The sequence below is a fragment of the Nicotiana sylvestris genome, chromosome 4 (assembly GCF_000393655.2).
Source record: "Nicotiana sylvestris chromosome 4, ASM39365v2, whole genome shotgun sequence".
Classification (NCBI taxonomy): Eukaryota; Viridiplantae; Streptophyta; class Magnoliopsida; order Solanales; family Solanaceae; genus Nicotiana; species Nicotiana sylvestris.
Genome location: NC_091060.1, coordinates 164,657,333 through 164,729,421, shown reverse-complemented (window position 1 = coordinate 164,729,421; position 72,089 = coordinate 164,657,333). Strand labels below are relative to the sequence as shown.

Below are 72,089 nucleotides of genomic sequence, written 5' to 3'. Positions count from 1 at the left end.
CAATTCAAGCCTAATTCTACACTGGACCTCCAAAACCAATTCCGATCACACTCCTAAGTTATAAATCACCTCCCGAAGCTAAACGAACCATCGGAACTCACATCCGAGCCCTCTAACTCATAAGTCAACATTCGGTTGACTTTTCCAACTTAAACCTTCTTAAAAGAGACTAAGTGTCTCATTTCTTACCAAATCCACTCCGAACGCAAACTACTCAACTCGATCACATAAAACACGGATAACGAAGCATAATGAATCAGAAATGGGGAAAACAGAGTGGTAACTCATGAGACGACTGGCCGGGTCGTCACATCCTCCCCAACTTAAACAAACGTTCGTCCTCGAATGAGTCAAGAAACATACCTGAAGCCTCAAATAGGTGAGGATATCTGGTCCGCATATCCCGCTCGGTCTCCCAGGTAGCCTCCTCCACGGGCCGACCTCTCCACTGCACTTTCACTGAAGCTATATCCTTTGACCTCAACTTCCGAACTTGATGACCCAAAATAGCTACTGGCTCCACATCATAGGTCAAATTATCATCCAACTGAACCGTGCTGAAGTCTAAAACATAAGATAGATCCCCAATATACTTTCGGAGCATAGAAACTTGAAATACCGGATGCACACTCGACAAGCTGGGTGGCAAAGCAAGCTCATAAGTCACCTCCCCAGTCCTCCGAAGCACCTCAAAAGGCCCAATGAATCACGAACTCAACTTTCCCTTCTTCCCAAATCTTATAACACCCTTCATGGGCGAAACCTTCAGCAAGACCTTCTCACTAACCATGTAGGACACATCTCGAACCTTTCGGTCCGCATAACTCTTCTGACGCGACTGCGTTGTACAAAGCCTCTCCCGAATCACCTTCATCTTCTCTAAGGCATCCTGAACCAAATCTGTCCCCAATAGTCTAGCCTCGCCGGGCTCGAACCAACCAACTGGAGATCTACACCGTCTCTCATACAAAGCCTCATACGGAGCCATCTGAATACTCGACTGGTAGCTGTTGTTGTAGGCAAACTCTGCAAGTGGTAGAAACTCATCCCATGAACCTCCGAAATCAATAACACAAGCACACAACATGTCCTCCAATATCTGAATAGTACGCTCGGACTGTCCGTCCGTCTGAGGATGAAATACTGTGCTCAACTCCACCTGAGTACCCAACTTTCTCTGTACGGCTCTCCAAAACTGCAAAGTAAACTGAGTACCTCTATCTGAGATGATGGAAACCGGAACACCGTGCAACTGAACAATCTCCAGGATATAAATCCCTGCCAATCGCTCTGAAGAATAGGTAGTACACACCGGAATGAAGTGTGCGGACTTGGTTAGCCGATCCACAATCACCCAAATAGCATCAAACTTCTTCAAAATCCGTGGGAGTCCAACAACAAAGTCCATAGAAATCCTCTCCCACTTCCACTCGGGAATAACCATCTGCTGAAGCAAGCCACCCGGTCTCTGATGCTCATATTTCACCTACTGACAATTGAGACATCGAGCTACAAATCCCATAATATCTTTCTTCATTCTTCTCCACCAATAGTGCTGCCTCAAATCCTGGTACATCTTCGCGGCAACCGGATGAATGGAATACTGCGAGCTATGGGCCTCCTCCAGAATCAACTCCCGAAGCCCATCCATATTGGGCACACAAATCCGGCCATGCATCCTCAACACACCATCATTACCAATGGTCACGTCTCTAGCATCATCATGCTGCACTCTGTCCTTAAGGACAAGCAAAATGCGGATCATCATACTGGTGCTCTCTGATGCAATCATATAAGGAAGACCAAGAAACCACACAAGCCAACACCCGACTGGGCTCCGAAATATCTAATCTCACAAACTGATTGGCCAAGGCCTGAACATCAACTGCAAGGGGTCTCTCCCCAACTGGAATATATGCCAAACTCCCCATACTCACTGCCTTCTAGCTCAAAGCATCTGCCACCATATTGGCCTTTCCCGGAGGGTACAATATGGTGATATCATAATCCTTAAGCAACTCTAACCATCTTCGCTGCCTCAAATTAAGATCCTTTTGCTTGAAAAAATGTTGAAGACTGCGATGATCAGTGAATACCTCACAAGATGCGCCATACAAGCCTCCAAATCTTCAATGCATGAACTATGGCAGCCAACTCCAAATCATGAACATGGTAATTCTTCTTATTGGGCTTCAACTGACGAGAATCATAAGCAATAACTCTACCCTCCTGCATCAATACACAACCAATCCCAACTAGCGAGGCATCCCAATATACGGTATATGAACCTGAAGCTGATGGCAAAACCAATACTGGAGCTGTGGTTAAAGTTGTCTTGAGCTTCTGAAAGCTCTCCTCACACTCATCCGACCATACAAATGGAATGCCCTTCTGAGTCAACTTGGTCAAGGGCGATGCGATAGATGAGAATCCCTGAACAAACCGGCGATAATAGTCTGCCATCCCAAGAAAGCTACAAATCTCTGTGGTTGAAGACGGTCTGGGCCAACTCTGAACTGCCTCTATCTTTTTTAGCTACGAATCTCTGTGGTTGAAGACGGTCTGGGCCAACTCTGAACTGCCTCTATCTTTTTCGGATCAACCTGAATACCCTCGCTGGACACCACGTGCCCCAAGAAAGCCACTGAACTGAGCCAAAACTCACACTTGGAGAACTTTGCATAAAGTTTCTCCTCCCTCAATTTCTGCAACACAACTCTCAAATGCTCCGCGTGCTCCTCCTGACTATGCGAGTACACCAGGATATCATCAATGAATACTATAACGAACGAATAAAGATAAGGCTGGAACACGCTGTTCATCAAATGCATGAATACTGTTGGGGCATTGGTTAGCTCGAAAGATATCACAAGGAACTCATAATGACCATATCTGGTCCTGAAAGCAGTCTTAAGAATATCTGAATCCCTGATCTTCAACTAGTGATAACCCGAACGTAGATCAATCTTGGAGAACACTCTCGCTCCCTGAAGCTGGTCAAATAAATCATCAATGCGAGGCAAAGGATACTTGTTCTTAATTGTTACTTTGTTCAATTACCTATAATCAATGCACATTCTCATGGTTCCATCCTTCTTCTTCACAAACAGAATGGGCGCACCCCAAGGTGACACACTAGGCCGAATGAACCCCTTATCTAGGAGTTCCTGAAGCTGTTCTTTCAATTCCTTCAACTCCGCTGGTGCTATACGATACGGCAGAATAGAAATGGGCTGAGTGCCCGGCACCAGGTCAATACCAAAATCAATATCCCTGTCCGGTGGCATGCCTGGCAGGTCTGCAGGAAACACATCGGAAAAATCCCTCACAACTGGAACAGAATCAATACTGGGAGTCTCAGCTCCGACATCCATCACAAACGCTAGATATGAAAGATAACCCTTCCCAACCATACATTGGGCCTTCAAGAAAGATATCACTCTACTAGGAACATAATCAGTAGTACCACGCCACTCGATCCGCAATACACCCGGCATAGCCAAAGTGATTGTCTTAGCATGACAGTCTAGAATAGCACGACATGGAGATAACCAATCCATGCCCAAAATGACATCAAAATCCACCATGCTCAATAGCAATAGATCCACTCGGGTCTCCAAACCCCCAATAGTCACCACACATAACTGGTACACACGGTCTACAACAATAGTATCGCCCACCGGGGTAGATACATGAACAGGTAAAGCAAGAAACTCTCGGGACGTACCCAAATGATGAGCAAAATACGAGGACACATAAGAATAGGTGGAACCCGGATCAAATAATACAGAGGCATCTCTGTGGCAGACTGAAACAATACTTGTAATGACAACATCTGAAGCAATAGTATCTGTCCTGCCTGGAATAGCATAAAAATGAGCCTGACCACCGCCTGATCGACCTTCCCCTCTAGGACGACCCCTGGCTGCCTGACCCCCACCCCTAGCTAGCTGGGTGGTGGTGAAGTAATTGGAGCAGAAATCGAGGGCTGACCCTCTACTGAAGCTGACCATCATGAAGTCGAGGGCACTGCCTCCTTATATGTCCAAACTCTCCACACTTATAACAACTACCCGTTGCTGGAGATGGGAAATAAAGGGAACCCCTAGCACCGGAATGACCAGTAGAAGGACCTGGCATGGAAGAACCCTGGACTGATGGGGCACGTGACTAGCTCTGGGCTGGTAGGGCACTGAGTGATGACTGGCCCCGCTGAGATCCATGATGACCATGACCCGAAGTTGCCCCGCAATACTCTGGATGGGCCGACTAATCAGACCTAAAAGAACAACCTCTACTATGCTGGAACTGGCCCCTCGAAGGAGCACCACTGTAACTGCCCGATCCTCGAGGCCTCTTGGCCTCCCTCTCCTCTCGATCCTGACAGCGAACTGTCTTAATCTCGCGAGCGATATCAACCACCTCCTCAAACGTAGCACCCAACACTCTCTCTGGTCATAAGAATACTAAGATGATAGTTAAGGCCATCAACAAATCTCCTGATCCTCTCACGATCTGTCGGAACCATCCAAACGGCATAACGAGCCAACTCAGAAAACCTCAACTCATACTGTGACACAGTCATATCCCCCTTGTCGCAACCACTCAAACTGTCTATTCAGCTCCTCTCTGCGAGACTGCGGTACATACTTCTCCAAGAAGAGAGTGGAGAACTCCTGCCAAGTGAGGGACGCTGCTCCCACAGGACTACGCCTGTCATACGCCTCCCACCAAGTGAAGGAAGCCCCAGAAAACTGAAAAGTAGTAAATGCCACACCACTAAACTCAAGAATCCATATTGTACAGAGCATCCGCTGACACTTATCCAAAAAACTCTGGGCATCCTCGCCCTCAGCACCACTGAATGACGAAGGCTGGAGTTTACCAAATCTCTCAAGACGACGCTGCTCATCATCCGGCATAACTGGCACAACAAACTCCTGAGCTGGTGCAACCGGCTGGGCTAGAGGTGTCCCCGGTGTTTGAAGTCCCTACACTACATGCTCAGGCGTGCGAGTAGCGGGGGTCTGATTGTCTCCCCTGGCCTGTGAAGTAGCTGCTGCTGTAGTGGCTGAAACTACCTGAGCCAGGCTAGTGCAAACTAATAAGATCTGTGTCAAGGCTTCCTGAAGACTCAGAATCACGATGGGCACAGCTGGTGCCTAATCTGGTGCTGCTGGAGCATCCATAGCTGGAGTCTGATCTAGAGCTAGGGCAGCTGGTGGATCTACATGTGCTTCCCTCGCTGCTCTGCCTCTGCCGCGACCACGACCGCGTCCACGGCCTCTGGTGGGCTCAGCTGGTGGCACTGGTGGTTTTCCACCTCATCCGGTAGCTCGCGTCCTCACCATCTGTGAGAGAATGGAATATCATAAGTTTAGTACTTGGACCAACAAGTTCACACGACAAGAATTTCAAGAATATGAAGTTTTTCCTAAGGGTTCTGCAGCCTCTCGAGGCTAAATACAGACGTCTTTATACCGATCCGCAAGACTCTACTAAACCTGCTCATGACTCGTGAGACCTAAGTATCCTAGGCTCTGATACCAACTTGTCACGACCCTAACCCCGAACCTGGTCATGATGGCGCCTCTCGTGAAGACAAGGCCAACCAGACCGAAAGAGAACATCTCATTAAAACAATTAAATACCATAAATAGTTCTAAAACATGATATAATAGCCATAATTTGTGGAAATAACGATAACAACAGTAAAAGCCATCCCGACACAGCCCAAACCGGGGTATCACAAGTCATGAGCAACTAATAAATCTGGATACCAGTCTACTAGATACGAAATCTGATACAGAAGTTCATGAACATAAAAATAATAAGATAAGGGAGGCACGGGGGCTGCGGATGCCAACAGCTACCTCGTAGTCTCCGAAAAATACTGTCTGGACTGGAAGGATCAACACTCAGGAGTGGACTCTGCGATACCTGAATCTGCACACACGGTGCAGGGAGTAATGTGAGTACTCTGACTCAGTAAGTAATAATCATAAATAATGGCTAAAAGCAAGAAAACACGTAAAGGCACAAAGCAATTCTATATCAAGTAATAAGATCACTTAAAGCAGTAAATCCATGAAGAAGTCAAATGAAATTCCTTTAAACCAAGTAAAACAAGTAATTTAACAGGTAAATAACAAGTAGAAATACGCCCCTCGGGCACAGTAACAATCACTCAGAACAGTATCAGCTCCTCGGGCTCACTCTCATCACTTAGTGCTCATTCTCAGCTCTCGACCCATATATCTCTCATAATAACAGAAATCAGAATAACCGCTGCAGCGTGTAGCTCGATCCGTACATCGTTGTGGCGTGCAGCCCGATCCATATAGATAGTCGACTGCACTCACTGGGGGTGTGCAAACTCCGGAGGGGCTCCTACAGCCCAAGCGCTATATTGTTGCGGTGTGCAGCCCGATCCATTTAAGTATTGCTACGGCGTGCAGCCCGATCCATAACATATATAATATCCTCACCACTGGGTTCTCAACCCCTCTCAGTCATTAACCTCACAGCCTCTCGGACACAATAATAGAAGATAGGGATCTCGGCCCACAAATTCCTCTCATTTAGGAATAGTATGATAAAACCGTCTCGAATCGTTTAAAACAGATAGAAACATGACCAACGATATGATTTTTAACAAGTATAGTGAGAAAAAATCAGTCAAAATACCCGAAGGGTTCAAATAGTTGGCACGAAGCCCAAATATGGCAATTAGCCCAAATCATGATGATAACAAATAAGTTTCAGTCAAATATGCGGTAAAATCATCAGTCGGGACGGACCCAGTCTCAATCCCCAGTAGTAAAACACCCCAAGCTCATCATTCAGCGCGTGTCTCACCTTAGCACTACGATGTACAATCTGGGGCTTCAAACCCTCAGGACATCATTTACAATCATTACTCACCTCGAACCGACTACAACTCTAGCTCGTGACGCCTTTGCCCCTCGAATCGGCCTCCACGCGCGTCGAATCTATCCAAAATCAGAACGAATACGTCACAATATGCTAAAGGAACAAAGCCCAAGCGAAAACAATTGAAAAATATCAAAATTCCCGAAATTTGCAAAACCCGAGCCTCGGGCCCACTTCTCGAAACTCAGAAATTTTTACATCATTAGATTCTTTATCTCCTCACGAGTTCATACATATCAAAAGTTCTCAATTCCGACCTCAAATGGTCCTTCAAATCTCAATTCAAAAGTTCAAAATCTCAAGCCCTAGTTCTTCTATTTTTATCTTAAGTTCCAAGAATTTCTAGGTTAATTTCACAATAGATTCGAGTTTTAGGTTCGAAAATCTTACCTCCAATCAATTCTCCTTGAATCCCTCTTTAATCACCTTCAAAAAGCTCTCAAAATACTCAGCTTTGGAGGAAATAATGGCTCAAAATCGCGGATAAAATGACTTATAAACTTTCTGCCCAGGGGTTTTCGCATTTGCGATCCCACCACCGCTCCTGCGGTACCGCTTCTGCGGTACCGCTTCTGTGGTAATTCCTCTGCATCTGCGAAAATCACTTAGGGGCCAGGTTCCGCATCTGCTGTCCACGAGTCGTATCTGCGACTCCGCAGGTGCAGTCCATATGCCACATCTGCGGTCCTTGGCTATTCTTCCCAAACCGCTTCTATGACTCTTCTTCCGCATGTGCGGCACCGCACCTGCGGTCCCCAATCCGCAGGTGCAAAAATACGAGAAGCATCAACTTCTGAGATCTCTTAAGTCCAAAATATTCCCGGTAACCATCCGAATTCACCCCGAGGCCCCCGGGACCTCAACTAAAAGCACCAATATGACCCAATACCTTATTCAAACTTGTTCCAATCATCAAAGCACCTCAAATAATATCAAATTACCCGAAACGCATCGGATTCAAGCCTACTTTTTGAGAAATCTTCCGAAATACGTTTTTGATCAAAAACCCAACCAAACCACGTCCGAATAATGTGAAATTTTGCACACGCATCCCAAATGACATAACGAAGCTACAGCAACTCTCGGATTTCTATTCCAACCCTCGGATCAAAATCTCACCTACCAACCGGAAATCGCCAAAATACTAACTTCGCCAATTCAAGCCTAATTCTACACCGGACCTCCAAAACCAATTCCGATCACACTCCTAAGTCATAAATCACCTTCCAAAGCTAAACGAACTATCGGAACTCACATCCGAGCCCTCTAACTCATAAGTCAACATCCGGGTGACTTTTCCAACTTAAACCTTCTTAAAAGAGACTAAGTGTCTCATTTCTTACCAAATCCACTGCGAACGCAAACTACTCAACTCGATCACATAAAACACGGATAACGAAGCATAATGAAGCAGAAATGGGGGAAACGAAGTGGTAACTCATGAGACAACTGGCCGGGTCGTCACAGTATATAATGCAATAACCTCTCCCATATCCTATATACATACATACATACATATATATATATATATATATATATATATATATATATGTGCGTATATAACCTCATTTGATCATGGGTCAATGTGCATGTATAAATGCATGAAATGTATGTGAAATACGTTAATAAAATCTCTCGATACGTCATAAGATCATTATGCCTCTGATTAATATCATGAAGTAAATTTTTTAACTTGCGTATTTTTCTAAGACCCATGAATAGATGATAAAATAATAAGACACATGGGAATTCAAAAATATAGGCACTTCTAATACTTCTATAAATAGAGTCATTTATGGAAGTTGTGCATTTTTTCGTTTCGTTTGTATCATATGAATCATGCCAAAAGGAAAGAAGGGATAGCCTTAACATACCTGAACTGATTCTCTTTTGCGGAAACACGTAACGACGGATCAAAATGGGAAAAAATTTATATGATATTCTTGAGAAATATTGTACCGGGCTTTTTTTTGAATTAGTATAACACGTTGGATCTTGTAGCATTTCTCTCTGAAATTTAACGTTGATCTTGTAAGGTTTCGGAGAAATGTTTGTGATTACGTGATTTTTGCCATATATATGAATAATTCCCAAAATCCCAAACAAAATAATTTTTCTTTATTTTTACAGTTTTTGTGCGTTTTGGTGTCATCTTCCGATAATTGTTGCATTGTTATTTTGTGCGTGTTAATTTTTACAAAATACAAAAATATGTATTTATTTTGCATTTAGGATTTAATTTTATACTTTAGTATTAATTAGGCATTAACTTATTTTAGAATAGGATGTGAAGAAAATGACAAAAATAGTTTACTTTGGCGTTTTATTATTTTAATTGAGAAACAGTCACAAATAGTTATTAAGTTAATTTTAGGCATTAATTGGTTTTAGCTTAATTGTTAGTTTAAATTCACATCTTTGAAAAAATCAGAAAATAAATACAAAAAATACAAGATTGCAAAAAGAAATGAAAATATATAATGGAAGTGAGCTTGTTTGAGATCCTGAAATTTGGGCCAAATACACAAAATACTTCCGGCTCAAACGCATTAAACTTTGGAAAGTAAGTCCAGCCCAAGCCATACCCGGTCCCCCCCCCCGTTAAATGAAACGGTGTCGTTTCAAGGCCTTTGGATCAGGACCGTTGGATCTCATCAATCCAACGGTCCGGAACTAATGAGGTTTCTAGTATTTAAGTGTCCAAACCAGACCCCCTACCCCCATTTACATCGTCTTCCTAACCCCACCCCTTCTCCCCAAACCCTAATCCACGCCGCCCTAAAATTCCTTGCCGGCGGTGAACGCGAACTACGCCGTTCACCCTGAAATTAACACCATGGGCTCCCCTCACCCTCCTCTTTCTATTACACCCGTTGGTTTGCCTTGAATAGGGCCGGAACTCTTCGAATCTTGATTTGAAGTTTTCCGGCCAAGTGAAAGTTTGTCCAAATCGGCCCAAAATCACACCCTACAACCCCCAGCCTTTCCTCAACACTAATCTGTGGTTGTTTCCTTTCAAATCACCTTGAAATGACCCAAATCTTAGATCTAAGAATCGCGGCCCAAACCCTAAAATCAAATCCTTTTGATTTCGAACCGTAGCACCCTTAACCATGTGTTCTCGTGTAAGAACACATGGTTAGGGATGTTACGCATCAAAAATCTGAAAGGATTCAGATGTTCATGACTGGCCGGAACCCCTTTTGCCTTTGTGAGTTTTTCTTTTCTTTTTTCACTGCTTCTTTAGCTCGCATGATTAAAATTTTATTTGCAATCGTTGTTTCATTATTGTTCTATTAATTTTATGGTTTAATTATGATAGTTAGATTCTGTTAATTACTGTTGACTCTGAGTTTGTTAATTGGTTGAATGAGTATAAGTTTTGGTTTAAGAATTAGTTTAAGTTCTTTTAATGTTAATCGTGGTGGCTTAAGTTCAGTTTAATTTCATTTTTAGTTTGATTGAGTTGGTTAATTGAACGTAATTGGGGCAGTCAGTTTGGTTAGTTGGTTTTTGTTTGTTAGTTGATTAATTTTAGTTGGTTTCTGATTGTCATTTGATTAATCTTAGCTGGTTTCTGATTGTTAGCTAATTGATTTTAGTTATTTTCAGACTGGGTTAGGGTATTGGGTTTTGGTTATTAAGGATAAAGGTAGGGTCAGTGATTCTAAAATGCTCTCAGGGGTAATCTGGGTATGGAAAAGGGTAGTTCTGATAGGAATAGTAATATCAAGGTATAGGGAAGGGCAGTATGGGTATTGTATGGGTAGAGGAATGCTTTAGGACCTTCTAGAATGGGTTTCAAGTGTAAATCTTAATAAGTACACTGCAGTTACTTGTTTAGCAAGATAAAAATAGAGGGACCAAAGTGAAAATAGAGAGGGACTAATTAGAAAATCAGAACTTAGTTTGTTCTCTTTGGGGTTGCCTATAAAAGGGCATTAGATGCCTTGGGAAAGGGGGTCTACTCTCATTCTTCTGCCTTGAGCCTTACAGTTTTAATTTGAGCTTTCATTTTTTTAAAAAAAAAAACTGAGTTAAGACTTCAGTTCTGAGGTTATTCAAAAATAAAAACACCAAAATGTGGAGATTTGAAACATTTTCACAGCTTTATCACTAATCCTGGGTTTCAGTTGTGAGGGTCAGGGAAGTGTTAGAAGTCTGTTAAGCTGATCTGTGGGAATTTGCTTACATTTCTGATTTTCGAAGTAATCTGTCTGTGTTTCTGTGATATCACATTGTTGGGTTTGTTGTTGTTGCTGTTCAAAGTACCTGAATCCTCACCTTTTCTTTATTTCACATTCCAATTTCCAGGTACATCTCCCTGAATCTCAATGATATATGTTCATTGAAGTTGAAATGAAGTGTTCCAAGGCCTGTTATTCAACTGAAAGTAGCCTGTATCTTTAAATGATAGTAGTAGTGTAGTCTCATGTTATATAATTGGTAGAATATGTATAGTTAAATTTGTTCAGTAAGGTAGATTACATGTTGAATGATGCATAGTTTAGAACTGTTAAACTGGACATTTGAAAAGCTTCGAGCATGGGCCTGAGCTGATCTGAAAATTCGTATGAGTTCCCTTAGTCATCAGAAGCAATTAGACCTGTGTACATGACATGAAATTCATGAGCAAGTTTGATGACATTTAGCCTAGTCATTGGTATTTTGTCATTATAAGTGTAATAGAAGGTCTGCTTTTGTTTTAAGATTCTGAAATCGTTTGGAAGATCATAATTATGGTAAGTGAATTGGTATAGAAATCAGTTGGAAATCATGAAGCAAACTCATTCATGATTGAATTAATTCATTGAAAACAGCAGGTCGTGATAGGCAATGTGTAGGATAAATCATTTAGGGATTCTGGGAATTCACATTTTTAGTATAAGGATTCATTGCTACAATAGAAATAAACCCATCCTCATTGAGCTGCTTGGATCATGCTGAGGCCACGGGCAGGCCCAGTTCTCTTTTAAATTTGGTCCTTATTTTATTTCATCGCAATCCCTTTCCAAATTAACTAGCCTTTTAGAGGCATACAAATAAGTAGAAAATCGTAGCTATTTCAGAATTGCTACTAGCCTCGCCGGAATAACTCACATGCACGGACTGTCAACAATGGGCTATTAAAATAATTAGAAATTGGGAGGGCCATTTAGCAAATTCCATGGTCCTCTTTAAAATCTTATTACATTAGAATCTTTGAGTTCGATTTAATTGAATAAACTTTCTTAAACTCGGGTGCGCATTGATGCGACCCAAATCCAAATCTCGATGAAGCCGAAATGTGTTGACAATCACGGGCGCATTGATTGCAACGGGGTTCGAAACACGTTTTCGCGACATCGTAATTCTTATAAAATAATAATGATAGAAAAGAGCTTTACCGCACAAAATAAATAAATGTGGAGCCCTTAGTAAATAATTATCGAAATAATTAGAATTTGGGATGGTCGTTTAGCGAACTTCATGGCTTTTCCCCAAAGTAACACTACGTTAGTATCTTTAGGCACGATTTAATTAAATCACTTTCTTAAACTCGGGTGCGCATTGATGCGACCCAAATCCAAATCTCGATGAATTCGAAATGTGTCGATAACCACGGGTGCATTGATTGCGACGCGGTTCGAAACGCATTTTCACGACGTCGCAATTCTTCTAAAATATAATTATAATAAAAGCGGTTCAAAATTAATAACAGGCACATAAGATAGCGTGTATCAAAATCAGATAAAATTAAATACAACAGTTAAGTGACCGTGCTAGAACCACGGAGTTCGGGAATGCCTAACACCTTCTCCCGGGTTAACAGAATTCCTTACTCGGATTTCTGGTTCGCGGACTGTTAACAGAGTCATAAATTTCCTCGGTACGGGATTCAACCGGTAACTTGGGACACCATTAATATCCCAAGTGGCGACTCTGAATAATTAATAATTAAATCCCGCTCCGATTGTCCTTTAATTGGAAAAACTCCTCTACGCCCTTTCCGGGGGTGTAAGTAGTAAAAAAAGAGGTGTGACAGCTCTGGCGACTCTGCTGGGGACCGAACCCACGACCACGTGGTTAAGGGTTCAGAATTCGAGCTTAGATAAATTGTTGTATTTGGTTGTATCTGATTTTCCTACATGTTTTGTGCTGAATGTGCTAAATGTTACCGCTTTGATATTATCTGAACTGTATATAAACTGTGCCGACACTCTTCTCTCTTCACCTCCGGGGATGTGCTTACTGGTTGAGACTCCCTATTCTGTTAGTGTCATACCCTGAAATAAGAAATAGGCCGGACAAGTTACGAAGCCGGATGGCCTTTTGGTTCCCCGTAAGTTGCCCCCTCCTCAACTCGAGTTGTCCGCTCGGGTACACAGTCTAGTACACTGACTCAGGTTTTGAATATAGAATAACGTGACTTCATGCCGGATCCCTAGTAGGAACGCTTATTTGCATCACGTTGCATTAGACTTAGGGGACTCAACACAGGGGTTGGGTCCGTCTAGGGCTAGCAACCTGAAATGAAAAGACCATTCTGATGCATGCTACTCGCTCTGTACATATATTTGCTTCGAACTTGCATGTTGACCGGTTTTTGAATCTCGGGAATGTTGGAAAATTAAAAAAAAAGAGTGAAAAATAAAATATCAGTTAGGGAGTTAATTGATTATTTTAGGAAAGTCAATGACCAATTACTGGCGAAACTCTGCCGAAATTTTGAAAAAAAAAATGTGTTTTATTTTGTTTTACTAAAAAAATATATAGAAAAAAAGAAGAAGTCTTTTAGTTTAATTTGGAAAAAATAGATTGTGTTATTGGTTGTTGAAAATGGAAAAATCGTCATTTTGTCTTGTTTTCAAAAAGCAGAAAAGGAAAATAGGTTGTCTTGCCAGGGAAAAATAGAAATCATGTTTTAAAATAGTTCGGTTAATTTGCCCGAACTACGCATGGTTTGATTCTCACAGGGTGTGAGATACGTAGGCAACCCTCAACGGGTCCAACCTCCCCTTTGCAAAAATAACCAAAAATATCAAAGTTTTAATTTTTGTCATAAATAAACTAGGTGATGCCGTTTTTGTCAAAAATAGCCGAATGTTCCCAAACAGAGCACCGGAGGGCTGACTTAGCATAAACAGCCACCTTTGGTCGTATTTTGATTTTTGACCCTCACAGCCTTAAAATTTTCGCCCCTGAGGCGCAGGAAGGCCGTGTCGCAATATCGGGTCTTTTATCTAAAACTTTTAGAATTGAGAATCGAGTTCTTCATTTGGAAATATGGGGGGGTAATTTTTGAGTCAATAATATAGATAGCTTTCTTCTTTTTGAGTTAAATAAAAGTTTTCTTTTGCTTAAACGCTTTAATAAATGTGCAGGATGAGCACGATGATGAATGAGCCTTTTTCGATAATGACCAAAATCCCTTTTGAGCTGCAATTGTGGTAGAATGATTTGGGTAACGAAGGGCAAGACGAAGTGAGAAAATATTTGAAAGACCTTCCGGATTTATTAAACATTCAACCTCGGGGGATATCATCAGGGCATTGGTCGCCCATTGGGATGCGGCACACAATGTGTTTCATTTTTCAGACTTCGAACTCACCCCAACGTTGGAAGAAATAGCGGGGTACATTGGAAGTGACCAAGCTCCATTGAGATTCAAATACTTGATTGCTCCTAGGGCCATTACCATACACCGATTCCTGGATTCCTTGAAAATACCCCGAACAGTTCATCATCCAGATTTTGCAAAGGGTTTCTGCAGTTTCCGCTTCATGTATGATAGATATGGCCATGTGGGCGGGTTCAATAATCCAGACATTAAGCTGTGCAGCAGAAATAGCCGACAAAAATGGGAGGACCACAGACGAGTGGCATTTATGATAGCTTTTTTGGGTCTCGTAATATTCCCAAGGAAAGATGGCAATATTGATTTGAAAATAGCAGGCATCGTCAGTACCTTGCAAACCATGGGGAAAAGCACTTTAGCACCTATGATTGTGGCTGATATCTTCAGAGCTCTCACTGCGTGCAAAGCTGGGGGCAAATTTTTTGAGGGATGTAACTTATTGTTACAGATGTGGATGATTGAGCATTTGTGCCCGCGCTCTCAGTTATTGAGTTATGGTTCGGCTGAGAAAACTTGTATAGGGGAATTTTGTACGAGAATTAAAGGGGCTAGTCTACCTGAAGGAGTCACGGCTTGGGCATTATTATTTCGGAACCTCAAGGCTAGCCAGATACAGTGGGTGCTTGGATGGTTGTCTGTCGAGGAAGTCATATATATGCCAGCAGCCCGACCGCATTTTTTGTTAATGGGACTCAAAAGCATACAACCTTATGCACCATATCGGGTTCTGAGGCAACTCGGTAGATATCAAGTAATACCGAGAGATGAAGATTTAAGTACCCAAGTGATCGAAATTAGTCCTGACGGTCGATTCCCCGAGGAAGAGGTTCGTCAAATTTGGAGTGAGTGTCAATATCTGATGGCAAACACTTGTGTGTCTGATAGGGTCAGAGGGGAAATTGCTCCAGGGTATCACGAATGGTTCAGAGGTGACGTGGCATATGGAAGACCGGCTAAAAGACCTCATCTCGAAGATTTCGCCAAGTCGTCCCAAGAGCAGTGGGATTGGTTAGCAAAGGAAGAAAGCTATCGGGTTGAGATTGGTAAATTAAAGCAACAAGTCGAGAGTCTGAAATTCGAGAGCAGTGTACAGGTTGCCGAGGATCAAGGTGAAAAGAATAGACTAGCCAGAGAAAATGACGCTCTTAAAGCCCAAGTCCGACAGTTGAAGATAACCATCGATAAGCAACCGAGGAGCCGATCCGATGAACAATTGGTAAAAAGATTGGAAAGCGAAGTCAGAGAATGGCGGGATGAGCTAGGAAAAGCTGAAAATGTCATGGCAGAACTCAAAGCACAATGGGCGACAAGAACCGAAGAGCGTCGCCAATACTTGAATCAGTTGAAGAGGGACCATGAGAAAATTGTTGCCAATTTAAAGAGAAAAGTAGTTGCCCTTGAAGGTAGAGCGGTTAGGCAGGCTAGAGACTTCGAAACTGAGAGCGGACATTGTTACAACTTGTTAGCCCAAATGGAGGCAGAAGTGCAACAGCTGCAAGACCAGCACTTGCAAGACTCCCGAGCTTTAAAGACGTGCAGCGATCAGATAAGACGCTTGCTCATAGAAAAGAAGCAAACAAAAGACAGGATTAGAGCCATTGCTCATGCTATTGTCAGGAGATGCCGGGTTTGTGAAGACATGACCCGTACTACTTTTATCTCAGCAGTGATGATCTATGTGAAGCGAACCATGAATGAGTTAGAGCAGCTTGAAAGGGATTTGGATCCTAGACCCGCGGCGAGGCCGAACGACGCCCCGCGGATACCTAAGTTTGAAGCACTAGAATATGCATAGTCCGTGTCTTTGAGTGTCTACCATTTCGAGTCAGTCTTTTGTACGTCTGTTACCTTTCTGAATTGAGTATGTTTGCAGGTTTAGAGTTTTTGGTTTGCTGTCAGATTGCGTCTGTTAGTTTCTTTCCAAAGATGTCAAGTTTGTAAGAGTCTGTTTATTAATGAAAGTTGAGCATTTTATTTCCACCCTTGTTTTCACATTTATCTTCACGAACTACGCTTGGTCTGATTCGTGCGGGGTCACGATACGTAGGCAATCTCCATAGGATTTGACCATAACCAAAAGGAAAACAAAAAAGAATGAAAGTGAAAATAGAAGGAAAACCGAAAACGAGAGAAAGAAAGAAAGAGTGGAAAAACAAAAAGGGGAAGAAAGAAAAGAGCGGAAAAACAAGAGAGAGAAAAGAAAAAGCACAACAGAGGGATAAGGCGAAGAGAAGAAAAACGAAACAAGAAATAAAATGACCGAGATGACGCATGCGATCAAGCAAACGCATGATAGAAAGGATTAACTGTATAAGTGCATTCATGCCAAACGTGTGGTTGTTAAATCTGTTGAGACCTAATCGCTAACAAAGTGGTTGTCTAAATGTGTGAGTCCAGGCAGGTGGTTAGTTGATTGGCAATTCTGGCAACCCATCCATACAACACCCGGTCGAAAGATCAAGTAAAAATGACAGGGCAAGATTCGGAAATCAGCATCGTAGACCCTTTGAATGAGGTTGAGGTAACAGATGTGGGCGCTATGAAAGAAGAGATGAGGAAATTAAAGGCACAAATGGCTGAAATGCATCGGGCATGGTCGCAGGGACACCCAGCACCACTATATCCTGCCAACCCATCTTACATCCCACCCCTGGCTCAAGCTCAGGAGCCTACCACTCCCCACGCATCTTCAGCTTTCCCTTATCAGGCCCAGGGTTATGGTACCACATCATACGCTCCCCCAGCTCCACCCTCCAAACAAAACCCTCCACCACCCATGGTTCCCGTCTTTGTGGCACCTCCCCCAGCTCCACTACATAGATCATCCAGTGAGCCGCTATTCCAAGCTCACGACACCCAATATTACCCTCCCGAACCCACCTTCAAAGCGCCTGAGCCGTATACCTACTCTCCCCATTTTGAAATCCCGGGAGATGTTGAGAAACCAGTTAAGAATGCAGAACAAGAGAAGGTGATTCGTAAAGTCAAAAGCCTGGAGCAATCCTTTAGGAACATGCATGGTTTAGGAAACCAAGTTAGCATCGCATACAAAGATTTGTGCCCTTTTCCTGATGTACAGTTGCCTGCGGGGTTTAAAATGCCGAAGTTTGACTTGTATGAGGGGCACGGTGACCCAGTAGCCCATCTGTGTGGTTTCTGTAGTAAAATGAGAGGTGCCGGGGGAAATGATGAGTTGTTGATAGCATATTTCGGTCAAAGCCTGAGCGGGTCAGCACTAGAATGGTACACGAGACAAGACCCCGGCCGATGGTATACATGGGATAATTTGGCCCAGGCATTCATTGGCCATTTTCAATATAACCTCGAGATAGTACCCCGATCGTCTGTCATTGTTGAAACTGGAAAAGAAGCCTGGGGAGAGTTTTAGAGAGTTTGGTTTCCGCTGGAGGGAACAAGACGCAAGGGTTGATCCTCCCATGAGGGAGAGTGAGATGGTAGACTACTTCTTGCAAACATTGGAACCTACCTATTTTTGTCATCTAGTGACATCTTTCGGAAAGTCGTTTAATGAAGTGGTAAAGATGGGAGCCATGATTGAAGAAGGATTGAAATCTAACAAGATATTGAGCTACTCGGCGTTGAAAGCAACCACCCAGGCCATCCAAAGCGGTACTAGTGGTGTGCTTGGGAAAAAGAAGAAAGAAGAAGTTGCTGCAGTTGAGGCTAGTGCTTGGTCCAGACCCAATAACCCTCCACCCTACTACAACCAACCCAGACCTCACCACCCAAATTACCAATATACCCCATATGGCCCGCCGCAACACTATTATCCACCACCAGAACCACACTTTTCTATTCACCACGCCCAGACCTACACTCAGCCCCCGGTGCACTCGCAATGGCGTACACCGAACCCCTAAAACACACATCCACTCCCACAAAACACCTATCCACCTCCCAGGGCAAACAGACCAGGAACCAGCTTCCGCTCAAACCAAGCCTTTAGAAGTGAGAAAGCCCCAAACAGAAAAACTTTACTCTACTGGGAGAATCTTACACTGCCCTCTTCCATAGACTGAAACAGTTGGGGATGTTGACCCCAATTGAATCCAAAACACCAAACCCCCTTCCCAGAAACCTGGACCATTCTGTTAGCTGCGAGTACTGCTCAGGGATGCCGGGGCACGATATTGAAAAGTGTTGGAAATTGAAAAACGCGATACAAGAGCTCATTGATAATCGCCGTATTGAGGTACAAGCTCTAGAGGCCTCGAACATCAATCAAAACCCGTTACCAGCGCATTATGAGGCCAACATGATCGAACTGATACATAAGGGGCAGAGCCTAAGAAACCTTCGCAGGTGGTTATGGTGATTCGTTCTACGGAAGCCAAAGGAAAGACAGTGAGTGCAAGGCCAGTGGTTCAGTTAAAAGCAATAAAAGACAAGCCAGTGTTAGTAATGGGGAAGGGACCGTTTGTGGCCGAAAAAAAGCAGGAGCCAGTCAAGATAGTGGTACCAGGGTCAGTATCAGCGCCCGAGGTGGTTGTGAAGGGAGCTTATGTAGAACCGGTTGTCATAAAACCGGTAGTCCAGTTACCCATGGTGGATAGCAAAGCCGTACCGTGGAAATATGACAAGGTAGTGGTGACATACAAAGGAAAGGAAATTGAGGAAGAGAGTTGTGAAGCACAAGGACTAACCCGGTCGGGACGTTGTTTCGCTCCCGAGGAGTTGAGAAAGGCTAAGGGCACAAAAGACAATCCAGTGCCAGTTAAAAAAGCTGTAACGGAAGAAGAAGCAGAAGAGTTTCTGAAAAGGATGAAAGTACAAGATTATTCCATTGTTGAACAACTGAGAAAAACACCGGCCCAAATCTCGTTGTTGTCATTATTAATTCACTCTGAGGAGCACTGCCGAGCTTTAATGAAGATATTGAATGAGGCTCATGTGCCTGACAAAATTTCAGTGAACCATTTAGAGACAATTGCCAACAAGATCTTTGAAGTGAACAGGGTAGCATTTTCTGATGATGAATTGCCTATGGAAGGCACAGAACACAACAAGGCTCTGTATTTGACGGTCAAATGTGAAGGTTCAATGGTTACTCGGGCACTAACGATAACGGGTCGAGCGCTAATATCTGCAAGTTATCCACATTGAACAAGTTAAAGATTGATGAGGATAGAATCCGTAAAAATAGCATTTGTGTTCGAGGGTTCGACGGAGGAGGAACAAACACGGTAGGGGATATCGTACTCGAATTGACTATTGGCCCAGTCGAGTTCACAATGGAATTTCAGGTGTTGGATGTTGCAGTATCCTATAACCTTTTGTTGGGTCGACCGTGGATTCATGCGGCAAAAGCTGTTCCCTCCACACTGCACCAAATGACCAAATTCGAGTGGGACAGACAAGAAATGGTGTTACATGGGGAAGATTCCACATGCGCCATGAATGATGCCATTGTACCCTTTATAGAGACCGAAGATGATAAGGGGCCATGGGTGTATCAGATCCTCGACACGATTCCGGTGAGCAGGGTGCCTGAGGGTAAAAGCATGCTATGTCCCAGGGTGTCAGCTGCAACCGTCATGGTAGTGTCAGAAATGTTGAATAACGGGTTCGTGCCCGGAAAGGGTTTTGGGGTTCAACTGCAGGGCATTACTCAACCTGTGTCTTTGCCCAAAAATCTGGACACCTTCAGGTTAGGGTTCAAACCAACAGCGATAGATGTCAGAAAGGCCCGTAAATTGAAGAAGAAAGTTTGGGTGCTCCCTAAACCAATTCCTCGATTGTCCAGGTCCTTCGTCAGGCCGGGTATCAAGAAACAGTCATTGGCAAAGATATCAGGTTCGTTAATTGAGGCGGAGGGGAATTTGGATAAGGTGTTTGAGAAAGTATTTGCTGAAGTAAACATGGTTGAGGCCGGGGAGGGGTCAAGCAGAGAAGACATACAGTACATCGGACCACGTGCCAACATCAGCAATTGGGAAGCTACTCCTCTTCTAGTTCGGAGGGAGTCGTGGTAGTGGGTTTTGTTTTCCTTTTTGTCACCTGGATTATTCCAGGGTTTGTAATCCAGTTGCTATGTTCCGTCCGTTTGGATGAGTTAAAACCTTGTTGTCTTTACGTTTAATGAAATGTAATTTTCTTCGTTCCTAATTCTCTTTTCATTTTATTTTCTTTTCTGTTCTTTGTACAGTTCTTTTTATGCTGATATCAATGACATGACATGCATGAAAAATCTTCGGCCCAGTTTTAAAAGCCAATCTAGTTCAGAAGTGATAATACAAGAGGTCGAGTGTGATGATGGGGTGGATTGTAACAATGATGAAGCTTACGAGGAAATTAGTAAAGAATTAAGTCATTTTGAAGGAAAACCCAAACCTAACCTAAATGACACAGAAGCGGTTAATCTAGGGGACCAAGACAATGTACGGGAAACTAAAATAAGTGTTCATTTGGAGCCACAACTCAAGGAGGAGATAATTGAAGTATTGCATGAGTACAAAGATGTTTTTGCATGGTCTTATGATGATATGCCGGGTCTAAGCACTGATTTGGTGGCTCATAAATTGCCCACTGATCCAGCACTCCTCCCTGTCAAGCAGAAGTTGAGAAAGTTCAAAACAGACATAAGTGTGAAAATCAAAGAAGAGATTACCAAGTAGTTTGAGGCAAAAGTCATTCAGGTGACACGGTACCCCACTTGGTTAGCTAATGTCGTGCCTGTGCCAAAGAAAGATGGCAAGACCAGGGTGTGCGTCGATTATCGAGACCTTAACAAGGCAAGTCCAAAAGATAATTTCCCATTGCCCAACATCTATATACTGATCGACAATTGTGCCAAACATGATATTGGCTCTTTTGTGGATTGTTATGCGGGTTATCATCAGATTCTAATGGACAAGGAAGATGCAGAAAAGACGGCATTCATCATGGCGTGGGGAACATATTGTTATCGAGTCATGCCCTTTGGTTTGAAAAATGCTGGGGAAACTTATATGAGGGCCATGACAACCATCTTCCATGATATGATACATAAGGAAATCGAGGTATATGTGGATGATGTGATCGTGAAATCTAGACAACAATCCGACCATGTCAGAGATTTGAGAAAATTCTTTCAAAGGCTGCGCAGGTACAATCTTAAGCTCAATCCTGCGAAATGTGCTTTCGGGGTGCCGTCTAGGAATTTGTTGGGATTTATAGTCAGCCGGCGGGGTATTGAATTAGAACCGTCAAAGATCAAAGCTATTCAAGAGCTTCCACCTCCAAAAAACAAAACCGAGGTGATGAGTTTGTTGGGAAGATTGAACTATATCAGCAGGTTCATTGCTCAGCTCACGGCAACTTGTGAACCAATTTTCAAGTTGTTGAAGAAAGATGCTGCGGTCAAATGGACTAATGAATGTCAGGAGGCTTTTGATAAGATAAAGGGGTATTTGTCAAACCCACCTGTGTTGGTTCCGCTAGAACCAGGGAGGCCTTTGATTCTATATCTGACAGTTGTGGACAGTTCATTTGGTTGTGTACTGGGGCAGCACGATGTTACAGGCAGAAAGGAGCAGGCTATCTACTATCTCAGCAAGAAGTTCACATCTTACGAGGTTAAGTATACTCATCTGGAAAGGACATGTTGTGCCCTAACTTGGGTGGCACAGAAGTTGAAACATTACTTGTCATCCTACACTACTTACCTCATATCTCGCTTGGACCCATTGAAGTATATTTTCCAAAAACCCATGCCCACAGGAAGGCTTGCTAAGTGGCAGATCTTACTTACGGAATTCGACATTATATATGTGACACGGACTGCCATGAAAGCACAGGCATTAGCCGATCATTTGGCTGAGAACCCCGTCGATGAAGATTATGAGCCTTTGAAAACCTATTTCCCTGATGAAGAGGTGATGCACATTAATGAATTGGAACAAGCTGAGAAGTCAGGATGGAAACTTTTCTTTGATGGGGCTGCAAATATGAAGGGCGTGGGAATAGGAGCAGTACTTATTTCGGAAACAGGTCAGCATTACCCTGTTACAGCCCGGCTTCGTTTCTACTATACAAACAACATGGCAGAATATGAGGCGTGCATATTGGGATTGAGATTAGCTGTGGATATGGGTGTACGGGAAGTCTTGGTCATGGGTGACTCGGACCTACTGGTACACCAGATTCAAGGGGAATGGGAAACACGAGACTTGAAGCTTATACCGTATCGACAGTGTCTGCATGAGCTTTGCCAGTGTTTTCAGGCCATAGAATTCAGGCACATTCCAAGGATTCATAATGAGGTTGCCAACGTTTTGGCTACTTTGGCTTCAATGCTGCACCATCCAGATAAGGCTTATGTTGATCCGTTGCAGATTCAGGTCCGTGATCAGCATGCTTACTGTAATATGATAGAAGAGGAAATCGACGGGGAGCGGTGGTTCCATGATATCAAAGAGTATATCAAAGCAGGAATATATCCAACGCAGGCCTCCGGTGATCAGAAAAGAACAATTCGACGGTTGGCAAGTGGGTTTTTCCTTAGTGGAGGGGTACTGTACAAAAGAACGCCAGCTCTCGGTTTGTTGAGATGTATAGATGCACGGCAGGCCACAACTATCATGACTGAGGTGCATTCCAGAGTTTGCGAACCGCATATGAGTGGGTATGTTCTAGCAAAGAAGATTCTCCGAGCAGGTTATTATTGGCTCACGATGGAACAAGATTGTATCGATTTTGTGCGTAAGTGTCATCAATGCCAAGTACATGGAGATTTGATTCATTCTCCACCATCAGAATTACATACGATGTCTGCGCCATGGCCTTTTGTTGCATGGAGCATGGATGTGATTGGGCCAATTGATCCAGCAGCATCAAATGGGCACAGGTTTATCTTGGTAGCTATAGATTATTTTACCAAATGGGTGGAAGCTAAGACGTTCAAGTCTGTGACCAAGAAGGCTGTAGTTGACTTCGTGCATGCAAATATCATCTGTCGGTTTGGGATCCCAAAAGTAATCATCACAGATAATGGGGCTAATCTTAATAGTCATTTGATGAAAGAGACATGCGAGCAGTTTAAGATTACTCATAGGCATTCTACTCCATACCGTCCCAAGGCAAATGGTGCGGTTGAAGCAGCCAATAAGAATATAAAGAAAATACTCCGGAAGATGGTTGAAGGATCCAGACAATGGCACGAGAAATTGACTTTTGCATTGTTAGGATATCGCACCACCGTTCGTACCTTGGTGGGGGCGACTCCTTACTCACTGGTATATGGTACCGAGGCAGTAATACCCGCAGAAGTGGAAATCCCATCTCTGCGAATCATTGCAGAGGCTGAGATCGATGATGACGAATGGGTGAAAAGCCGTTTTGAGCAGTTGAGTTTGATCAACGAGAAGAGATTGGCATCAGTGTGTCATGGCCAACTGTACCAACGAAGAATGGCAAGAGCATACAACAAGAAAGTGCGTCCAAGGAAATTCGAAGTCGGGCAATTAGTCCTGAGACGGATCTTGCCTCATTGGGCTGAAGCGAAAGGAAAATTTGCCCCGAACTGGCAGGGACCATTTGTAGTAACCAGAGTGTTGTCTAACGGAGCATTGTATTTGACAGATGTGGAAGGAAAATGTGTAGAAATGGCCATCAATTCTGATGCGGTCAAGAGATACTATGTATGATTTCTTTATTTTCTGAATGTATCTGTTTGTATTTGGCATATCTTAAAGATTGAAATGATGAAGGCATTTTGTCCTGCTATCCAAACACTCTTATCCCTTGTTATCCCCTTCGAGCCTTACTTATTTTTCATACCCCTCTTCCGGAATCAGCGGCACTATCAGAGAACACAGGTGCCGAACATAAAGAAAAGAAAAGAAAGAAAGAAAAAAAGAGAAGAAAAGGAAAGGAAAAAGAAAAAGAAAAGAAAAGAAATAAAAGAAAAAAGAAAAGAAGTAAAAGAGAAGAAAAGAAAAGAAAGGAAAGGAAAGGAAAAAGAAAGAAAGAAAGAAAATCACAACAACAGAAGTTAAATACAGTGAACTACGTTTGAATTGATCCCGAAAGGATACGTAGGCAGTCTCTCTGAGGTTCAGTCATACCAAAACAAAAATCCAAAAGTCCCCAAGCAAGAAACTGGGGCAGAAATTGTTTTTGTTGTGAGAAGTTGGATTCCGAAAGTTGTAATTTTAACCCATTTTGAAATTGTTTTGAGCCTTTTATACCCTTTCTTTCTAACCCCATCCAGAAGCCTACATTACGGTCCAAAGAAAGACCTTTTGATCAATCTCTAAGAAATGTCAGGTCGAGTAGGTGACGGTAATTCGTATCAGCGGCGACACTCTGATTCAAGCGGAAAAAAAAACGAAAGCAAAATGAGAGAGTCTTATCGGTGAAAACCCTCGCGGGCACCGTAAGGCGACGGAAGCTGAGAAAAAATAAAATGAGAGAGTCTTAGTGGTGAAACCTTCACGGGCACCTCAAGGCAAAAGTGAGTTGAAAGATGGCAAACTGAGAAAAGGTTTGTTGATGGAAACCGTTTTGCGGTACCTCAGGAAAAACAAGGTTAAGGTCTGGGCAGTTCAAACAATTGATGGAATTTATGGGCAATGAGGTATGGCAACTGAGAGTTGTTTAGTCGGATTGGTTGGGCCAATTAATCCGAAATGCATGTCATGACCATTGGTGCTAGCTGTTCCGGTCAGATAAGTTTCTTTTCTTTACTTCATTTTAGTAGTCATCCGGTTTTGGATTCTTCTTATCCTTAACCTGTAAAACCATTGCATTTCATCCTCTTTTGGAGGTTTTTGCTTGCCTAAATGTTCTAATGTTAGTTATGTTCAAAAGCAAGAGGGAAAGGATTTCAAGGCTCACTACCAGCTTCTGGAAGTGTAAAGCACAATGTGGTCAGAGCATGTCAAAACAACATGAGGTAAAATGGAATAAGGGAAGTCGCCGGAAGTTGCATTGGCAGAATATTCGGGAAATATTATGGGAAATGTGAAGTTTCAGGCAAAAGGATCGGAAAGATGAGACAACAGTATGGGTATAAAAGCATTCAGGTGGTCAGAAATTGGGGAAATTAACGAAAGTTTCATCGGGGATTGGGAAATGTCGTGGGAAAGGCAAAAGCTCAAACAAAAGGTCTCAGAAAATTGAGCGGTTCAAGAACAGTATGTGAAAATCAGTCAACACAAAGCAATGCAGGGGAAGGATCTTTCAGCATGAATGTCATCAACTAACCACCATTTTAAACTGACGAAATTTTTTTTGATTGTAACAGGGGCAGAAAGTTAGTCGTTAAAGAGGAATTCTCCAAGAAGGAAAAGCAAGCAGTAATCAGGTTTGACCACAAAGCGCGGTTTGATTAAAAATATAATCTTGAAGTACATAAGAGGAATGGAACTTGGTTGCGAAGTTTGCCTGATTAGAATAAATGCAAGTAATCAGGAGTCCGCCTGGAAAACAGAGACATACATTTTAATTTTAGCAATCAGGAGTCCGCCTGGAAAACAGAGACATACAATTTAATTTTGGTAATCAGGAGTCTGCCTGGAAAACAGAGACATACATTTTAATCAGGAGTCCGCCTGGAGAATAGAGACCTGCAGTTCAGTTTTAGCAATCAGGAGCCCGCCTGGATAATATGGGAGAAGATTCAATTTCAAATTCAGAAATCAGGAGTCCGCCTGGAGAATAGAGACATACAGTTCAAGCGTTGGGAGTCAGGAGTCCGCCTGAAGAACAGAGACATACAAGTTACAACTTTGAAGTCAAGAGTCCGCCTGGAGAACAGAGACACGTATTTTGAATTTCAAACAATCAGGAGCCCGCCTGGAAAATGGAGGTGTTAGATAGTTTAAGTTCGGCAGTCAGGAGCCCGCCTGAATAACAGAGGAATACATTCAAGTTCGAGTTTATTTAAGTTCAGCAGTGGGGAGAAAGGGAATAACATCTCAGTCAACCAGGGAATAGCAACATGGATTTTTATCGAGGAAGAACAAGGCGACAAGGAAGTACAAGAGCAAGTTTGAAGAATTTAGATAGAATTTTTATAATTCATAGAGCATAGTTAGTTTAGCTTCTTTATCTTTGACACGATGTAATAAGGGAGGTCAGCAGCAGTAACGGCAACAAGCACAGTGCAGTCACAGTTCCTGGTAGTCCCAACTACCAGACACTCTTGAACTACACTGACCTGATTCCTGTTTAGCCCAGGATATGTAGGCAACCTCCGAAGCAGGATGCGGTCAAGCTTTTCAAAATGCTTCACATAGAATTTTCGAACGGGCAAAAATCGCTCGTATTTGCTCACTTGTCTTTGCCCGGAAACCTTTCGTGTTTCCGAGCAAAGAGGGGCAGCTGTGAGCACGTGATTTTTGCCTTATATATGAATAATTCCCAAAATCCCAAACAAAATAATTTTTCTTTATTTTTACTGTTTTTGTGCGTTTTGGTGTCATCTTCCGATAATTGTTGCATTGTTATTTTGTGCGTGTTAATTTTTACAAAATACAAAAATACGTATTTATTTTGCATTTAGGATTTAATTTTATACTTTAGTATTAATTAGGCATTAACTTGTTTTAGAATAGGATGTGAAGAAAATGACAAAAATAGTTTACTTTGGCGTTTTATTATTTTAATTGAGAAACAGTCACAAATAGTTATTAAGTTAATTTTAGGCATTAATTGGTTTTAGCTTAATTGTTAGTTTAAATTCACATCTTTGAAAAAATCAGAAAATAAATACAAAAAATACAAGATTGCAAAAAGAAATGAAAATATATAATGGAAGTGAGCTTGTTTGAGATCCGAAAATTTGGGCCAAATACACAAAATACTTCCAGCCCAAACGCATTAAACTTTGGAAAGTAAGTCCAGCCCAAGTCCATACCCGGTCCGCCCCCCCCTGTTAAATGAAACAGTGTTGTTTCAAGTCCTTTGGATCAGGACCGTTGGATCTCATCAATCCAACGGTCCGGAACTAACGAGGTTTCTAGTATTTAAGTGTCCAAACCAGACCCCCCTACCCCCATTTACATCGTCTTCCTCACCCCACCCCTTCTCCCCAAACCCTAATCCGCGCCGCCCTAAAATTCCTTGCCGGCGGTGAACGCGAACTACGCCGTTCACCCTGAAATTAATACCATGGGCTCCCCTCACCCTCCTCTTTCTATTACACCCGTTGGTTTGCCTCGAATAGGGCCGGAACTCTTCGAATCTTGATTTGAAGTTTTCCGGCCAAGTGAAAGTTTGTCCAAATCGGCCCAAAATCACACCCTACAACCCCCAGCCTTTCCTCAACACTAATCTGTGGTTGTTTCCTTTCAAATCACCTTGAAATGACCCAAATCTTAGATCTAAGAATCGCGGCCCAAACCCTAAAATCAAATCCTTTTGATTTCGAACCGTAGCACCCTTAAACATGTGTTCTCGTGTAAGAACACATGGTTAGGGATGTTACGCGTTAAAAATCTGAAAGGATTCAGATGTTCATGACTGGCCGGAACCCCTTTTGCCTTTGTGAGTTTTTCTTTTCTTTTTTCACTGCTTCTTTAGCTCGCATGATTAAAATTTTATTTGCAATCGTTGTTTCATTACTGTTCTGTTAATTTTATGGTTTAATTGTGATAGTTAGATTCTGTTAATTACTGTTGACTCTGAGTTTGTTAATTGGTTGAATGAGTATAAGTTTTGGTTTAAGAATTAGTTTAAGTTCTTTTAATGTTAATCGTGGTGGCTTAAGTTCAGTTTAATTTCATTTTTAGTTTGATTGAGTTGGTTAATTGAACGTAATTGGGGCAGTCAGTCTGGTTAGTTGGTTTCTGTTTGTTAGTTGATTAATTTTAGCTGGTTTCTGATTGTCATTTGATTAATCTTAGCTGGTTTCTGATTGTTAGCTAATTGATTTTAGTTATTTTCAGACTGGGTTAGGGTATTGGGTTTTGGTTATTAAGGATAAGGGTAGGGTCAGTGATTCTAAAAGGCTCTCAGGGGTAATCTGGGTATGGAAAAGGGTAGTTCTGATAGGAATAGTAATATCAAGGTATAGGGAAGGGCAGTATGGGTATTGTATGGGTAGAGGAATGCTTTAGGACCTTCTAGAATGGGTTTCAAGTGTAAATCTTAATAAGTACACTGCAGTTACTTGTTTAGCAAGATAAAAATAGAGGGACCAAAGTGAAAATAGAGAGGGACTAATTAGAAAATCAGAACTTAGTTTGTTCTCTTTGGGGTTGCCTATAAAAGGGCATTAGATGCCTTGGGAAAGGGGGTCTGCTCTCATTCTTCTGCCTTGAGCCTTACAGTTTTAATTTGAGCTTTCATTTTTTTTAAAAAAAAAAACTGAGTTAAGACTTCAGTTCTGAGGTTATTCAAAAATAAAAACACCAAAATATGGAGATTTGAAACAGTTTCACAGCTTTATCACTAATCCTGGGTTTCAGCTGTGAGGGTCAGGGAAGTGTTAGAAGTCTGTTAAGCTGATCTGTGGGAATTTGCTTACATTTCTGATTTTCGAAGTAATTTGTCTGTGTTTCTGTGATATCACATTGTTGGGTTTGTTGCTGTTGCTGTTCAAAGTACCTGAATCCTCACCTTTTCTTTATTTCACATTCCAATTTCCAGGTGCATCTCCCTGAATCTCAATGATGTATGTTCATTGAAGTTGAAATGAAGTGTTCCAAGGCCTGTTATTCAACTGAAAGTAGCTTGTATCTTTAAATGATAGTAGTAGTGTAGTCTCCTGTTATATAATTGGTAGAATATGTATAATTAAATTTGTTCAGTAAGGTAGATTACATGTTGAATGATGCATAGTTTAGAACTGTTAAACTGGACATTTGAAAAGCTTCGAGCATGGGCCTAAGCTGATCTGAAAATTCGTATGAGTTCCCTTAGTCATCAGAAGCAATTAGACCTGTGTACATGACATGAAATTCATGAGCAAGTTTGATGACATTTAGCCTAGTCATTGGTATTTTGTCATTATAGTGTAATAGAAGGTCTGCTTTTGTTTTAAGATTCTGAAATCGTTTGGAAGATCATAATTATGGTAAGTGAATTGGTATAGAAATCAGTTGGAAATCATGAAGCAAACTCATTCATGATTGAATTAATTCATTGAAAACAGCAGGTCGTGATAGGCAATGTGTAGGATAAATCATTTAGGGATTCTGGGAATTCACATTTTTAGTATAAGGATTCATTGCTACAATAGAAATAAACTCATCCTCATTGAGTTGCTTGGATCACGCTGAGGCCACGGGCAGGCCCAGTTCTCTTTTAAATTTGGTCCTTATTTTATTTCATTGCAATCCCTTTCCAAATTAACTAGCCTTTTAGAGGCATACAAATAAGTAGAAAATCGTAGCTATTTCAGAATTGCTACTAGCCTCGCCGGAATAACTCACATGCACGGACTGTCAACAATGGGCTATTAAAATAATTAGAAATTGGGAGGGCCATTTAGCAAATTCCATCGTCCTCTTTAAAATCTTATTACATTAGAATCTTTGAGTTCGATTTAATTGAATAAACTTTCTTAAACTCGGGTGCGCATTGATGCGACCCAAATCCAAATCTCGATGAAGCTGAAATGTGTTGACAATCACGGGCGCATTGATTGCAACGGGGTTCGAAATACGTTTTCGCGACATCGTAATTCTTATAAAATAATAATGATAGAAAAGAGCTTTACCGCACAAAATAAATAAATGTCGAGCCCTTAGTAAATAATTATCGAAATAATTAGAATTTAGGATGATCGTTTAGCAAACTTCATGGCTTTTCCCCAAAGTAACACTACGTTAGTATCTTTAGACACGATTTAATTAAATCACTTTCTTAAACTCGGGTGCGCATTGATGCGACCCAAATCCAAATCTCGATGAAGTCGAAATGTGTCGATAACCACGGGTGCATTGATTGCGACGCGGTTCGAAACGCATTTTCACGACGTCGCAATTCTTCTAAAATATAATTATAATAAAAGCGGTTCAAAATTAATAACAGGCACATAAGATAGCGTGTATCAAAATCAGATAAAATTAAATACAACAGTTAAGCGACCGTGCTAGAACCACGGAGCTCGGGAATGCCTAACACCTTCTCCCGGGTTAACATAATTCCTTACTCGGATTTCTGGTTCGCGGACTGTTAACAGAGTCATAAATTTCCTCGGTACGGGATTCAACCGGTGACTTGGGACACCATTAATCTCCCAAGTGGCGACTCTGAAATAAATAAACAAATCCCGTTTCGACTGTCCTTTAATTGAAAAAAACCCTTGTACACCCGCGAGAGCGGAAAAAGGAGGTGTGACAATTGGAGCAAACGACGCAGTGGGGCAGCAGCTCGCGAAACAAGCCGTGGTTGTTCGAGCTGTTCGCAGTCGAAGACGAAGCAGTAATGGAGGTCGTTCGGATGGGGAAGATGAAGCAGAAGCAATAAGAAGCAGAAGGGTCGCAGCTACTCGTCGAGGAAGGAGATGAAACAAGCAGCGATTGGGTTTTCCTTCCATTTTGGCCGAGGGTTTTCCGGCGACGCAACGACGAAGTAGATGGGGAGGTCGACGTGGATGGTGGTCGTTTGGAGACGAAGCAGCAACAAAAGGGTCAGCCATGGATGGGGTCTTTGAGCTTTTGGAGAAGAAAGAGCAAAATGGGTGTGGGGAGCGGATGTTTTCTTAGTTTTAGGGTTTTTGGCTTTGTTTTTTTTTTATTTTTTTTGTTTTGTTTTGTGTTTTTGACAAATGAAGAATGGGTGTTGGGCATTTGGGTTAATGGGGCGGACCGGGTCGACCCGATCTGAAGTGGACTGGGTCATGGAGAAGATTGGGCAATTTTTTGGGCCTTTGGCTTACAATTGAAGAAGTGGCCCAATCCGATTTTCTTTTGTATTTTTGTTCTTTTTTCTTCTTTTATTTTCTAAAACTAAATTATAAAAGTACTTAAATTATTATTAAGAACTAAATTAAGTTATAAAAGCGCAAATTAACTCTCAATAACAATTAACGCACAATTAAGTAATAATTAAGCATAAAATTGTTCATTTGGATATTAAATGCTAAAAATGCAAAAGATGCCTATTTTTGTAATTTTTAATTTTTGTAAAACTAATTTAATTACTAACAATTGTAGAATTAAATCCTACATGCACAATGCGACGTATTTTTGTATTTTTATTAATTTAACAAATAAACATGCACAGACAAATACAAATAATTATTCAAAATATCACAAAATTGCACACCAAGAAAAATTACTTTATTTTTGAATTTTTTGGGAGTAATTTTCATATAGGGCAAAAATCACGTGCTTACACCAATCCTAGTGATTTCAAGTCTTACAAAGTGATTCTAGTGCTGAAAACCCCGAATTGATTGCTAGTTTCGCTTCTTTGTTTTTGTGGCAGCATTGGAAGGATATTTCATGGGAAATTAAGGTCAAATTGAAGTTGTTCTATCTGTTTAAAAGTAAGTAACCTCTTAATCTACATGCATTTAAGATTATTCAAATTGCGGCTAAGTCGTTGAAACTAGAACTTGTGAGTTATACATCGAAATGCTTGTTAGTAATGTTGTTGGTTGGTGGACTATTTTGGGAGGCTCAATATGATTATTATTAATGTTGCTTGGTGATTGTTTTAACTTGTGGAAGTCAAATAAATAGAGGAGGTGTTGTCCGTTTCATCGTAAAAAGGTTGCGATCGATACATAATAGTTATGATGCTAAACGATAACGATAGTGTCATTTCTCATATTGTAGACTAGGGAGTCGTGACATTTGCATAGCTTGAGATTAGAAAGTATATACAAGGTATGTGAGGCTATCCCTTTCCTTCTTTTGCATGATTCCAATTGTACATAATGTAATGAACGAGCTTCCAAAGATACTCCATTTTTAGAAGCTATCGGTACTTATATTGTTTCCCTTCTTATAGAACGATTGATGTTGATGTTACTTCTCTTATTCTTATTTTATCAATGTTATTGGTACTTCCTAATTCTTATAAGATCCATGACGAAGAGTTAGCCTTAATAACATGTACAGAGGTTACCGACCTTACGTCACTCCTAAAGGTTCAGAATATGATTCCTATGAGTCCATCATGCATTATATATATGTACCTATTTTACTCTACCGAGCCGCGCTATAGTTGGTCGGGTAAGGAACCTATTGTTCAACCACTGATTAGTTGGGTTTTACCGAGCTCCACATGGCCGGATACGATTCTACCGAACCTTATGATGGTCGGGTACGTTTTTACCGAGCGTATTACGGCCGGGTACGATATAATGATGTTGCCCATAGAGGCATATATTTTAAAAGTTTATGTTACATACATACATACATACATATATACATACATATATACATACATATATATATATATATATATATATATATATATCATGCATTGCATGTCAGTAGCCCTCACAGGTACCTAGATGTTACAGATTGTATATTCTCTATCCCTATTTACATTGCTGTTCTTACTTATGCTTTCCTGTCTTACATACCCAGTACTTTATTCGTACTACCGTCCTTTTTACGACGCTAAACGATAACGATAGTGTCATTTCTATTATTGTAGACTAGGGATTCATGACATTTGCATGCTTGAGATTAGAAAGTATATACAAGGTATGTGAGGCTATCCCTTTCCTTCTTTTGCACGACTCCAATTGTACATAGTGTAATGAACGAGCTTCCAAAGATACTCCATTCTTAGAAGCTAGCAGTACTTATATTATTTCCCTTCTTATAGAACGATTGATGTTGATGTTACTTCTCTTATTCTTATTTTATCAATGTTATTGGTACTTCCCGATTCTTATAAGATCCATGACGAAGAGTTAGCCTTAATAACGTGTACGGAGGTTACCGACCTTACGTCACTCCTAAAGGTTCAAAATGTGATTCCTATGAGTCCATCATGCATTATATATATGTACCTATTTTACTCTACCGAGTCGCGCTATAGTTGGTCGGGTACGAAACCTATTGTGCAACTACTGATTAGTTGGGTTTTACCGAGCTCCACATGGCCGGATATGATTCTACCGAGCCTTATGATGGTTGGGTACGTTTTTACCGAGCGTATTACGGCCGGGTACGATATGATGATGATGCCCACAAAGGCATATATTTTAAAAGTTTATGTTATATATATATATATATATATATATATATGTATGTATATATATATATATATGTATGTATATATATATATATATGTATGTATGTATGCATCATGCATTGCATGTCAGTAGCCCTCAGAGGTACCTAGATGTTACAGATTGTATATTCTCTATCCCTATTTACATTACTGTTCTTACTTATGCTTTCTTGTCTTACATACCCAGTACTTTATTCGTACTAACATCATTTTTACGACGCTAAACAATAACGATAGTGTCATTTCTCTTATTGTAGACTAGGGAGTCATGACATTTGCATAGCTTAAGATTAGGAAGTATATACAAGGTATGTGAGGCTATCCCTTTCCTTCTTTTGCACGACTCCAATTGTACATAATGTAATGAACGAGCTTCCAAAGATACTCCACTCTTAGAAGCTAGCAGTACTTATATTGTTTCCCTTCTTATAGAACGATTGATATTGATGTTACTTCTCTTATTCTTATGTTATCAATGTTGTTGGTACTTCCTGATTCTTATAAGACCCATGACGAAGAGTTAGTCCTAATAACGTGTACGGAGGTTACCGACCTTACGTCACTCCTAAAGGTTCAGAATGTGATTCTTATAAGCCCATCATGCATTATATATATGTACCTATTTTACTCTACTGAGCCGCGCTATAGTTAGTTGGGTACGATACCTATTGTGCACCCACTGATTAGTTGGATTTTACCGAGCTCCACATGGTCAGATACAATTCTACTGAGCCTTATGATAGCCGGGTACATTTTTATCGAGCCTATTACGGTCGCGTATGATATAATGATGATGCCCACAGAGGCATATGTTTTAAAAGTGTATATATATGTATGTATGTATGTATATATATATGTATGTATGTATGTATGTATATATATGTATTAGGCATTGCATGTTAGTAGCCCTCAGAGGTACCTTGATGTTACAGATTGTATATTCTCTATCCCTATTTACATTATTGTTCTTACTTATGCTTTCCTGTCTTATATACCAGTACTTTATTCGTATTGACGTCCTTTTTATTTTTAGACGCTGCATATCGTGCTGCAGATCCTGATAGACAGGTAGACGCAACTACCTCACCATAGTAGGCTGCCATGTTCAGCGGTTATTAGCGAGATCCCTTCTTCGGATTTGCCGTGGTCTTGGTATGCATTTTTGTTATAGACATTATGGGTATGTTGGAGCCCTGTTCCGGCAATGTTGCAACACTTATGTTCCTTTAGAGGCTCATAGACACGTGTCAACTCATGTATAGTTTGGATTGCCCTGTCGACTGATTTTTGTTGTATAGTCTCTCATGGAAGCTTGTCAGCACGTACCTTATATATAGCTTCATGACAGCCTTGTCGGCCCATGTTATATATGTTCATGCTATTATCTGTCATTGTTGGTTGTTTAGGATTCATGTCTACCATTTATATTGATCTCGTCGGCCCTTATAGATAATAAGAAAGATTAGATGAAATGTACGTTGGTGCTCGGCAGGTATGGCCCGGGTGCCAGTCATGACCCTCCAGTTTGGGCCGTGACATATATAGTGATTTAATGAGTCGATTTTTAATTTATATCGAGTGATATATTTTGATATACTTAAATCATCATGTAAATAATAAGTAATATTAGAAGCCACAATATTATCGCTTTGGAATAATTATATTTTATATTAATTAAAATCTTTAAATTATATTTTTATTATAATTAATATTTAATTTTTTCTCTTTTAAATAATACTAATTGCGAACTAAATTTTTACTATCCTTTTTTTATAATTTGATATTCAAAAAGTACTAGTAGTAATGATTGGCCAAATACAATTTGCTAGTAAAACGTAATATTTAATGAATTGGCCGAAAATATACTTTGCAAAAGTACTTTTTTAAAGCACTTCTAAAAATAAGCAATTTTTGACTGTTTAGCCAAAGAGGCTATTATGAGTAGCTCCGGTGGTTCAAATTACTTGTCCTAAGTTCTAACAAATAAAATTTTAGTTTACTATACTTAGGACTTATTTGCCTATAGATTTTGTCAAAATAAATTTGGGTTTTATTTGGCAAACACATGTTTGGTCATAGATTTTGCCTACATTTTGGCAAAATCCCAAATCCCAAATATCAAAACCAGCTTAATAGCTGATTTTGGGCCAAAATATCACTATTATATTTTTTAAATATTGCTCCAGACTTTTATATTTTATAAAAGAGCCTACAATTTATTATTTTGTAACAATGTTGCTTCTTCTTCTCGGTCACCTTATAGTGTATCATGTAGTTCATTATAAAAATGATAATTTTGTACCAAATTTATTTATGTTCTGGACTATAGTTTGCGATAATATATTGAATGTTATTGATAATAGTACTATTAAGTATTTGTGATAGGTTTTAGAAGGTATAAGTCATGTTTCATGTTTTTCTAAAATAAATTTTGGGAAATATGTTTTGAAAACTGATGTCCAAACACATTTTCATGTTCAAACTAAACTTCACTCAAATCAGATTTTTCAAAACAAATTTGAGAATTTATGGCGAAACGCTAGCTTATTACTCCTTCTGTTTACTTTTACTTGGTATATATACTAAAAATAGATTTTTATTTTTACTTGTTACTTTACGCATATTAATAGAAGATAATTTTTTTTTCTATTATACCCACAGTATTTATTACTCATTTTAAATTATTTTTTCAATTTCAATAAAATATGCATCAATATGGATATCACAATAAATTATATATTTTATTTATTATTTTTTAAGGGGCGAAAACGTTAAGATATGTCAAGTAAAAGTGAACTGGGAGATTAATAAAATATAGTAGGAAGGACTAAGGTGAGGGGACTTATGGGGTAGTATAAACGGTGTAGTGCCACTGCTCTGTACTGTGCTCTATTACACGTTTTCCCTCCTTCATACACCGAATAGCTTCCTTTTTTCCGGCTCACCTGAATCATCAAATTCGTCAAGCTAAAGGTATTCGTCTTCTCCTATCTGCTAATTTAGCCCTTAACTATGGTTCAGGAAGAAAGCTCTAGAATCTTTGAGTAATCATTTCTTGCACTTTTGTGTTAAATACCATTTTAGGTCTAACGGATCTTTTTTTGAAGCAGCTAAGAAAACAAATGTTGTTTGTGGATTATGCTCTTTTAAGTTAATTTCATTTGCCTGGGCTCGTTTAGGTCCTTTTTTTTGTCCTTTCAGAAAACAACTTTTACTGTATTAATACACTAATTTCTTCTGCTACTGCTCTCTGTTAGTAACTTAAGCGTAGCATATTGTCTAATTGCTCATTTTTTGGGATATGGAATAAATTTTATCCATTGGTTAACTGCCTCTGATTTTGATTTGCTCGGAAGATTTTAATTGTGAGTTATGTTAGCGATTCTCCATATGATTTAATCAATTGAATGTACATTGTACTGGAAGTATATAAGTGGCAAATTTAAATGATTCGCTTGAAGATCGTACCTCAATTAGCGAAGGACAAGCATAACATCTATTAAAACCTAATAAAGAAAATATTTGAAGAAATTTGTACAAATATGTGTTTGTTTAAAAAAATTTAGAAGCTATTTTTCAAAGAAGGGAGGGGAGCCTTGGCATAACTGGTAAAGTTGATACAATGTGAACAGAAGGTCACGGATTAGAGCCGTGGAAATAGCCTCTTGTAGAAATGTAGGGTAAGACTGTATACAATAGACCTTGTGGTCCGGCCCTTCCCTGATCCTCGTACAGCGGGAGCTTAGTGTACCGGGCTGCCATTTATTTTTTGAAGAAGTGGTGTAAGGTTGTTTTAAGAAAGTTCCCCGACCTACAAAACACTTACAACCTTCAAAACCCTACAACTATTCAAACACATTTTATTTTTGCTTGATGTCTTTTTTAGAAAAAGGGAATTACGGAAAATTTCTTTCACAAGTTGTCCAAACAATTTTGCAAAATTCTGTAATGAACTCATTAGCTAATAGATGAAGTTAGTAGTTAGAGCATCCCTTTTCAAACCAAGATTTAAAGTGGTTGCTTCTGTTGATGGATAAGTTCAAATTATGACTTAAATCTAATTCAGCATTTTTAGAACAATGAAACTTTGGTGGTGAAGGAATAAGATGGTTCTTTTGGAAAATAGTAAAGAGCTAGAGTTTGAATGTTTATGCAAGTGGATGTGTGCCTTCTACTACTCTATGGATACTAATGCTACTTGTTGGCTTACTGTTACATTTGTCCCTTTTTTATGAATCAGGCAGACCAGCCCAGATCCTCAAATAGAGCTTTTACTCTGAACTGTCTGAGGTGTGCCATTCTTGACGATCTCATTTCCGAAAATGAGTGTGGTGGTAAGTCCCATGCTTCCTTTCACGGTGAACTGCGTAATGTGATAAATTCATTTTTTCCACTGATAATTGCTTCTTTTGTACATCTTTTTTCTAGTGATAATTGATCGCCCTAGTTTTTAGTTTATTTGCTGCATTTTTTGACAGAGTATATTACCTTATTTACTCTTTGATAAGTTTGACAAACTCCATTGCTGTATTATCTTACATAATTTTAGAGGTCGCCATCACTAGCTCAGCCTTGATTGCAAGATGAGGTTGTGCAACGGGAAAAATGAATGCAATAGATGATTGATGATGGGCAGTATTGCTTATCCTTAAACTTGGTGGTTGTCGGTGGAACCCCATGAGAAGAGTTAGAATGGCAGTTCCTGTCCCTTGAGCGCTACCAAATAAATGACTACTTGAACAGGGGGTATTGCTCATAATTGCATAAATATTGGCCAGGATATTTAAACTGGTCTCGTTCCACAAAAAGTCTAGTAGCATCATATGTTTAACAACAACAACAACCCAGTAAAATCCCTCAAGTGGGGTTTGGGGAGGGTAGAGTGTACACAGACCTTACCCCTATCCCAAGGGGTAGAGAGGCTGTTTCCGATAGATCCTCGGCTCAAGCATGCAAAGCAACAATGAGATAGGGAAATAAATGGACACAATATGTGGATATCAAGGATTCAAGTCGCATTCTTGAACCCCAAACAATGCAAGGCACCAACAAAAAGCAAATTGGGAAATATTCAATTTGGTGAAAATTTCATAAATACAACCAGAAGCTACACTTGTCGACCTAGCATCTGGGAGCCATTAACTTCATACCACACGTTCCAGCAAAAGTAAAGGCCTCATTTCAAATTGTAACTTGAAGCTACACAGATTGTTTCTTTTAAAATTTTATTGCTCCGAGTGTTCTGGTCTGAATTATGTTGTTCTTGCTCAAAAGCCCGTTGTGATGAGTTCTATCTCTTGGGTTGTCATATTAACATATTTGCAAGGATCTATGTTATAAACTAACAAGACATGTTTCTTTCATTTGAATGGACTTTTCTTTATCACTATTCAGAAGCAAAGGATACTACCGAACCACCCTTGCAATGCAGAAGTGGAGGTGGACAAGATCAGCAACTTACCAGCACAGATTGTTGACAAGATTTTGTCTCATTTGTCACTTAGAGATGCTGTGAGGACAAGTGTTTTATCCAGTAAATGGAGATATAAATGGGTTACTCTTCCAAACCTCGTATTTGACAATCACTCTCTTTTGATCTCTTCCCAAGACCAAACCTTCATAAAAAATAAGATAGTAAACATTGTTGATCATGTTCTCTTACTTCATTCTGGTCCCATACACAAGTTCAAGCTTTCTCACCGGGATCTTCAAGGGGTGTGTGATATTGATAGATGGATTCTCTTTCTATCAAGAGGTTCTGTGAAGGAATTTATTCTTGAAATATGGAAAGGACACCGCTACAAACTCCATTCTTCTATATATCTTTGTCAAAAGTTGATCCACTTGGAGCTGTTTAATTGTCTTCTAAAACCTCCTCTCTCATTTAGTGGCTTTAGAAGCTTGAAAAGCCTTGATCTTCAGCACATCACCATGGAACAGGATGCATTCGAGCACCTTGTATCGAGCTGCTATTTACTTGAGCGGCTTACACTAATGAATTTTGAGGGTTTCTCTGATCTTAAAATCCATGCACCAAATCTCCTCTTCTTTGACATTGGAGGCGTCTTTGAAGACATCAATTTTATGGACACATTCAATCTTGCCATCGTTTCAATTGGGTTGTATGTTAATCCTGGATTTGACAGAAATCTTACTCTAGGCAGTGCTGGAAATTTGGTAAAGTTTTTTGCTCATTTGCCTCGTATTCAAAGGCTCGAAGTACAGAGCTTTTTCTTGAAGGTATTCTTCATACTTATTTTTCGTGTTATGATTGCCGATTTCCCGAGAGTTCATGGCAACTTCTCTTCCCAAACATTTGTTTTCTGTAAAACTTCATACTTTCTGGTGTTTGGTTGTCTAACACACTGCAATATGATTATGGACTATGGTCAAAGTCATTTAATACTACCACATGAAAAATGACTTGTGTCCTACGGTGCAAGTCATATTTTATTATGAATCTCCCACTGTCGCTGCCCATTAGTACTCACTAGTCCTTATCTGAACCATTGTAATCACCAGTTATGATTCACTATTTCAAAATACACTATCATCACATTTGCCATTACTTTCTACTATTGCCATTGGCGTCATTTTAGATTCACTGGAAATTGTTTAAGAATGGTTTCTTGAAAAGATTTTGACAAATACGCTGTTGTGTAATATATCTTGTACCCAGCCTAACAGGCCCTTACTGTTTTTATTTTTTAAACTCAATGCAAAAATTTGCTAAAGGATGCCTTTGCCAAATTCTCTCCCTGCATTATTTATTGGATGCTTGAAAATGGAGAAACTAAGTCAACTTTGGAGGAAGTTTTTGCATTGGATATTATGCTCATTACAAATGCTAATCATTGTTATGCCCACAGTATCTGGCTGATGGTAAGGTACCAGGAAGACTATCTACACCTTGTAACGAGCTTAGTTTTCTTTCGATACGCATAAATTTCAACCATTTTGATGAGTGTCTGGCAGCACTTTGCCTTCTCAGAAGTTCCCCTAACCTACAAGAGCTCGAGCTGTTGGTGAGTTTCAGATATCACTTGAACTTCATTAGGACCAATCTTAAACTGGCATCGCCACGCTTGACTGCATTGATATATTCATATAACTCATACCTATTTTGCAGCTTTTGTATATTTCTCAGTCTATGTTGAACTGTGCCTTTAAAGTTTTATGCATTCATGTCGTTGTTGTTATGTAGGCACGTACAGAAGATCAACTTGATCTGAGAACAATGGCCAATGTTATGGAAGAGAACTATCAGAATTGTATGTTTAATCAACTGCGGCATGTTAAAATTGCTGGTATTTCTGGCGTAAAACAAGAGCTGAATTTCATCAATTTTCTGCTTGCAAATTCACCTATTCTTGAAAGGATGACAGTTAAGCCTGCTTCAGTTGATGGTGCATGGGAGATGTTAAAAGAGTTGCTTCGCTTCAGGAGAGCTTCAGTACAAGCTGAAATTGTTTACCTTGATCCTTAATCGGTAGCATGTCAAAGCTAGAGAGCTTAAGGCCTAGTAAGATCTATGGTTTTCAAGTATGAACTTGGCTATATTAGTTTAGCATATAATGTAGAAACTGCGCTAGGTTGTCTAATGACACAGATGTTAAGATGAAAGCACCAACATGATTGGCCTAGGTATTGGAAACAGAAAGATGTTTCATACTCGGTGTTACTGAAAACTCGTTATCTCATATGGTCAGTATGTGAAGTCTTCAAAATACAAGTTGCATATTTGTACTAGTCCCATAGATAGGGAAGATGGTTCAGAGGACGACGGAGCCCTCTTGTTCTTTGCTGATGCTAAACCCCCATATGAATAGGTTGGTACACGATACAAACCAACGACTATATAATAACTTTATCACACGTTAAAATGCTATCGTCCCATTACTATTTATCATGTCATTAAGCTTATAAAGTTTTGTCCAAATTGTATAGAGTATCTCTTCTTATTTCAGTACCTTCGTCTCATTCTCATTCCTCTACTTCGAAATTTTATTTTTCATATTTAAGGGGATAAACAGTTTCAACACCTTTTTCTCCTCTTCTTCCTTTTAGCCTCCAAGAGGATGGGCATTTCACTTGCCCCTAAATATTCCTTTGGTCATTATACCTCACATAAAATCATATAATCCTCACATAAGATCATATAATTTTTAACTGATCGCATAAGAAATATAAAAATATTCTTTTTGGATAGTTAAGAATCATCGTAAAGCTATTGCGACAACATAAGAAATACTAATAGTCACCGCAAAGCTACTGCAATTTTGGATGATAGCATATTAATATATGTATAACTTATGTGAGGACTTATATTTTATTTTATAAGCAATAAAAGTAGAATAAATCTCTAGTGCTTTCCCCTTCACGGTGCAATACATCAATGAGACTAGTTATCAGGATATCAAATTATTATTATTATTATTCAAAAGAAAAAAAAAAAAGAAATTTCTGAGTCTCCTTGGGTATTGCCGTGTTGGGATAAGGGATCGGGGATTAAACAGTCCGTTCAACCAAACAGGCCCTTACCCATCTGCTTTACATTATCCGCTGCTCTTGCTCCCCTTCAAAATTCCACCCTTCACTCTCCGAGAGGAAATCGAAAATGGCGATTTCTCTCACCTCATCCTTTGCTTCTCTCTCCTTCTCCTCACAAATTTCTCAAAAACCCTATGCCATATCTCTCGCACATTCAAAGCCATTCCCTTTATCTCTCACTTCCAAAATCCCTACACTCGTAGTATCAGCTTCCGTCGCCGAAGCACCAGCGGCGCCGGAGTTAGAAACGCGAGAGGAACTTCTGAATCTTGTGAAAAGTAGACTTCCCGGCGGTTTTGCTGCACAGCCTATTTTCGGAACTGGTAGACGTAAAAGCGCCAGTGCTCGTGTTGTCCTTCAGGAAGGTTCTGGAAAAATCATCATCAATTATCGTGATGCCAAGGTCCGCTTCGTTCTCCTTTCTCAGTTGCATTTAACGATATGCTTTGCTTTATAGAAATTGTATTTCTTAAATTTATTATAGCGGTAAAATAGAATTGCCTTTTTAAAGTTTCAGTGGAGATTTGTGTATGCTGAATTAGTGTGAGATGTAGAGAACCTAATGTGCCTTGATTGAGAAATTGCTTAGTGTTCGATGAAATGGACCAATTAGAGCAGAGTGCTTCAACCAGTTCGCAATATATATATGTAGAAGACATACACACAGGCACTAACGTGGCTAAGTTGGCAATTTTTTTTATTTTTTTTTGGATGAAATGAACCGATTGAAGCTGAATGATTACAGAAGATTCATGTAGCCGACATATATAAAATTATCTGTCATTGGAACAATTTATTGCAGATGATAATTTGGAAAAACTTTTTCGCTTCTCAAGCAACTGCATTAGGTAGTATGTTGCTCAGTTTCATAAAATAAGCAGGTAGCCCATTCGTATATCATGTTTTGACCATGATTTTCACGTGTCTTATTTAAAAGTTGCTGTTTGCTAAATTGGTCACTTAAAATGGATGTAGATAGCAGGGTTTAGGAAGACAAGTAGTGCTTCATAATGTTCTATGTGAAGAAATTTATAATGGAAGGACACCTCTCTTAGAGTGTATAGAGATTGTAAAGTGGGATTTGACTTGGAAAAGTAATGATAGCAAAGTTGCAGAGGAAGCATAATTGATAACTTTGAGTTTCTGAGAAATGCATGCGTAAACTAGTTCTCTGAATCATCGGTGCATATAAGTTATAACAGAAACATAAGAACAAAACTTTTCCGTTTCAAATTACATGACTAAAAGCATGGCAGAAGTTGAATAATTAGATATGCAGGACGTGCTAAGTTAATATAAGGAATGAAGTTGTCGTTAGCAGACTCGAAAACCCTTAACTTGGGATCAAAAGGTGTGTGAAATTTGTACTTCTATAGTGTTGCTATGGGAACTCTCGACTTTTTGGGAGTGTAATTGTAACAAGCAATGCTGTAACTTTTTCTTTTTGAAGTACCTCCTTGGTACTTTGTTAATGAAATTTATTTTACCTTATCAAAAAAGTAAATGTTGCTATGGAAGTGCATCTACATTATTGAGTTCTCTGTCATATACTCGGTGCCCAATGAGGCAAGTCATTAACATTCTGATTAACATTGCCTGCTTCTTTTTTTATGTAATGTATTGCTATCTTTTTCTTCATTGCTTTGTTACTTTGATTCTATGAGACTAACACTTGTCATGAATCGCAGGAATATCTTCAAGGAAATCCGCTGTGGATTCAATATGTTAAAACTCCTCTGGCCACTTTAGGATATGAGGCTAGCTATGATATTTTTGTCAAGGTGGAAGGTGGTGGTCTTTCTGGGCAGGCTCAAGCAATCTCCCTTGGCATTGCTCGTGCACTCCTGAAGGTCAGTGAGAGTCATAGAAAACCATTGAGGGAAGAGGGCCTGCTAACTAGAGATGCCAGAGTTGTGGAGCGGAAGAAAGTTGGTCTCAAGAAGGCTCGCAAGCGTCCACAATTTTCCAAGCGTTGAGGTCATTCTCCAAATAAAATATCAGTTCGAAAACCTGTGCGCTTTTCCACTGAAGCACACAGGTGCAAGAGCTTCTAATGGGATTTACTCACGCTTTCTTTTCTTTCCATTTCTAGGTTGGGAAATTCTTATTTACCGTTGTTGCATTTCGTAGAAAGGTATGGAAATCATCATAGACCATTGCTTTATTAATACGTAACGGATTGATCAGCATGAAATTCACAACCATATTATGGATTCCCCAATGCACTTTTTCCCCCTTTTGTGAATAAAAGAATGATGTAAACCATGATTTGTGTTTGTAATTCTTTTTGCTTTTGGTTTTCAGTTTAGGTGGTTTTGTTAACGCAGATTGGGGAAATACCATATCAATGATCTGGTTCGACTGTTGAAGATTGGAAATGTTTCCGATCCATTACTCAAATGCTTCTTGTAAATTTTGTATCAGTCTTGACTCAGAAGTACAATTGAATCTGCTGAAGTTGTTATTGAGTTTATAAGTCTAGATTTACATTGTAAACATTCACCGAGACAGTTGAATATAATTTGAAGATTTTGTTACCTGTTAATTTTTAAAGCCTTGAATGAAATGGGTCCAGACTCCAGATGGAGCCATATGAATAGTGAGAAATGTCGACTATTAACAGCTATTGGATTGAGATATGATTGTAAATTAGGGCAATTTTTTGTGTTAGTTACCGCAATAATAATAATAATAACAACAACAACAACAATAATTGCTTACATCAAATGAATGAATTTAAAACATTTGTTTCTTATAAATACATTTATCACTAACCATGGTTGTATCCTCACTATAATTTGTAACCGTATTAAATTAATTAATTTGGTTTAAACAAGGAGTGTAGATAAGTATTGACCAACTCAGTTTAATCAAATTTTCTTCACATTATTCACAACTATCTTCATTTCCAAACACTTTTTTTATCAAATCACCAAAAAGTAAATTAATAAATACAAGTAATAGACTGAGGCAAAATTAGTTGTTCAGTATATGGTTTAGCGCCTTTTCTTCTACCTTCTTCTCTTCTACACTATTTACGGTCCACCTTCGCTCTAATTAATTTTTTAAAAGAAAATAAATGGTTAACCAATGAGCAAGGAGTGCCAGTGAACAAAGAACCTATATAAAGGCCAAGAATATCACAAGAAGCAAAAATCACTCTGCTTTTCTCATTAATTTCCTAGGAAACAACAAATCAACAACCTTAGTAACATCAAAAAGTACACAGACAAAGAAAAGACAAAGATTGTCTCTAACTGGAGGGGTTATTTGCTTCCCCTCCAAAATTCGTCACCAATATTTTGAATTGGTGACGAATTAAAAAGAAGCAAATTTCCCTTCTAAAGAATTAACCTTTGACTAATTTACCATTTTTTTGCCATATTTTTCATTTTTGAGCTTCCCATAAATTATTCCAATGGAGGATTCTATGTATGGCAGTAGTGACGAGGAATACTATAATGGAGCGTACGATGATGATGAAAACGACAATGAATATGATCGTGACCCTGAACCTGAATATGATAGTGACGTGTCCTGTGGCAAAGCTCCTTCTTGCAGGGTATAGTATAAATTTTCCCAGAAATCATTTTCTTCTGCCTTTTTCCTCTTGTGATTTTCCCCCCTTAAACTTATGGTAAGAAATATAATGCTGTGTTAAATTTGACTATGAAGTTAAGTTCTTGAATTCTGCTTACATGGCTGGTAAAGGATGGTTTTTCCTTGATTAAGTTGTATTATAGGTTTGCACTATTTAGTGAGCCTTTTTAATTATGTTTAAAAAATTGTGTCACTAGAAAATGGAGAAAACTTCTAATGTTAAAGAACTTATAATTAATTACTCCCTCCGTCTTAATTTATGTGACACTATGCTTTTCTAGATTCAAATTATGTGAATTTTGACCATCATTTTAAAATATATATTTTTCATCATATCGACCTGAGAAGAATTGCAACGTATGGTACTAATCGTATAGTTTCTTAATACCTAAACTTTAGTTTTAAAATATTGAGTTGATCTAATTCAATTTAGCTTTAAAGATTAGTAAAATTGACTCTTGAGAAGCAAAAAGTGTCACATAAATGGGGACGGAGGGAGTATTTAAATGAAACGCGTCCAGATGGAGCAGGTTGCATATTAAAGATTCAGCTGGTTCCATAAAGTTTGGATTGTTGTTGTTGCGGTTGTTTTTTGCTCGGTTGAGTAATTAAGAACTAACCTGTTTTAGTTTGATAAGGATAGGGTGTTGCTTGAGGATATATTTTGACTTCTTGTAAAATGGCATTGATTTCCTCTTAACTCATTTATAGAAAGCAAATGGCCCTTCAATTATGTGACCTTTGGTATTTGATATGCTGATAGTTGTGTGATGTCTCGTGTCTTTTTAAATGTGAGAATTAGTCCTTCTTTTTGGCTTTTGCAGGTAATCAGGAAAGAGTCCCTTTTAGCAGCACAGGTGAGCACATCTTTGTCCGAAAATTTCCTTTTTTCAATCTGTTATTAATGTCAGAGATGTGAAGCATTTCTATATATTTGCAGAAAGAAGATTTGCAGAGAGTGGTGGACTTGCTTTCTCTGAAGGAACATCATGCACGGACGTTGCTTATTCATTATCAATGGGATGTTGATAAGGTCTTTGCAGTGTTTGTTGAAAGAGGGAAAGAAAAATTGTATGCGGAAGCTGGTGTATCACTTGAAGAGAAAGATGATCAGCATCCTGCATCCGAGCCCTCAACTGAAATAACATGTGAAATCTGCTTTGAAGATTTCCCTGCTGAGGAAACGACGATGATGGATTGCAATCATAGGTTTTGCAATGATTGTAAGCATCTTTCATCATTCCCCCTAATCTCTCGTTCTGTATTTGCTTTTGAATCACGTGTCCGCTTATTGATCAGCATACAACAATGCTGTTAACTTCCTTTATAGGTTATTGTCCAGCCCTTTTACATTTCTGTTGTCATGTGTGAGCCTTATGATCCTTCTCATTTTACTGCATCATTAAGTAATGGCATGAACCATATGTAGAGGCCATTTCCTTACTTGGTCACGCTTAAGGTTTCTGCATTTTTAGTCTTGTATGATAGTGATATTTCTTGTCTTCTAAAGTTAGACAACAAGATTTGTTTGATTGAGCTACATGTTGCTCTCAGTTCTATGGATTTGTAACTCCTATTTATGAATGGTGTAGCCTAAAGGTTGGTTTTTTTCATTTTTCTTGCGTAGGTTGGACGGAGTATTTCATCGTAAAGATAAATGATGGGAAGAGTAGACGTATAACATGCATGGCTCAAAAGTGCAAAGCAATCTGCGATGAAGGAAAGATTAGGGATCTAGTCACTGCAAAGGATCCTAATTTGGCGGAGAAGTTTGATCGTTTTATCCTAGAATCATATATTGAGGATAATAAGAGGGTTAAATGGTGCCCTAGTGTTCCTCATTGTGGAAATGCAATTCGTGTTGAGGATGACGAGTACTGTGAAGTTGAATGTGCATGTGGTAAACAATTCTGTTTCAATTGCTTGTGTGAACTGCACTCACCCTGTTCATGTGTGATGTGGGACCTTTGGCTTAAGAAGTGCGACGATGAAGCACCAACCGTCACTTGGATGTCAGAGAAAACCAAGCATTGTCCCAAATGTCATAAAATTGTCGAAAAGGATGGAGGTTGCAACCTTGTACAGTGTATATGTGGACAGCCATTTTGGTAAGACAAATATAGTAGATCAATTAAAGGGGAGCCTTGGCGTAACTGGTAAAGTTGCTGCCATGTGACCAGGAGGTCATGGGTTCGAGGAATCAGTCTCTTGCAGAAATGCAGGGAACAATAGACCCTTGTGGTCCGGCCCTTCCCTGGGCCTCACGCATAGCGAAAGCTTAGTGCACTGGGCTGCCCTTTAAATATAGTAGATCAATTCCTCTTACTTGATGCTTATGATCATATTAACATTTTTTGCAAAATGTTCTTTTTTAGTTGGCTCTGTGGTGAAGCTACTGGACTAGAACATTCATGGAGTAGTATACAAGGTCACACTTGTGGCAGATACAAAGAAAGCCATTTGAAAAGTGCAGATACCATAGAGGACTATTGGCGCCTTACTCACTATTATCGTCGCTATAAGGCTCATATTGATTCATTGAAGATTGAAGCATCTGAATCAAAGCCAAAAATACTTGATAAAGTCCGTAGTCTCGAAGCAAAGGAATTGCAGTTAAAAGATTTCAGCTGGGCAATGAGTGGATTTGATAGACTCTCCTTATCAAGGCGAGCTGTCGCATGTTCCTATCCATTTGCATACTACTATTTTGGTGATCTTTTCGCAAATGAAATCACAAAAGAGGAAAGGCAAATAAAGCAAAACCTTTTTGAGGATCAGCAACAGCAACTTGAAACAAATATTGAAAGACTTTCAATGTTTTTAGAAGAGCTATTTGCTAACTATCCTGAAGATAAACTTATGGAGACAAGAATGAAGATCATTACTCTCTCCACGGTAACTGATGATCTCTGCAAAAAGTTGTGAGTGTACATTAATACATCTAATTTGTCAAATGCAGTGTAGATATTTGCAGCAGCATCAGGTATATCGTATTTTTAAGTATTGAAGTTGATTCCTCAATTTGACTTTTTTCAGGTATGAGTGCGTTGACAACGATTTGCTGGTTCCTCTGCAGCAAGCAACTCATACGATAGCTCGTTATAGATCCAAGGGTGTGGAGAAAGCATCAGAACTTCCTAATTGACATTCTACGGCTTACTATACGTGCAGATATATATACTCTCAATGTATATTTAGCTATAGAGAGCGCTCTGAAAGTCTTATTTTTGTGAGAAATGTTCCGGTTGAAACATCAACTTGCTGTAGTTTCTAAAAAGAGGTCCAGGATCTTGTCTTTTGTTCGTAGTATAATGTACATTAATATGTCACAGGCCAAGCAATTGTATTTTTGAATAGCTAGTAGTTAGTGTATCTGAGCATATTTTTTTGTGTTTAGAGGGCCAATGATTTGCTATTGCAAGATCCATTTTGTAAAATGGTACTAGGAGCTGTTATTTATAAATTAACCACATGTTGCTTCCATTTGCGGGAAAACATTTGGATTAATTATGAGTCATAGCCATACTAAACATAAATCGTTTAATTATTTTCTATTGGGGGAGCTAAAATTTTCATCGTATCAATACAATATATACACATTTTATAATTTTTCGACAAATGTATCAATACATAATATATACACATTTTATAATCTTTACTTAAGGTCAGATTATATTTCAAATATTTTGTTCGTTGCAATAAATTATATTTTTGAGATTTAACTTGTTTATGGTCAAATTATTTTCTTACAGAAGTTTCAAGACAAGGCAAAATAATGTATTGCCGGAATTGGGCTGAAGACCAGATAAATCGAAATATTTAACTTGATTTGGAGGGGTGCGCCAGGCCCAAGCAGCAGTGCAACGCATGGGCGACGCGCGAAAGCCCAGATAGCAAGCTACCTTAGTAGACTTTCCCCCTTAAAAAATTAAGTTAATATCGTGTGGGCCGATGGCCCACATATCAGATATTAAACTGATAAGAACAGATACTACACTTGATCTTAGCCAAAAGGCCGAGAAAGGTATGCTTTAAACGTAAACGGGCTTCGCTTTTTATAGCTCCTCTCAGCTGTCGACTTATTTGCTTCTTTCGGTGTGGGACTGCAATAGTTCCTACAAGAAAGATAGCAAAGCCAGAGTAGCTTGAACACTTTAATTGACGATACAAAGTGTAGCATATAATTTATCCCCACTAGTGTTGGTGCATATAATTTATGCACCAACACTAGTTTTTAAGAACAAACACAGTTTAAATAGTGAGAATTAAAATAGTTAATAATTTATCCCTACCGAGTATTTAGGGTCAAGCAATAAGCGCAATGTCATGTGTTGCAGATAAACTTTTAGCACGTTAATCATGGTTAGTGTCAGCACTTGGTGTGTGCGATACTTACCGTTAAATGGATTTTAGACAGTAATTCTTCAGTATTCTCTAAAAAGTCTTATCAAATACAAGGAAGTAACATTTCTTACTCTAGAATGAGAAAAGTGTCTTATTGGAAATGAATATTTTGGTTCAGACTTCTAGGGTACAAAAAAAACTTTTTCTAAGATATAATACTCGAAAAGCACCAGAATCGCAATCAAGGAACATTTTAATGAAGGTCCTTAATTCTTTATGGAGTAATTTTTTTCATATATGAAGGTTCTTAATTAGTAAGCCACTATAAAAGAACAAAATTATATTTTCTAGCACTCTGAATCATGAAACTTATAAAACTATGCATCTATTTATATCTATATTTATATTATATTATTATAAAAGTATAAATATTTTATACTTAATGTTAAGCGACAAATTATGTCTATAAGTTCTACTCGCTAAAGATATAATTATGTCCATTCTAAACACAAATTATGTAAAAAGATTATGCAGTCACGAACAGACAATTTTTTTTGGCTACTGAAGATCAATTGGTTCAAGAATTCGTCAAAGCTCATGTCACTAATAGACTCCAATTTGTTTTGGGTTTCTTTTTGTTATCTTACTATATTCAAAACCAGAAAATCAGTAAACATTAGTTTAAGAAAACAAAACGGAAAAATTTTCGAGCCCACAAATTTTTTGTGTGTCATTAAGAAATTTAATACCCTCACAGTTGCCCAATGTTTCGGATTAATTCCTCCCAGGATAGAACGGAATAACTATTCTGTCATCTACAAATGGATATTCAGAATAAAGCAAGATAATCATACCTCTGCGCCTATATACAAGGCGAGGTTAGTTGTTAAAGGTTTTGGCCAGAAGAAAGGAGTTGACTTTGATGAAATTTTCTCCCCTGTTGTGAAGATGTCTTCTATTCGTGTGGTTCTAGACTTAGCCGCAAGTCTAGATTTAGAGGTTGAGCAAATGGATGTCAAGACTGTTTTTCTTCATGGTGATTTAGATGAGAAGATTTATATGGAGCAGCCTGATGACTTTGTAGTTAAGCTTGTAGATAAGTATGTGTTTTGCAGAAAATTGGCAGGCATGAAGCCTGTCAATAGTTCCTCTACTTGAAGACACATTTGGCCCCTTGGCTGGAGGGGGAGTTTGTTGGGCACATGCCCATGTTGTCCAGCCAAAGACTCAATGGCTTAATCCTATTCTCTTTTGGTTTCCATTCCTATTTGGAATTGGATTAGGTTTATTCCTATTTTGAGTGGATTTTGGCTTTAAGAGAAAGCACCACTCATGATCTATAAATAGGACAACCTTGAAGAATTATTCTATGCTCATTGATACAAGTCTTTGAAAAACTTAAGCACATAAGAGTGGGTTTTGAGAGAGCTTTCATCAAGAGAGAAGAAAAGTATTTGTTTTGCTGCAGATTTTTATTCCGACCAGCCAACTTCAAATCACGTTTTCTGATTTGTTAACCGTTGGATCAGGTTGAAATTTTGGCTGAGTGTTTGTAACATCTTGACCTTAGAATTGAATGGTGAAGATCGGATTTGGAGGCTCGTAGCATCTGAATTCGAACCTCGAACAGCAGCTTCATTTTTGTGGATTCTCCTCTTTCTTCAATTGATTAGTTGTTGCTTTTGTTACTATTGTTGCTCCGTGTTTGGTACTTGTTTTGTAGTCATTTTGGAGAACTTTTGTAACCTTCTTATTGTTATAGTGGAGCTTTTTGGATCTTTGTGATCCCGTGGTTTTTACCTTCGATTTGAAGGGTTTTCTACGTTAAAGTTTGATGTTCTTTGTCTTCTTTATTTTCGGGTTTGCCTCTTTCTCAACATAACAGTGGTATCAGAGCCTTGGTTATTTATTCGGGTTGTTACGGAATGGAAGCGAATATGAGCAAGATGGTATGTTTAAATGGGGGAAATTATAATGTTTGGAAAAGCAAGATGAAAGACTTGTTGTTCATGAAGAAGATGCATCTACCCGTTTTTTCAGCTCATAAACCCGAGAGTTATATCCGATGAAGATTGGGATTTCGAGCACCAACAAGTATGTGGATATATACGACAATGGGTTGAAGATAATGTTTGCAACCATATTGTGAACGAGATACATGCGAGATCATTGTGGGAAAAGCTAGAGACTCTTTATGCTTCAAAAACCAGGAACAACAAATTATTTCTACTAAAGCAATTGATGACCTTTAAATACAAGAAAAAAAACCCTATCCTTGATCATATAAATAATTTCCAGGGCGTCCTTGGTCAGCTATTTAGCATGGGAGTTAATTTTGATGATGAGATACAAGGACTTTGGCTTCTCAATACTCTGCCAGACTCTTGGGAAACTCTTCGTGTTTCTTTGACAAATTCAGCTCCTGGAGGTAAGGTGACCATGGAATATGTCAAGGGTGGTGTGTTGAATGAGGAAGTAAGGAGAAAATCTCAGGGTTCGTCCTCACAAGCAGATATCTTGGTTACAGAAGACTGGGGGAGAGATAGAACAAGAAGCTCAAGGAATAGAGGTAAAAGTAGAAGTAAGTCAAGGTCCAAATATTACAATATTACATGCAACCACTGTAGCAAGAAAAGACACATCAAAAGGTTTTGCTGCAAGTTGAACCAAGACAGTAGAGAAGGAAAGAAAGCTGAAAATAATGAGAACAATGTTGTTGTTATTGTTCAAGATGACCTTCTTTTTGCTTATGATGAAAACGTCATCAATTTGGTATCCCATGAGACGAGCTAGATAGTATATTCTGGAGCTACCTCACATGTCACACCAAGAAAAGATTTTTTCTCATCTTACACTCATATTGATTCTGGAGTGTTAAAGATGGGCAATGCCAGTAAAGTTAAGGTGTTTGGTGTTGGCACAGTATGTTTGAAAACTAATAATGGTTCAACATTAGTTCTTCAAGATGTAAAGCATGCTCCAGACTTTTATTTTAATTTGATCTCCGCAGGAAGATTAGACGATGAAGGTTACCATAATGCTCTCTTTAATGGCCAATAGAAGCTCACCAAGGGCTCGTTAGTAATGGCTCGAGGAGTCAAGTCTGGTCAATTATATGTGACATAAGGCTCTATTCTTAATGACTCCATAAATCTGGTAGAAAGTGATACTTTATCAGAATTGTGGCACCGAAGACTGAGTCATATGAGCGAGAGGGGGATTACATGTTTGGCTAAGAAAAGTTTGCTTTCTGGAGTGAAACAAGCAAAGCTGAAAAGGTGTATCCATTGTTTAGCTGGCAAACAGAAAAGAGTTTCCATTCATAGTCATCCTCCCTCAAGAAAGTCCGATTTATTGGAGCTAGTACACCCTGATTTGTGTGGTCCTTTTAAAGTAAATTCAAAGGGTGGTGCACTTTACTTTGTAACCTTCATTGATGAACATTTTCGTAAGCTCTGGGTGTATCCTTTGAAATCTAAAGATCAAGCACTTAGCGTATTTTAAGGAATTTCAGGCCTTAGCTGAGAGACAGACGCGAAAGAAATTAAAATGTATTCGCACTAACAATGGTGGTGAATATTGTGGTCTCTTTGATAACTATTGCAAGGAAAAATGAATTCGTCATCAGAAAACTCCGCCCAAGACACCTCAATTGAATGGTTTGGCAGAGAGGATGAATATAACTCTAGTTGAGAGAGTTAGATGCTTACTTTCAGAGGCTAAACTTCCAAATACATTTTGGGCGGAAGCACTTAACATTGTTGCCTATGTTATCAATTTATCTCCTGCAGTTGCTTTGGATGGTGATGTCCCAGATAGAGTTTAGTTTGCCAAAGATGTTTCTTATGATCACCTGAGAGTTTTTGGGTGTAAAGCTTGTGTGCATATTCCTAAAGATGAGAGATCGAAACTGGATGTCAAAACTAAACAGTGCATCTTTATCGGTTATGGTCAAGATGAGTTTGGGCATCGTTTTTACGATCCAGTTGACAATAAAATTATTAGAAGTTGTGATGCAATATTCTTTGAAGACCAAACTATTGAAGATATTGACAAAGCTGAGAAGATGGATTTTCATAGTAATGAGAGTTTAGTTGATATTGATCCAGTTTCAATTGCTAAGGCACCTATTGCACATGAAGGAAACCAAGACAATGATGGAGATAGTGATCAAGATCAAAATAATCATCATGGTGTAGATATTATGGATGCTCTAGTTGATGAAGTTGTGGTTGATCAGCAACCAATTCCTGCACAAGTAACTACTTCGAATGCTCCTGATACCTCTCTTAGAAGATCTACAAGAGAGAAGCAAATATCCATGTGTTATCCTCCTGAAGAGTATGTACTTTTGACTGACATGAGAGAACCTAAGAATTATAATGAAGCCATACAAGATACTCACAAAGATTAGTGGATCGAATCGATGAAAGATGAGATGAAGTCACTCCATGAGAATGGCACATATGGGTTAGTAAAATTACCGAAAAGTAATAGAGATTTACCTAACAAGTGGTATCAGAGCCAACTTGAGGTTCAAGATAGGTTCATCTTGGCGGGTTCAGCTCTAGCCGCAACATATTTGACGATAATCGTAATTTTTGTTTGAGAAATTTGACCAGTGTGTTATGCACGTTAAGACAAACTTTGTGGTGGAGATTTGGAGATGTGACCTGTTGATGAAGTTGTGGTTGATTAGCAACCAATTCCTGCATAGGTAACTACTTCGAATGCTCCTGAAACCTCTTTTAGAAAATCTACAAGGGAGAAGCAAAAATCCATGTGCTATCCTCCTGAAGAGTATGTACTTTTGACTGACATGGGAGAACCTAAGAATTATGATGAAACCATGTAAGATACTCACAAAGATCAGTGGATCAAAGCGATGGAAGATGATATGAAGTTACTCCATGAGGAGATCGAAGCGGAGTTTGCCTACAACAACAACTACCAATCGAGTATCCAGATGGCTCCTTATGAGGCTTTGTATGGTAGGCAGTGTCGGTCGCCGGTTGGATGGTTTGAGCCGGGGGAGGCTCGGTTGTTGGGTATGGATCTGGTTCAGGATGTCTTGGACAAGGTCAGGATTATTCAGGATAGGCTTCGTACGGCTCAGTCAAGGCAAAAGAGTTATGCCGACCGTAAGGTTCGAGATTTGGCATTCATGGTCGGTGAGTGAGTATTGCTTCGAGTGTCGCCTATGAAGGGCGTGATGAGATTTGGGAAGAAGGGCAAGCTTAGCCCTAGGTTCATTGGCTCGTTTGAGATTCTTGATCGAGTGGGAGAGATGGCTTACAGACTTGCGTTGCCGCCGAGCTTATCAGTCGTGTATCCAGTGTTTCATGTGTCCATGCTTCGGAAATATCACGGCGATCCATCCCACGTGTTAGATTTCAGCACTGTCCAATTGGACAAGGACTTGTCTTATGAGGAGGAGCCGATAGGTATTCTAGACCGGCAGGTTCGTCAGTTGAGATCGAAGAGTTTTCCTTCTGTTCGTGTTCAGTGGAGAGGTCAGCCCGCTGAGGTATCGACCTGGGAGTTCGAGTCCGATATGCGGAGTCGTTATCCCCATCTTTTCCCCGATTCAGGTACTTCCTTCTTCTGTCCGTTCGAGGACGAACAGTTGTTTAGAGGTGGAGGATGTGATGACGGTCATCACTTATTTTAAAAGTAAATTTTGCGTTCCGAGGCCTCAAAAACCTCTTTCGACATCAACTCGATTTGCGTGCGCAGTCCGGGCGCATAGCCGGAAAGCCATTATGTGAAAATCTGTGAAAGAATGATAAATTTTGACTTTAAAATGAATTAATTTGACTTAGTCAATATTTTGGGTAAACGAACCCGAACCCGTGATTTGACGGTGTCACACCTCCTTTTTTTACACCCGAAAGGGTGTAAGGGAGTTTTTCCCAATTTAAGTGACAATCGAAACATGATTATTTTATTAGATTCAGAGTCGCTACTTGGGATAATTTATGGTGTCCCAAGTCACCGGTTCAAATCCCGTATCGAGTAAAGATTGACTCTGTTTTATAGTTCGCGAACACAGAAATCTGGGTAAGGAATTCTGTTAATCCGGGAGAAGGTGTTAGACATTCCCGAATTTCGTGGTTCTAGCACGGTCGCTCAATTATTATTATTGGCCTAATTGTCTGATTTTAAAATACTTTTAAATCTATGCACATTTTTAAACTTTAAAACCGCCTTTAATTATTTAAGGAATTATTTCAAAGTTATTTAAAACATATCGCAAGCCACGCTACATGAAATGTACCCGCGATTCACGACACGTTCTATTTAAGCTTGTTGGAAATTAAAATCGGGTCACATAAATGCACCCCCGGATTTTAGTAATTAAAAGAAAGTCAATTTAAAGAACGCGCCTAAAGCAACTACGAAGGTTCAAATTATTAATAAAGTTTGCGAGGGCCATGGAGAATTCAATTGATGGCACACCCCACTTTTAAGAATATTAGCTCTTGAATTGAATTTGTGAGAGTCATATATTATGGGTTTTAAACATGGCACACCTCAAATTATTTTTTAAAAAAGAATAGGCATTTTTTAGAGGCAATCTAGAACTAACCATTACGCATTTAAAGCAATCTACCGTTATTCAAGCTTATTTAATACTAAATTAATAACTTATATGAGGGCCATGGGTGATATGGTGAAAATGGCACACCCCAAATTAACCGTAAGAAATACTTTAACCTAAGATTTGAAGCCATATTTACACAACTATTAAAATTACGCTGGGCTTTCAGGCATTTAGGTCACGCCTGCTATAGGCAAAGCTGGCAGCAACAGTTAAATGAGAAGTTGGGCTAGAAAAGCAAGCCCAAGCACGACAAGGCCTATAACTCCTATTTTTCAAGTGGCCTCAAGGTCTAGGCCCAAAGGAAAACCAAACCTTATGAAAAAGCAAAGGCTGAAGAATAGGGAACTCGAGATCGAGTCCACACAAAAACGTAGACGATATTTAAACTCAAAAAAAAATACCAACTGAGCCTAATTAGCTTTCACCAGTACACAACAGCCTGATATAAAAGAAAACTTTAAGCGCTACTAAACCATATTACACTCCTAAGAGTAACATTGTTTTGAATTCAATTGCAATAATGACATGATAACAAAGCTGTACAGCATTCATACTTAATTCAATCCCAAGCTAGCTTATAAATAATTATATGAAATTTAAACCTCAACTAAACCCTTCTCTAATATAAACAGTAGCAAAAAATCCAGGAGATTAACATGCAACTACCTTGAATCTAAAAAAAATCACATCAAACTCTCAACAGAATCAGAGGAAAGCCAGAAGCAAATCAACTTATACCACACCAACAACATGAGAAGGCTAATATAATACGCATAAGATTAAACTATTACAAAACATGAAAGAAATGGTAGAATCAAGGAAGTAAGACTCAATAAACAGCTTGTATTCATCATGTTTTCCACATTCAAATTGTATGTTTACACTTCATGTGCTATCCATAGCTCGAGAAATACCTGGAAATCAAGAGAAAAGCAATGAGAGTGAGGGATGAACAACAACAGTAGATCAGCTCAATAACTCAGCAAAACCATCTTCTTTCAAACCAAATTAACCTAGAAGTGCCTAGTTCTTTGGAGCTTTTTTAAAAATTCTGACTATCAGGGAACTCAAAGAACAAAACCAAACAAATTTCAAATAATTTTCAGTATTTTCAGAGTCTAAAAAGAAGGCTCAGTCGTTTCTAAGATTTTTCCATCTTGTCATCTCTAAAAATCTGCCTTCAAAAAAAAAAAAAAACAAGCTTCTTATAGAGAGCCTTTAGGGCAGCAAAAATGACTCTATCATTTTCCAATTACCCCTTCCCCAGTTTTCATTCTTTCAAGTTAAACCCCAATTTTCTAGCTTGTTTGTTAAATCAGCCACATTACCCACCTTCCTAGCAGCTTCCTAGGTAGTTACACAAGATTCTTTTTATCCAAACTTCATAAATTAACCCTTGAATTCCTATTATTACCCTTCCTAGCCTGAACCAAAGCAGGCTACCTGAATCCCAAACCTGGGCCTAAACAAATGGGCTTCTAATGCCCCAGGTCTGAACTACCACAAACCCCAAAAATGGTCCCAAATTAGTAGAGTAATGAAACAAATCAAGTAAAACCAAAGGGCTCAAATTAACCAATAGAACCCAAATGTGATGAACCCAAACCCACTGACTAATTCAGCCTACGATTAGCTAAAGAAAGAATGAGAAGAGAAAAAGAAGTACAGTAGAGCTGGGCATGCTGGTACCACTTAACAAACCAACGGAAATTTAATTTGGACAAAGAAAACAAAAGAAAGAAATTAATCGACTGACTTGAATAAAACATAGCAGAAATGATTGACAAACGAGTGGAAAAAAATAAAAACAGAATCAGGAATCAAGTAAAACAAGATTTAAAGAGGGACTGACAAGATATGGGAAAAGAAAAACGGACATGCAATCAAAATGGGAAGCAAGTGTTGTTTTATCATAAGCCACGAGTGAGTCGATGAACAACATCACTTGATAACCTTGCCGGCTTCTTTCGATTTGAGATGAAATTGGTATCAATCACATGTTCTGTTGAGAATAAGCGAACAACACAAATTTCAACTTTAATTGCTCTTGGAAACATGACGATTTGGGAGATTTGGGGATTTAAGGTTTGGGGTGTTGACCTCAGATCTGAAATTCGAGGCGAAGGAGAGGGATTTGAGGGAAATTGTTTTGGGGTTTAGGAAGAGGAGCGGCTGGGGGTTATGGGGTGTAATTTTGGAGGTGGTTTGAGGTGGCACCGCCACCGGAGATGGTGAGGAATTTAGGGTGGCGCTAGGGTTTGGGTTCAGATGAAGAAGATGAAGTGGAAACAGGTACTAGGTTATTCTGGTAGTGTTTGGACACTTTTAAACAAAAATGGGGAAAGTGTTAAAGGTCGTTGGATGAATCTGAGACGGAGGGCCAGGATTTCCTTAAAACAATCGAACTCAAAACGGCGTAGTATTGGCCCCATACTACGTCGTTTGAACTGTCCAAATGACTAGACCGGGTATGGATCAAATTTTGGGCCTAAAACTGGAGGATAAAATCATTTGGGCCTTATTGGTTCTAAAACCTTTGCTGATTTCTTTTCTTTTCTTTTAAATTTTCAATTTTTCTTTTTCCCTTTCCAAATTAATTAACAAACCAAATCAACTCTTAAATTGAAATAGTTTACCAAATTAAACTAATTACTCATTATAGTATTTACAAAAATTAATTAACTCCTAAATTCAAAGAATAACTACAAAATTTAAAATTAAAAGTTTAAAAATGCAAAGTGAGTTATTTTTTGTGATTTTTCATTTTTATACAATAACTAATTTACTAATTAACCTAAAAATATAAAAATAAATCCTAAATACAAATGCAGAGTATTTTTATATTTTCATGATTTAAATAAAAATTAAACATGCACAGAAAAATGCAAATAATTAAGAAAATTCTACAAAAATTTCTAAAATGGCAAATAATTAAAAGAAAAATATATTTCCTTGGGATTCTGTAGGAGTAATTCAGATAGGGAAAAAATCACATGCTCACAGACGGTCTCATAGGGTCCATAGGAAAAATATGGGACTTGAGCGTATGCCCAGAATCGAATTCCGAGGTCCCAAGCCCGAAAAATGAATTTTTGAAGAAAATTGTTTTCTAGAATATTATTGAGTTTTTAGAAATGATACATGTTTAGAACTTGATGGTATCGGGACCGTATTTTGATTTTAGTGCCCGGTACAAGTCTTATATGTGATTTAAGATAAGTCTGTGAAATTTGGTAATAAACGGACTTGAGATGACATGAATCGGATCGTATTTGAGAAAATTGGAAAATTTGAAGTACTTAAGAAATTTCATGATTTTGATGCTAAATTCATAGTTGTTGATGTTATTTTAGTGATTTGAATGCACGAGCGAGTCCGCATGATGTTTTTAGGTTGGTGTGCATATTTGGTTTGGAGCCCCGAGGGCTCGGGTGAGTTTTGGATAGGCCACGGGGTGGATTTTGGACTTGGAAAATTGCAGGTTTTTGGCTGATGTGATCAAGTCTGCAGTCTTCACAATTGCGAAGCATGGCTCGCAAACGCGATACCTTCGCAAATGCAAAGAATGGAACTGACAGCTTGAGTCACAAATGCAATTGTTTTCTCGCAAATGTGATTTCGCATTTGTGAACGGTCTCTCCCAAATCTGATGATGACTGGAAAGCTGAGTGGATCGCAAATGCAAAAGTCCAATTTTCTGAGGGGTTCGCAATTGCGAACCCTGGTTGCAATTGCGACATCAGAGACCTGTAAGTTCATAACTTAGACGCATTTCAACCATTATTCACACTCTTTCAAAACCAAAACACCCTAGGACGATTTTTCAAAGGCAACTTCTTCTCCAAATCGATTGTAAGTGATTTCTAACTAGTTTTCTTAAATCATTAACATTTTTTACATGATTTCAACTCAAAATCAATGATTTCATGGGGGAAATTGAGTGTTTTGAGTAGAACCTAGATTTTTCAAAAATTGGGGATTTGGACCTCGATTTGAGGTCCAATTTCAAAACAAATTATATATTTGGGTTCGTGGGGAAATATGTAATCAGGTTTTGTTTCGAACCTCGGGTTTTGACCATGTGGGCCCGAGGGCGAATTTTGACTTTTGGGGTAAAACTTTAGAAAACTTATTTTCATGCATTATAATTGATTTATTTAGCATTTATTAATGTAATTAAGTAACTTGTGTCTAGATACAAGCGAATTGGTGGTGGAATCAAGAGGTAAAAGGATAGTAGAGACTTGAATTGTATTCGTGGCATCGAGGTAAATGTTTGGTCTAACCTTAGCTTGAGGGATTAGGAGTCGAGTCCTATTTGCTATGTGGTATTTGTCGAGTATGACGTATAGACATGGTGACGAGTACTTATACGTTAGTATCAAGCATGTCCGTGAGTCTTATATTGTGATCATTATGGCTTCGTTGTATTATTCATGCTTTGATGATGATTTCTATTGTTGGGCAAAGTTTGTGAAAGTAATTGTGACATTTGAACATTGAGGAGCGTTGGCTCAAGTTGTACAATAAAATGTGAAAGTATAAGTGGTAATTGAACCCTTTAGAGCATTGGCTCAAGTTGTGAAGTGAGTTGAGAAGTAAAAGTGAAAAGAGAAGAGAATCATTATATTATCTCCCTTTTCGGGAATTTGTTGCTTTTAATGTTATCTCCCTTGACGGGATGTTGATGCTTCTTATGATGTTGATCCCTTGCCGGGACTTGATTGTTGAACTATTGTTCCCTTGCCAGGATTCTTATTGTGATTTCATTTATTTCCTTGCCCTATTATTTGTGATTGTTGTTTGGGCGAGGAAGAGTGTTAAAGCACGAATGGTGATGTCGTGTATTGTTTTGGTGAGAGAGTGTTAAAGTACGAAGGGTGATGCCGTGTATAATTTGTGAGGAAAGAGTGTAAAGTATGAAGGGTGATGCCGTGCCGCACTGTCACGACCCAAAATCCACTAAGGGTCGTGATGGAGCCGGACACCACTGTCAGGCAAGCCAACAACAATTTTCTAGCAATTTCTCATTTTATTTATTTTGAAATTACTTCCTTTAAGCAAATGAATAATAAATAATAAACTCCACTGAATAAATGAGGGTAACTTTACAAAATTTAACTACTGAAAAATCCCGTGATCCTCCCAGAACCCGGTGTCACAAGTGCATGAGCATTTACTAGGGAATGAAATAAAATATAGTGACTGTCCGAAATACAAGTGGGCAGAAATGAAAATACAATACAATACTTTGAAGGAGACTCTGCTGGCTGCAGGTCATCTCGATAAATACAGCTCACCTAAGTCTCCGTATCAACCATGCCGGTAGGCCACTATGCCACTAGCCACATATGAACCTGTGCAACAAAAATGCACAACAAGTGTAGTATGAGTACGAAAACAACGTGCACCCAATGAGTATCCCGTCTAATCTCGAAGAAGTATAGACGAGAGGTCAACTTCGATACTTACTAGTGGTCCAATAATAATATATTATTAATGCGAGTAATCATGGATTTATTAAGAACGACAGTAATTTCAAATAAGCCATGAACCGGTAAAAGTTCCTTTTTATATTAAGAATTCTCCAGATTCATAATCTATTAATTTTCAATTATCTCAAGTCGGGGAGAGCAAATATCAATATCATTAAATCTCAAGGCAAGCAATACAAACATGCGCAAATCATGCCAAGGACGTACGACCCGATCCGACAATATTTAAATTGTGCACTGCCAGAGGGTCGAATGGCACGAACCATAGATGCATCTATTTAATCTACCAAGGCGTTCGGCCCGTTCCAAAATTAAACACATACAAACAAGCAATCAAGAAGTCAACAGGGAACAATTATCCAAAGAAAAGCCAATTCTCTTTTAACAATTTTATGAAAATGAAGTTTAAATCTTTTTTTTTTTGAAATTCATTTACTAATTCGATGTGATCTAAGTAATTCATACTGTCAATAAGATTAAAAATAATCCAAGTATAGCATGTTTTTGGGTCCTAGACTATCCGGACTTACACATAATAGTAGCTACGCACGGACTCTCGTCACCTCATGCATACGTAGCCCCCACAATTAGAAGCACATATTTAATTATTTCTCCTATGGGGACAATTCCCTCTTACAAGGTTAGAAAGGAGACTCACCTCACTCCGAAGATCCATAACCGGCATTCCATGCTCTTTCGAAGACTCGAATCGATGCACAATGCTCCAAAACTAGCCAATAATTATGCAAATCCATTAACATATGTTCAATTACTCATTGCAATTTAATTCATAACAATTCTTAACCCCGATCGAAAAGTTGACAAAATTGCCCTCGGGCCCACGTACCCGGATTCCAAAAATTTTTGAAGGATAAGTTTACCCACAACCTCACGAACTCAAATATATAATTTACTCTAAATTTCATACCCAAAATTGTGGCCAAATTCCAAGAATATCAATTTTTTAGGTTTTCCCTCAAACCCCAAGTTTCTACCAATTTCATGCTCAAATCCGTACATAATTAATATATTTAACTTAAGATAGGTGGGGATAGTTTACCTTATCGTTGATGATGAATATCCCCTCTTGAAACCCTCCAAGAATCGCCCAAGCCAAGAAAATATGAGAGAAAATAGCCAAATCCCGATTTTTAAAACACTCACTACCTCCAGCCCTTTCCGCACCTGCGGTCACTTGACCGCTTCTGAGATTCCGCAAGTGTGGTTCCAATACTGCTTTTGTGGTCCTCCTCCAGCTGCCACAACCCGCTTCTGCGCTGCACCATCTGCATCCGCGATCACGCAGGTGCGGAAATTCCTTCGCACTTGCGGCCTCTGACTCCTTCGCTTCTAACCGCTTCTGCGGGGCCACTTCTGCAGTGAACTCTCCGCAGAAGCGATTACACCAGCAACCAGACCCCTTCAGCTCATCCTTCAAGTTCCAATTCGATCCGTTAACCACCCGGAATCCACCCGAGGCCCCCTGGACCCCAACCAATCATGCCAACCAATCCCAAAACACATTACGGACTTGCTCGAGGCCTCAAATCATATCAAACAATGCTAAAACCACGAACCACACTCCAATTCAAGCTTAATGAACTCTAAAATTTTAAACTTCTACTTTCGGTGTTTAAACCTATCAAATCACGTCTGATTGACCTCAAATTTTGCACACAAGTCATATTCGACATTACGGACCTATTCCAACTTTCGGAATCGAATTCCGAGCCAGATATCAAAAAGTCCAATTCCGGTCAAACTTCTCAAAAACCTTCAAATTTCTATCTTTAGCCAAATGACTCCAAAACGACCCACGGACCTCCGAATACACTTCCGATCGCGCTCCCAACTCTAGAATAACCATACGGAGCTATTCCTAGACTCGGAATCCCAAACGGACATTGATAACACTGAAATGTACTTCAACCCAAACTTATGAAATTCCTTCAAAATGCTAACTTCCACAATAGGCGACAAAACGCTCCCGGGTCATCCAAAATCCGATTTGGGCATACGCCCAAGTCTAAAATTATCATACGAACCTGCTAGAACCTTCGAATCCCGATTCTGAGGTCGTTTACTAAAAAATTCAACCTTAGTCAATTCTTTCAACTTAAAGCTTCCGAAATGAGAATTCTCTTTCCAAATCAACTCCGAATTTTGTGGAATTCAATTCCGACCATGCGTACAAGTCATAATATCTGTAGTGAAGCTACTCATGGCCTCAAACTACTGAACGTCACGCTAGAGCTCAAAACGACCAATCGAGTCGTTACACGCACGATGTACCATTCTGTGCCGATTATATTGATTATATGGTGAGGACAAAAGTAAAAGCACGACAGGTGATGCCGTGCACATTTCCATTATTTGATTGCTTTGGTGAGGACTAGAGTAAAAACATGAAGGGTCATGCGATGCACTTATTGATTCCTGATTCTTTGTTGATATTTGAGATATGTTGTCTCTTTTAATTACCCGTTGTCTTTCTATTCTAAATTGATAGTACCCCGCAACATGTTACCCCTCCCATACTTGACTGTATATTATTGTTCTTCTTTTCCGATATATATAGTTAAATTGCACAGGTTTATTTGGTAGTCTGGTCCTAGCCTCGTCACTACTTCACCGAGGTTAGGCTAGGCACTTACCAGCACATGGGGTCAGTTATACTGATAGTACACTCTGCACCGTGTGTAGATCCCGGAGCAGCAGCTTTTGGATCGTAGATTGGGTGGCTGTCTTCAGTCCACGCGGAGATCCAAGGTAGTCCTGCAAGCGTCCGCAGACCCTGGCGTCTCCCTTTATCCCTTTACTCATGTTTCATTTACTTAGTTCAGAAATAATGTATTTTTTACCTTTCAGACTTTGTATGTAGTATTCTTAAACCGTCCGTGAAACTATGACACCAAATTTTGGGTAGAGTTGTATTTAGACTTCCGCAGTTTGTATTAAGATAAATTATCAAATTTTGTCTTCTGCTTAATTATTTCCGCTATTTGCATGATATCTACTCATCACTGATAATGGTTTAAAACTGGAAAAGGTCAAGTAGTTAGAATAATTTGGTTTGCCTAGCTTTCACCAGTAGGCGTCATCACGACTCCCGAGGGTGAAAATCCGGGTCGTGACATTTTCCTTTTACGGTAGTAGAATATTTGCTCTTTATTTGCAAGCAATATCTTGGTTGATCTTCTTTACAAAACTTTGCATTTCATAACTCCATCTCCACGTGCATCTTCTTCAAACTTCCATAGCCTTGATGAATTTCTATAAGAGCAATAGTCATTCTTTATATAGAACTCAAACTTATTTCCGTACATTATTTTTTCCATACCAAAGGGAAAATGTAGTAAGAATATTTTCCCATAAATAATAGTGGTATCTTTGAACTCCTATTGGAAATCCTTTCTTGATCTTGTAAAATAATCTTCCATAATAGAGATATTTACTTTACATAGAAAATATATTCTTCTCCTATTATATTGAAAATATTCCTTTCTTGATCTTGGAAATAATCTCTTTCCATAGTATAGATTGTACTATATCCATAATATATTTTCTTTCCATAGAAAATATATTCTCCCTTGGTCTTGTAGTATCTTTTCCATTTAGTATTTTTCTTCCACAAAATAATAGATCTTCTCCATGATTTTAGCAACTTTCCTTTCAAGATGTTGAAAAACTTTCCATCCATAATATCCTGTAGATTCTTCTTCTGATATTGTAGTGTGTCATTCAATATTTGATATTCACTTTCCCATAATATTCTCTTTCCTATTCTCTTCACATAATATTCTCTTTCCCATATTTGTTTGGATCTTTATCAACATCTTATTTCTTGAATAAACCTGTACAAAAATAAGATTACCACAAGTAAATGTTCTTTGATTAATAATTGTGTTGGTTTGTTATCATCAAAATTAATGCGTGAAACCTTGAAGCTAATAATCTCCCCATTTTTTATGATGGCAAACCATTGAGTACAAAATAAGAAAATTTAATTAAAGACAGTAATGGGATAAATTAGATAAATTGGTTACTTCCCCGAAGTCATCTTCTCGGAATGCATGTAGTACATGAAGTGTGAACTCCCCCTCACTTTATGCATTCCTCAGTTATGCTCCCCATGTCTCTATACATTCTACTTGAGTTTTTGAACTTTTGTACCCATTATTTTCTCCCCTTTTTGTCATCATCAAAAGGGTGGGATAAACCTCTCAATTCGATAAGTGCACAATCCATTAATTCATCAAGTAAAACCAACGACATGTATAATAAACACTAAGCAATCAATACCAAATGTTTGATTTCATTGGACAAATTTTGAGTAACCAAATCATTGACGAGGCTATCATTACCATACCAACTTCTTTCGTAAATGAGAGGAAATATCTACAGGATGATGGTCAATGTCCTCCAGGCAGATTTCCAAAATACTTTGTCACAAGCAATCTAATGACACATGTTTTGCCTTGTGCTCTAGTTTGTCTTTTTCATGAGAATTAAAAAATCTTCATGCCATTTTTTCTATTTCAGTTCACTTTGTTGTCTGCAAGGTTTGCATATGAAAATATCCTATTAGATCAAAACAATTAGTTCTTACATACAATAATTCATAATTTAGAAGTCAACTAAAAATCTTTTGTGGCACTAAAAGGAGATATTATGGATCAGGTATACCAAAATATTTGTCATAAAAATAGAGAGCCGGTCATACCTTGGTACTTTATTCAATCGTTGGACTTACCAATTTTCTTCTTGCTTTGCATTGTTTGGAATGTGAAGATAAATGTAAATTCTTCATTATGCTCATTTCCAACCCGATCATCTATCAGAGGCTTAAAAATACTTGACATGCTCTTGGTTAGTAAAAAAATATGCTCTTGTAAATACATCTTTGGAAAGAATAATCGTCGGATGATAACCATGAATTTATTTCAAAAGGTAACTAGTATTAGTCACACGAATGCGATTCAAAAAAAACTTTCAATTCCAGAGAGAGGCTAGAGAATAATGTTATGTAGTTTTCAAACCATTTATAAAATATTTCAATATCCATACAAAAATACTTTACAAACTTTGTAATAAGCATATGAAAAATAATATTCTAACAAAACTCTCAAGGGAGAGACAGACCTTCTTGTTGTGAAACCTTGGGCTACAAGTTTACACATAATTTTCACAATCTTACCAATCGTATCCGGCTTTAGATATCCATGATTGCAGCTCATTTGCTTGGTACTGGATTTCCATACTGTTGCTTCTTTCAGCTTCGCTCAACAAATCTTGTATTACTAGGATCCAGCATTCATCGTTTAATGTTTCTTCATGACTGTCTAGTATTGATGTGTTACTAGCAATTTATTTCATGATATCCACCATGAGTTCTCCATCCTTATTCACAATTTGCTTAGAAAGATATTAGTATAAAGAAAAACGTAGATAATGAGATTTCTCTATAACTAATGAATAAGAAATATGTCAAGAGTCTTACCAAGACAGTTGCAACCAAAGGAAACAAGATAACCAAGAATTGATTTTTCTTCCTTCCCATAGACAGAATTTCATTCAAGATAGGATCCAATGAAAATGATGTTGATTGCTCTAGCATTTGTTTGCATAATATCCAACTGTTCTTTTGTATAGTCAAATATGGATTCCCTTTTTACAAGCTTCTTTCCATCAGTGTTGTTCGGAATAGGTGTTGGTCCATTCTGAATAACTAGCCAGGCTTGTAATCTATTGATTGGACATAAGCCTTCATTCTTTCTTTCCAATGGCTATAGTATTGACTATTGAAGTACAATGACCTTCTTGTTGAGTATCCCTCTTGAAGTACGGTTCAAATAATTTGATGACCTGCCATGGATCTTTTCTCACTTGCTGTTAAGCAAAAAAATAGAGATGTGAGACCTGCTCTGATACCAATTGAAAGTACAAGAGGGGGTAAATTGTAGCCTTTTTAAATTTCTACTCGTCTACTCTTCAGACCTAGTCGACTTATGCGGAGACAGTCTGCATAGAACTGTTAGTTCTTTCGATTTAAACAAGTATTAATCACAATAAACAGTAAAGAAACAGAATATAATACAAGAGCGATAAAGTAAATGACACCAGGAATTTTATACTGGTTCGGAACCAATGTGGTATCCTAATCCAGTCTTCTTGGATTGCAAGAGCGTTATCTTTTGGAGTTCTTTGTAAATTGAATTGAGTACAACCTTTGTGATTTTCAGCAATCACCTCCAACGCTGATAGAGTTGGTTTTCACTCGCTCACCAACAATGACCCTTTGGTTTTCACTCGCTCACCAAAGAAACGAACAATGACACGACCTCTAGGACACACTGTCTCTCCAATATTTTCTGTCTCTGTTCTCTCTTTTGGGTACACAGTAAATCTACTAAAGTGAATTACAATGCTTGCTGTCACACCTCCTTTTTACATACCCGCGAGGGCGCAAGGGAGTTTTTTCCAATTAAAGGACAATCGAAACGGGATTTGTTTATTTATTTCAGAGTCACCACTTGGGAGGTTTAGGGTGTCCCAAGTCACCAATTTTGATCCCGAATCGAGGAAATGAATGACTCCATATTACAGTCTGCGTACCAGAAATCCGGATAAGGAATTCTGTTAACCCGGGAGAAGGTGTTAGGCATTCCCGAGTTCCGTGGTTCTAGCACGGTCGCTTAACTGTTATATTCGGCTTGATTATCTGATTTTATACAAATATGAACTTATGTGCCAATTTTATCTTTTAACTGCTTTCATAATTATTATTATTTTTTACAGGGAATTGCAACGTCGTGAAAACATACCTCGAATCATGTTACATCAATGTACACGTGATTGTTGACATATCTCGACTCGGTTGAGATTTGGATTTGGGTCACATAAATGTGCACCCGAGTTAAGGAAAATAAATTATTAAAGGCGCGCTTAAAGCAACTAGCGTATTGTTATTTTGGGGAAAAGCCATGAAATTCGCTAAACGGCATGTCCCGAATTCTAAGTATTTTTATATATATACATTTAGAGAGCCCCGCACTTTGTACATCTTTGTTTGTCGAGGCTCGTCTCATTCCTTATGAAAAGAATTTGCAACGTCATGGAAATGCATCTCAGACCACGCCACAATCAATGTACCCGTGGTTAGAGACACATTTCGATTCCGTTGAGATTTGGATTTGGGTCACATAAATGTGCACCCGAGTTTAAGAAGATAACATTATTAAGTACGCGCTTAAAGAGACTATCGCGTTATTATTCTGGGAGGGCCGTGAGATTTGCTAAACGACCCGTCCTGGAAACTGAATGCTTTGATAATATACATTTAACGAGGGCCCCGCAGCTTGTGCATTTTTATTTGTCGAGGCTCATCTCGTCTTTATTTTAAAAGGATATCTTGTAGCAACTACGTTTCTTATCGCATGTGTCTCTATCAATTGAAAGCGGAGATAGTCCTAGTTAATTATATGCTTGCAGGTCATTTATAGCAGGATTTAGAATGCTTAAAAAAATTCAGAAACGAGGCTGCGTGCACAGTCAGCCGAGCAAATAATCACGGGCCCAAATCCGGCCCATGCGTGATGGGCCAGACCTGGGCCACTGCTTGTTCGATGCGGGCCTGCTTGGTCTGTTTTGACCTGGGCTCGACCTTCATGAGGTTGAGATTGCAAGTTTTGTGTTCTTTGTCTTAACATGTGGTTTACTAGTTATATGGGACCATTAATCAGAAGAGGAAGAACTTAGCCAATGATGTACAGTTTTCATGCTTGGCATACATTACAGCACATATTACAAAGTAAAACTAAGTCTGAGATGCAACCTATTTCATTGAGAATATTTTCACCTATCAGCATACATATGTAAACTATCATTTAGCTAATCTATATTGATATACACTGGGCATACAGGCTGCTTCTATTATCAACACAGGAATGAAAATTATCATACAGTACATGATATCTAATATAACAATCTATATATGAAAGTCAACTTCAGGTCTTTTCTTTTTGCATTCATGCTCAATGTTCCAATTACATTTGATAGTGCATTGGTTGTGTACCTGGTATAGAGGACAAAGAAGAAAGGAATGATCAGCTGGGCAGTATGCAGTAAACACAGCAACAGCAGATACACAGCAACAACACAACAACAAACCAACAATCACAAGTGTTTTCCACAGTCCATAGACAACCAGCAACAATTTCCAGAACAAAGAAAAACAGCAGATGGTCGAGCACCAAACAAGTAATCCCAGAAAGAGTAATGAAACAAACAGAAGTAACAGAGTGTTCTATGCAGCAACACCAGCAGTCCAACAATCACAAGCAGCTCAATCAGTGCAAACAACAGAACTTGGCCAAGACAGCTTGACCAATACGAACCCTTATGTAGCTTTCAGACAGTGTTTGATTACAGTACTTACTAGAAATTTCCTTATGTTTTCAGTTTTCTTTAAACTCACAAGACCTCTCTTAAGACTCAAATTTCTAGCCCTTTTTTAAGTTATGAAATGGCCTATTTATAAGCCAAACGACCCAGTGCAGCTAAGCTGCCTGGATCCCCCACTTGCAGACTGCCCATTCCCTTTAAGCCCATGCCTAAGCATCTTTTGGTGCCAGCCATTTGTTCCCCACACCTGGTTTATTCTTTAATCAAGGATTATGGGCTCATTTTAGTATTCATTTTAAACCCATACTCTTGTGTCTTGTTCCCCATTGGCATTAGTTTAATCCTAATTTAGTACCCTACTTGTCAGCTCATTTAAACTAAGCTTTTTCTGTCCTTTTCAAACCCCAGACTACCCCTGTTAAACCCTGATTATTACTGCCCTAAACCCATCGTAGCATCAGGGCATTTTGAACTTCTGAAAGTTCAATTTCAGAATTGCCCTAGCCTGATTCTTTTAATCATTTTTTACAATGCAGTTACAAACTAGAATTCACAGATAATGTCCAATATTCATTTCACAATACAGGTTTGTTCAGTCATGTGAGGTTGTACGTATTAGCATATCTGAACATTCAGTCGTAGGGAGTTAATCGACGACATTTATCAAGTCGACTATACTAATTATAATAGGTAATAATCAATCGCTCATATAAACTACACATACAGGGTCCCGAATGACTTCAAATATCTTTGTTCAATTACTGGGAACCTATATGAGTTAACTTATTTGACGATTAATCTAATTGACGAGCATGTATATCACAGAGTACATTCAGAACACACATAGAAAATCAAACGACCAAATAAAAGGTCTTTGACAGAGACGGAAGAAATTAAGAAAAACATCATACAATAACACACAAGTCACAACAAAGCATGCTAACAACTCAATCAAAAACTAAAACAAAGAAAGGGAAAACTTACTGAAAAAGTTTAAACTAAACTGAACCAAATTCAACTTAGCTTCGACCATTTGAGGCCGAACAAACTTTAATCAGGGTGTTCTCACACGAGAACACCTTGGTTAAGGTCCATTAGACCTCAAACCCCTGTCAAGATCGGCCGGATTCCCCAGGTGCATGTGTTCTGAGGTCTGGATTTTCAGATCTGGTTTTTTAGAAGTTGTGGGTAGATTCGGACCAAACCAAGCTTGGTTTGGTCACGAGGAGGGTCAGGGGAGTGTCTGGTATGAAGATGGGGTGGTTTGGTATAGGTCCGGGTTCGACTCGAATCTTCAAATGAAGATTCGAGACGAAGGAAGGTGATTCGAGGCTAGGGGGTGACAGATCCATGTTCAGGAGAGTGAGGGGGTCTTAGGGTGTTCAGGAGGTGGTCA

The 72,089-nt window shown here is 39.0% G+C and overlaps 3 protein-coding genes and 1 non-coding gene across 7 annotated transcripts; 3 read left to right on the top strand and 1 right to left on the bottom strand.

Annotated features, from left to right (window-relative positions):
- The first annotated feature begins 36,533 nt into the window (after window positions 1-36,533).
- On the top strand, window positions 36,534-41,446 carry LOC104243888 (F-box/FBD/LRR-repeat protein At1g13570-like). 2 transcript variants are annotated; one of them, XM_009799156.2, is made up of 5 exons: window positions 36,534-36,670; window positions 37,938-38,031; window positions 39,092-39,937; window positions 40,567-40,722; window positions 40,902-41,446. In XM_009799156.2, the coding sequence occupies exons 2-5, from the start codon at window positions 38,020-38,022 to the stop codon at window positions 41,181-41,183; spliced, it is 1,296 nt and encodes a 431-aa protein (XP_009797458.1). In that variant the 5' UTR covers window positions 36,534-36,670; window positions 37,938-38,019; the 3' UTR covers window positions 41,184-41,446. The 2 variants fall into 2 exon arrangements, with proteins under 2 accessions (XP_009797458.1, XP_070028423.1); XM_070172322.1 differs by lacking the exon at window positions 40,567-40,722 and having other exon boundaries at window positions 36,580-36,670.
- A 674-nt stretch (window positions 41,447-42,120) lies between these two features.
- LOC104243887 (small ribosomal subunit protein uS9c) lies at window positions 42,121-44,792 on the top strand. 2 transcript variants are annotated; one of them, XM_009799153.2, is made up of 4 exons: window positions 42,121-42,650; window positions 43,936-44,224; window positions 44,340-44,381; window positions 44,552-44,792. In XM_009799153.2, exons 1-2 carry the CDS (start codon window positions 42,315-42,317, stop codon window positions 44,221-44,223), a joined length of 624 nt encoding a protein of 207 aa, XP_009797455.1. In that variant the 5' UTR covers window positions 42,121-42,314; the 3' UTR covers window position 44,224; window positions 44,340-44,381; window positions 44,552-44,792. The 2 variants fall into 2 exon arrangements, with proteins under 2 accessions (XP_009797455.1, XP_009797456.1); XM_009799154.2 differs by having other exon boundaries at window positions 42,161-42,650; window positions 44,557-44,792.
- A 608-nt stretch (window positions 44,793-45,400) lies between these two features.
- LOC104243886 (probable E3 ubiquitin-protein ligase ARI2) lies at window positions 45,401-49,330 on the top strand. 2 transcript variants are annotated; one of them, XM_009799151.2, is made up of 6 exons: window positions 45,401-45,809; window positions 46,672-46,704; window positions 46,788-47,070; window positions 47,475-47,955; window positions 48,223-48,768; window positions 48,884-49,330. In XM_009799151.2, exons 1-6 carry the CDS (start codon window positions 45,666-45,668, stop codon window positions 48,990-48,992), a joined length of 1,596 nt encoding a protein of 531 aa, XP_009797453.1. In that variant the 5' UTR covers window positions 45,401-45,665; the 3' UTR covers window positions 48,993-49,330. The 2 variants fall into 2 exon arrangements, with proteins under 2 accessions (XP_009797453.1, XP_009797454.1); XM_009799152.2 differs by having other exon boundaries at window positions 48,223-48,742; window positions 48,884-48,974.
- A 349-nt stretch (window positions 49,331-49,679) lies between these two features.
- LOC138890885 (U2 spliceosomal RNA) lies at window positions 49,680-49,875 on the bottom strand. The gene has a single exon (XR_011407250.1). It is a non-coding gene; the product is annotated as a U2 spliceosomal RNA (small nuclear RNA).
- Between the last annotated feature and the right edge of the window lie 22,214 nt (window positions 49,876-72,089).

Excerpts from the sequence above, each read along its gene's own strand:
- LOC104243888 (XM_009799156.2), top strand. Across the intron at positions 39,938-40,566 it reads TACAGAGCTTTTTCTTGAAG|TATCTGGCTGATGGTAAGGT; the intron begins GTATTCTTCATA and ends TTATGCCCACAG. Across the intron at positions 40,723-40,901 it reads TACAAGAGCTCGAGCTGTTG|GCACGTACAGAAGATCAACT; the intron begins GTGAGTTTCAGA and ends GTTGTTATGTAG.
- LOC104243887 (XM_009799153.2), top strand. The coding sequence starts at position 42,315 with ATGGCGATTTCTCTCACCTCATCCTTTGCTTCTCTCTCCTTCTCCTCA. Across the intron at positions 42,651-43,935 it reads TCAATTATCGTGATGCCAAG|GAATATCTTCAAGGAAATCC; the intron begins GTCCGCTTCGTT and ends CATGAATCGCAG.
- LOC104243886 (XM_009799151.2), top strand. The coding sequence starts at position 45,666 with ATGGAGGATTCTATGTATGGCAGTAGTGACGAGGAATACTATAATGGA. Across the intron at positions 45,810-46,671 it reads GCAAAGCTCCTTCTTGCAGG|GTAATCAGGAAAGAGTCCCT; the intron begins GTATAGTATAAA and ends TGGCTTTTGCAG. Across the intron at positions 48,769-48,883 it reads GATGATCTCTGCAAAAAGTT|GTATGAGTGCGTTGACAACG; the intron begins GTGAGTGTACAT and ends GACTTTTTTCAG.